Here is a 57,498-nt window from a genome sequence, read left to right as displayed (position 1 = left end):
ACTCTGTGTGCTTCAGTGGGGTTGTGAGGGGAAAATTGTTCAAGTTCAGTTTGATGGTTGAATTTTATTTTTAAAACTATTCCAAGAGTATTTAATACTCCACTGATTACATGGGAAGCGGGCTCCTCTGTAGGAAAGGACACCAAATCCTCTCAAGTTGGCTTTGCCTTTTAAACATGATCAATGCAATGGTTCATTTCTTAAGTAGAAACAGAAAGAGTTTATTGTCCTTTGTGTTGATTTAGCATAGCTCCTAAGCTTGTTTTATACATAGAAAGAACTTGATATACTAGAAAAATTATTCAAAAATAACATTTCTTTTCCAGGGAGCATTAATATTGTCATTTCTCAGTCTTATATTAATGATTTGGGAATTCCTTAAGTTCTTTCCCCTCCCTACGCTTTTTCTCTGATTTTACTTTTGTTGTTCTTTATGCAAATTTCTTAAGTAAGTCTACCATTGTGTATGGTTGGAGTCATTTAAGTCAGAGATATGTCTACTGTGCCCAGGGATTTTTGTTTGTTTTTGGATTTTGGGTTTTTGAGAAAGATTTTTCTCTGTGGAGCCTTGGTGGTCCTGGACTTGCTTTGTAGACCAGGCTAGCTAAAGGCTCAACTTTAACTGAAGATGATGTGGAATTCAAATTTGCCTGTGCATCCATCCTGTAGCTGGATGATTTGTTATCCACCTGTCCCCGTAGTAGATTGTTGTGTTGTGCTGTGGCATCATCTATTTTATTCGAATTGCAAAAAGTGACCAGTGAAAAGCACACTGTGTGCATAACTGGTCCACTTCGCAGGACGTGGAGTCAGCAAGCAGTCCTGGTTTGGGTAACCAGCTCTGTGGCCATGAGAAGGTTCCTCCATGTCCTCAGAGAGTAGTTTCCTTAGCTCAGAGGAAACATTATACCATGCTGCGTTCTTTTGCTAACAGAAAATAGAAGTATTTGGATTTCAGGAAGAATGCAATAAATAATAAGATTTGTAAATATAAAATCTCATTGTGGGAGCCACGTGAAGTTGGTTGTATTCTGTGATTCATCTTAATGAAGACCTCTAAAAATAAAATTCTTCCAGACTCATCCTTGGGAATAGACAGTTCAGTATCTCTGCTGCCACACCCATCTAAAATGTCCTAAGAAATCAGTATTTGTTCCTTTTCAAGATCACTATGACAATTCTAAACTGTTCGCATTTCCATATATATTTATATATAAAATACATAAATATATAGATGTACATACCAAGACACTGTCTCTAATATATATACATTTTATATTATTATATGTTAATATGTATGTGTCCATATTTAAGACAGTTTCTTAGAAAATTCTGCCTTGGGTTTGAACATTAATGTATATAGAACCCGCAACATAGAATCTAAAGTACGTCCTCCTCCAGCTAAAGCCCGAGTAGAAAGTAGACAACCAGGCACCAGTTCCTTCCGGTCCACGCATGTGGTACAGGTCTCCATCGCCTTCTGTGTGGCTCTTTTCATTGCTCTTGGCCTTGCTCTTCAGTTGCCCAGGATGCACCAGGCATCTTTCAAAGGCTTTTGCCTCATGCAGCTGTAATTGGCATCCTTATCAGATTTCCTGCCTCAGTTCTGTCACCAATATATAAATCTGTAACTGAGCCGAGTGGTGGTAGTGTCGGTTGTGCAAGTCCTGCAATCCCAGGACTCTGGATGCAGAAGAAGGTGGCACTCTGTGGGTTCGAGACCAGCCTGGTCTACAAAGTGAGTCCAGGACAGCCAGAGCTGCACAGAGAAACCCTGTGTTGCAAAACAAACAAAACAACAAAACAAAAGAGAATGAAAGAAAAGAAAAATCTACAATTGATTTTTCAGTAGTGAACTAGTATCTGATGATTTTGCTACACCCAAGATAGTAGTTTTACTTTATTTTTATTTATTTTTAAAATGTTTTTTGTTTGGAAGGCTCACAAGGTGATCCACCAAAACAATGTCGACTGTGGACTTTCTTCGTTTCCTGTCCTTATGATGCTTGTTGGTTTGTTTCTTCAAAGCGCATGTCCAGGTGAGAGCTGACACTTCTCCTTCCCTGTGATAGGGAAACTCCACTGCTTGTACACATCCCTCATTAGATTAGGAAGGGAACAACCTGTCTGCTGTCCAGTTTGTGCGTTGTTGTAGAAGAAGAGTTGGCATTTGTTAAACACTTGTTTTCCATTTATGCCAGTAATGCTATTCTTTTCCTACGTATTATTACATGGTGAATTGTTTTTGACTAGGCAAAAATAATTGGCCATTGACTCTGAGTGTTTTCTTCACATGTATTTGAAAAGAATTCTAGCTTATTATAAAAATCTAGAAATACTCTGTTTGGCCTCCTTTTCTTTTGAACAATTTAAAATCTCACCATTACTTTCCAATTGTGAATTTCTGCCTCCTGAGGAGGCTAACCCTGCTGGGTCAGCATGGTTGCTCTGATGGCTCTGGGAGCCTGGCAGTCTTCAGTGCTCTCCTCTCTCTTTTCTCTCCACTCCTGAGTTCCCTTGGTGCAGGAGAACTGAGTTGTTAGCGCCCTCTGCCTGAAGAGTACTGGGTGTGGTGCCCACAGGTGGTTCTTAACCATTGTGGTAGGGAGTAGCTTCAGGTCCAGGAAGCTGGAGGCTGTGGCAGCCTCTCTGGAGGTCTGGAGTAGCTGAGTGGAGGCGGGGAAGCCCCAAGGGCGTTCCCATGGCACCTTGATCCCTTGCCTCCAGGGCTTCAGCTGGGGGAACTGAGGAGCTCATAGGTGAGCAGAGGCGGTGAGGGGGGAGAGGCAGGGGGGGAGCAGAGGGAGGGGGAGCAGAAGGGAAGGGAGGAGGCCAGTGGAGAAATCAGCCCAGGCTTGCTGGTAGGAGCAGGGAGCTCAGGGCATCCCACACCCAAAACCTGAAGGCTTAGGGGTGGAGCAGCCCACTTTAAAGGGAGTCCCAGACTTCAGTGCCCCAACTCTTAACGCTGGACCTGGAGCTCCTCCCACACCAGGCAGTGCCCACCTGCAGCCTTAGCTTCTCCTTTCTTCTTACTTTCTGTCCTTCCACCACCAGCCTCCCACCCCCACGTCACTGGCTTTTCCACCTCATAGCCTTCCTGTTACATGCTCTCTTTAATCTCTCTCTTGGCCCTGCCTCTCTGCACCTTCCTTCCCTCTCTGGTTCACAGTTGAGGACCAGGAGGGACTCACTCTCACCTGAGGTGTGAATTTGGCTTCACAGATGTAAGTGAAGGAGAAGCCACCACCTGCTCTGCCTGTGGGACACCTCTCTAAAGGTAAGGACAGGCTCTGATGCCTGCTCTTCACAGTTTGCGGGGGCCTGAAGCAAGAGGAAGGAGCTTGCCATTCCAGGGCAGGGAGTGGGCAAGCAAGGATCCTAAAAACAAGATCATCTCTCTCTCTCTGTCTCTTTCTCTCTGTCTGTCTCTGTCTCTGTCTTTCTCTCTCTCTGTCTCTCTGTGTGTGTGTCTCTCTCTCTGTCTGTGTGTGTGTGTGTCTCTCTCTCTGTCTGTTTCTCTCTGTCTCTGTCTCTGTCTGTCTCTGTCTCTGTCTCTCTCTCCCCTCCGTGTGTGTGTGTGTGTGTGTGTGTGTGTGTGTGTGTGAATAAATAGTGAGAATACAGATTTATAGGTTCTTTATAGAGGTGTGAAATTGAGCAGCATTGGCTTATTAGGTGCTTACCCTCTACTGACAATGTACAGAGGCTTTCTTTAGCTGTGTTAATCCTCTTAGGAACTGAATGAAATAGGCAGCATCATCAGGCTTAATAATTGGGGGGCTGGGAGTAAGAAAAATTCGGGGATTTATCTAAGAGCATTCATCTAGCTATAGATTGGAGATTCACATTTGATTTTCCTGATTCCAAAAATTCAGTGGTGGCTTCCAGAAGTGAGAAACCCTGGCAGGATTCATCATTCACACACACACACGCACACAAGCATGCACAGGCGGGCGTGCATGAACTTAAAAACATCTGCTTTAGGCACACATTATGGAAAGGCTGGGAGCCTTCTCCCAGGGACCTCAGCAAGAAGTAGAGGCTGGTTCAGGAGGCAGGTGAGGTGGGATGGGCTTGGACTGGCAAGCTTCCTAGGGAAGTCAAACACTGAGTCACATTGCAAGGACTATAGAGTCCTGGAGGAGAGGAGGGGGGAAAATGGCCTGTGTGTCTGGATTCCCACTTCTGCAGGCATGCCTGGGAAAAGTGTGGAGAAAATAACAGCAGGCATTTTTATGACCAGCATTGTGAGGGGGTAGTGCCTTTCCTGGCCTTGCAGACTGAAAGTAGAATCTCCACAGCCTTTGTCTTACAGCAGAAGAACATGGGTGTGTTCAAGGTCAGTTTGGCTGCTTTACCTCTTTGCAGATGAAATAAAATACGTACTCATTAGAGACTATGGAGAAAAGATTGTGTGTTTTGAAAAACAAACAAACAAACAAAACCACGGACAGCCCAGCTCAGCATTGGAGAACTTGCTGAGCCTGTCCTCAGTTCTCAGCGTGGGGAGAAAACTGTCATGGGTGTTACAACTTTCATTAAGGTAGTTTGGGCAGGGCACACCCAGGGCCGCACTTTGCTAGAGATGGCTAACACTAAAGGCGATACGTTTACCTGGAAGTCAATGAACTCACTGTTATGGCTGTCTCTTCTAGTCTCAGGTTCGTCGCTGCAAAGCGTTGAAGGGGTGTAATATCTGTGTGCTTGGATGAACTGTTTTTGCTAGAACATGGTGTGTTTCCTCATGGTGAGGACAGATAAGGGCATGGGACATCAACACATTGACATCACCAACAGGGCATCACCACATTGACTCCCTGAAAGGATGCTATGGAGATGCACCCTTGTCTTGCGGGACAAGACACTGGTTACCTTGCATCTGGTCTTCATCCTATGCCACTAGGTCACGGAGCCTGGAGGAGAACTTTAATAATCTAGAGAGAATTCTGTATCATTGGGTAATTAAGTTTGTAACTATTCCTTGTTTGTATACACACATACATGTTTAAGCATGTATTAATTTTATATTTATTACATTAACTTTGAAGTGAATATATCTGAAAGGAAATGTCCTTTTCTGAGTGCACATGCAAGTGATATAGATTGCTGCCTTTCCATCTGTTTGCACCCCTGAATCAGTGGAGAGTATGGGAGAGTCCAGGGCTCGGGCTGTCTCCTGACAGCTGTGTGGAGCCTGGGCTTATGTATCTTCTTTAAAACTGTATGTTGGTTTACTGGGCAGGCATCATCTTTGTCAAAACAAACTTTTGCAGCTGTCATGCTTTAAAAAGTAGGAGATGGCTTAGGTGTGGAATGAGTTGAAGGATCACACAGGACCACCAGCTGCATATAGTTTGTGGATTTGGGTTATTCACCCATTCAGAAATTAACACCCAAACACACATAAAGTGACACCCGCCAGTTTGTAGCAGCTGCTATGGATATATTAGCAAAGTGAGAACACAGAGAGAGTGGGTGTGTTTGTGTCAAACACATGTGCCCCTGGTCAAATGCCCTGTGCCAGATTTTACACAGATGCTCCAGGAGAGCCTGTATATCACAAGTGGATATCAACAAACTTCAAAGAAATGTGGGACTATTTGATTACACCAAGAAATAATTCATAGCTCTTTTGAAAGTGGAAATTTAATTTTCAAGGCAAACAAGAAAATTAAGTGTTTGTAAAATTTAAAACAAGCCAAATACAAAATAAAAAATGAAGATATAAAAATGAGGAAAATATAGCTAAGCATCTGTATTACCTTTTGGGGAAAAAAAGAATGATTTACATTGAAAAATAGTGGGCCAGTTGTGGTGGTGCACAGTTGTAATCCCAGCACTTGGGGAGTACGGTGAATTGAAGGTCAGCCTGGTCTACAAAGTGAGTCCAGGACAGTCAAGGCTGTTTTGGAAAAAAAAATGGAAACACATACAAAATAGTATTGGCTTGAGTGAACCTTCAGAAAAAAAAATTCTATATGTTAATACTTCAGAGGTAAAATTAATAGTAAACTAAACAAAATGGATGAAATTCTGGACGTTGTAGAACTGGGACAAAATCACTTTCTATCAAAAGGATAATAATCATGAAATAAAAGAGCTAGTATTGTGTGATGATTTGCCTCATAATATAACAAAACAAAAATTCTGATTCAAATAAGCAAGAGGCCTTGTTTTGCTTAGATGGCATAGTTAGATTTGAAAAACAAGATGGGGCATGCTGTCTTGGGTGAGGTAGAAAGCATCTTGCACTCTCAAGAAGCTGCTAAGATGTTTCTGGAATGTGGTTGGGCAGCATGTGTTCATTACGCCTTTGGCTCCTTCACTGTCCCACCATATCACAACCCTGACAAATGATAAGAAACAAAGGCAATGTAACAGCTGACACTTAGATGACACTTATTAGTCTCTAGACATTTTGGACAGGAACACTTTTAGCCACTCTATCAGCTCAGGGAGGTGGCACTGCCACTCCCTCTCATGTCTAAGGGGATACAAGCACAGCTAGCCAAGGTGACTGGCCATGGCTAGTTAAAAGAAAGGATGAATATTCAGATACAGACAGCCTGGTGCCAGTGGTTGTGCACATAAAACTGAGATATACGACCTCCTGAATGAAGTCAATCGTGTGTGATTGTACTATCTAGCTTGTTTTGTCAGATAGTACATGCATATGAAGGAACCTGAGGCATCACTTAAAACAGCAAGACAAAAAAAAGTATAGGCAGGAAACCTTCAGTGAAGGCTTCTTCAAGAAGAACTACAAGATAGGAAACTAGACATCATTTCATTACTGAACATGTATCCATGAAGTATGAGAAGACGCTGCACACATTGACAATATGGTTTTTGCTTGATAAATATTCTACATTGGGCTGACATTACTTTAAATTTAGAACAAAGAAAAGAATGAAAGAAAGGCACTTCAGGATTACAGATAAGCAAAGCAAGACAAAATAAAACAAAAGCCCAGCAACAGCAAAGCAGTAATAATTCTTAAAACCCCTACATGAGAGATGTGTAATGGCATTGCTGTCCTTCCTCTGCTTCCTCATTGCTCTCTGGCTGGCCCTGATGGGTCATGGTGCACTTCTCAGAACAGCTCTTAACTGCAAGTGCATTTGATACTTAATAAAACCCAGATTTCTTAAATTCTCATACAATTTAAGAGCACAACAGAGCATTAAAGTACTATACACACCTCTGCTCCCACAATGGTGTGGGTAGCATGTATTGGTTTATATACTCAGATCTTAGCATGTCTCATGTTAGAGCTTGCATCTCATCAGAATGCTGAATAATTGTATAATTTTATTGCTTGTTAGAACTTAAAATGAGAAGGAAGAAAGAAAGAAGAAAGGAAGGAAGGAAAAAATACAGCCTCTAGCAAGCCTGTGACAGCATTAACTGGCGAGTGCCATAGAGCAAATCACACTTTTCCTTCTACCCAAGACAGAAAGATTAGACAGCAGTAAAAGGTGTGAGAGTGAGTTACTGGAGGTTTCAAGTTGTATGTTGTTCAAATTTGACTGTGAACTTTCCTAGAACAAATATCTTTTCTGTTCTTAGACTATTCAGTATCATCTTTTGACAACTGCTGGGTGGTTTGGGTAGCTTTATTATTAGAACCCTCTGTTGTGGTTGAGGAGTTGGATGGGAGATGAGCGGCAGTTGAATATTGTTCTAGGTGACAAGGCTTCTACGCACCCAGAAGTCTTCATTTATTAACGTTAGACACTGTGGTCCCTCCTCTATTCTGGAGGAAGCCGCCTCACCACCTGTGTTTTGGCAGTGTACTAACAGTTCTTGAGATAATTTATTTGTCCAAAGTCCTCAATTCCCTGAGCTTTATCAAACTGAGATTCTAGTCAGCTTTATGTACTTCTGAAAGAAACCAGCCTCTCATGTCCTGTGTTCTGCGGGACAGTGTTCTTTTGAGGCCATTGCGTGGAAGCAGTAGGCTTGTCAGGAAACAGAAGATGTAGGATCATTTGTTAAATATGTAGGCTTAAAGCATGACTCTACCAGGGAAGAGCCTTCCTCCATTCTGCTCTTGCTGCTGATAAATAGAAAAGTAAACGGTGGGCTGTTCTAAAAGCCAAGTTGAGTGTATAAAGATTAATGACCTGGGTCACAGTCAGTGTAAGGATGACTGTAACTACAGGGACCTGCTACTTACTTTCTCCATTTACATAATGTGAGTGCTCTGCAGCAGCCAGTGCTGACTCACTGCCCAGGCGTACACATGTTCCAGGTGCACACTTCTCCCAGGTGTCCACATCATCTCCCCGGTGCACACATCTCCCAGGTGCACATATCTCACTTTAGTAGCAGTGGCTGCTGTGCTCCGGGCACTTTGAAAGCTCTGCAGATGAGCAGGACAATATAATTCTTAGAATTTTTAACTATCCTGAAATATCTGAAACTGTGAAATTGTGAGTCAAGTAAGCTTTTTCCCCCTCAATCCCCACTCTCTAACACACACACTTCCATATGTGAGTGAATGCACACACTCACTTCTGTGCACACACCACACCTCTACATGCACACACACCTCCACCTGCACACACACCTCTACCTGCACACACACCTCTACCTGCACACACACAGGCACTTCTATGTATACACACACTTACACGCACACATAGTTCTGCATGAACATACACTTTTGAGCACACATACACTTCTACAAGTATACAAACTTCTGGGCACACACACATTTGTGCCTGCACACACACACACACACACACACACACATACACACAGACTTCTGCACAGGTGCGACTATTGTTTATACCTCAATATGACATTATTATTTAACCTGTAAAATCATAGATTTTTATATTTGACCCTGCAGGCAAGATTTAGTACAGAAGGATGAAAGACATCGGGCCCTATTGTATTAAAAACTGTTAAGTAATTAATGTTTTGTGGGAGCTAAAACTCTTTGCCTTGAGATTTCTTTTTTTTTTTTTAATTTTTTATTAATTTATTCTTGTTATATCTCAATGGTTATCCCATCCCTTGTATCCTCCCATTCTTCCCTCCCTCCCATTTTCCCCTTATTCCCCTCCCCTATGACTGTTCCTGAAGGGGATTTCAAACTAAGGCACCAGCCAAGGACAATACAGGAGGTAAACTTTAAACCCTACCCTGATCTAGCCAATGGTCAGAACATTATCCACAGTTGAGTGGAGAGTGGAGTATGACTTTCACACGTACTCTGGTCCCTCATATTTGACCATATCCCGTGGAGGGGGAGACCTGGTGGCACTCAGAGGAAAGATAGCAGGTTACCAAGAAGAGACTTGATAGCCTTGAGATTTCTTAATTCTATGTAGCTAATAGTTTGGTGAATTAGTAACTATTTTAAGAGATAGGAACTATTGCTGGACTGCTTTGGTCTATGTGCCAGGAGTATTTTAAAATTTCCTTTGTAAGGTGGAATTGGTTTGTTTGAGGGTGTAAGCTTAACCTGATATTATTCTTTGCCTAGAGAGACCATTTGAAGCAGAAGACAAAACATGCATCGTGAGGAATTATTCTTGATACTCTGGATTCTTATTGTTAAAGGTGCCTCAAGTAAGTGTCTCATGAACATACACAGACTTTATTTTAGAAAGTAAGAGGGAAATTATGGAGTTCTTTCTCTTTATAGCTGATGATGTCTAATCTATTTAACATTTAGTGACTTCAAAGTTTCTGTTAGAAGGTTGAGAAACATTTGCTGTTCCCAGGGTAGAGAATGGAAACGTGGCAGGAATGTTCCAGACAAGCATGTATGGAGCACTGCATGGAGGGGTGGGGCCTATACATTACACTTTTTATACTGGTTTTAGACAATTATACAGCTTCTCTTTCCTGAGAGGAGAGCAAGAATGCATCCATTTAAAAATGGATATTCAAAGAGGATAAACAGAAAGCCTTTTCCAAATCTTACAAATTACCAAGTGCTAGCAAATATAAGGAAGGGAAAGGCTGGACTAGACCTAAGGCAAGTGTGAGAGCAGGTCAGGTGTCAGCTCTAGTCCGTTTGTTGTGGTAGTTTGGTGGCCTCCTGCCCAGGGAGAAGGATCTGAAATCCCTATCCTTTGGAGATAAGGTCCGTTTGCGCAGCACAGGGAGGAGAAGGGGAGCGAGCCACATAACTTATGTCAGAATTCACACCCAAAAGAGAGCACTTGGGCCCAAGTGCTTTACTTTGAGAATTGCTGTGAAAGGAGAGCAGAGATCCGCTGTTACTGCTTTCATAGCACACACATCCAGCCAGGAGCTGTGACTGTGAGCGGGCCATGCTTTGCTGGGATGCTACCCACCATACAGTGCAGTGACCCCTGAATCCTGAGGACCAACTTTCCTTCTTGGTATGAGATGATTTGTCAGGAAGTGCTGAGCAAAACAGCAAAGTAAAAGAAGATGTGTGCCATGTGTCCCATGCTCCATAGACAAACGTCAACCACCTGTTCCGGATTGCTAAGGAACACAGTCTTGGATCAAAAGCAGCTCTACAGCTGTTGGGTCTGGCACTGAGATTCTAGCTCCCTGTCCCTGTAGGGGCTGAGAGAATGCCTTTCATGAGCAGGAATTGTAGCCACATGTAGCAATATACTCTATGCGGACTCGATGTAACTTGGTACTGGCCTCTCACAGTTGTCTGCTTAGAACAATTGAAACCACTGGCTTTATCCATGGAAGCCCTGGACTGACGGCTCACACACTCTGGGCACCTTGACTTCTGTGCATTTATATAACCAAGAGCATCATATTAATCAACAAATAAAAGTGTAAAGTAAATATAAGAAAATGTATCTTAAAATATGAGGCTCCTCAAAATTATGCATTTCCAGCTCCCTATTGCACGTTATTTTGTTTCAAATCGAGGGCATCTCCAAAAAGGAATTGATGCATCTATCAATCAAAGCACAAGTACTTAACTCAAAAGCAGGTTTGTTTCACAAATGAACCAACACTTGGGAATCTAGAATAACTTCAAATTTTCAGTAGATTCTTTTACAATAATCCAAGTGCCCAGCACATATATAATGAATTCTCTGACCACAGCACAGCTGAACACGACACAATAGTGAGGAAAGAGTACACTGAGTCTGCATGTAGGAAAATGAACAGCCATCATAAACTTGATGCACAGAGGGACCGAGACACAGCAGCACACACATAGTGTGTGAGCTGCAGCCCTGACTCTCTCAGGCCAGGAGAGTTATTGACGGGCTAAGCCTCCTGTCTTCCCTGTCAAGGAACAAGTGTGTTGGCTGCTAAAATGTAAAGTAGAGATTACGTTGCAACCACCAGCGAGAAGCTGATGCTCAGTGTCGTTCTTGCACTTTGAAGTAGATTTGACATGTGAGCCACTTCCTCCTTCTGCTGTGGTTAGCGTTGAGTTAAAGCCAGAACGTTGCTCTGAGAAAAGGACCCTAACAACAGACACAACATGTTGTATATAGTCTTAAGGAAATATTGCATTTACTTAGGAGATTATAATCTTCTCAATGAGGACTAAGGACGTTCTAGATCCAGAGGGTATGAGGTTGAGAACTGTTCAACAATTCCAATTTAGTCCACTCTTTGTACATAAAACAAGACAAAACACAAAAAAATTAATTCCCAAAGCCAAAGAGTCTGGGCTGAGGTATGTGGAGACAAAAGGAGAAACAGAGCCTGTTCGGAGTGGTCTGCGTTAGTTACACGGGAGCAAGCCACAGGGACTTAGCTACCCAGGAAGTCTGTTGTCTCTTCCAAGCCTTTCCAGAGCTCAGTAGACAGACTGGTTGGGCACTAGGGACATGAGACTTGACATGATATAGGTGAAGAATGCACACACAGGTTTCCTTTCGTTCCCAGGGAGAGTCCATGGTGGTGACATTTTGAGGCAACATGGTGACACTGTGACTTCTGTGTCTTTCCTTAACAATAAATTGTATAGCATCCAAGGCCACGATGCCTTTGAGTGAGGGCTGGTTAAGTTCTTCAAGTTTCTTTCTAGGGAAGATTTTATTTCCATCTTTTTTCATCTTCGGTATGTCTTCTCTTCAGACAAAAGCCAGCACAGGAATGCAATGATGCGATTTCTTGTAGCGTTCTCACTGACGTTACTTTTTAAACAGGAGGGATGAAAAAAATCACCTTTGCCCTGTTGTGTCTCCCTTTTCTTTATTAATCTGCTGTAGAAGATTGCACTAACCGCCCGCAAATTTATGTGGTAGCGGGGGAGCCTTTTTATCTGAAGCACTGTGACATGTCCGCATCCGTGCACAAGAATGAGACAGCTGCCATCAGATGGTTCAAAGGCCACGGCTCCCATGAAGATGTGGAGCTGAACACTGCAAGTTCGCCAAGAATTACTCTTCATAGTAACGTTTTGGAATTCTGGCCAGTTGAGCTGGAGGATGAGGGAACTTATTTTTCCCAAGTTGGGTGAGTAAAACATTTTGCTTTAAACATATTTCCTAGGACTCTTGGCCTTGGCTTAGCAACTCAAATATACATTAGTACACTCAGATAATCCATGCATCAGCCCATCTCTCCGTCATGAAAAAAGCATGTAGAGAAATTAAGCCAATCACATTCTGTATTTCTTCTTCTTCTTCTTCTTCTTCTTCTTCTTCTTCTTCTTCTTCTTCTTCTTCTTCTTCTTCTTCTTCTTCTTTGTGATTTTAAGGAATGACTAATGAGATTTACTTTTAGGGTTCCCTTGTTAATGATAAGTGGAGATGAGGTTTAGGTGAGTTTTAAAGTTTTAAAGCTTAGTAGTGAGGATTTCAGAATGATCTGGCAGTGGAGAAAAGAGCATCAGGGGCAGCCGCCCTCATGGCCGGTTCAGGCTTCAGAGAAAGGGGAGGACGGATGGGAAAACGTCACAGTCTAGTTTTCAGAGGTTCCTGAAGCAAGAGGCAGGGTTATACGGGAAAAGGCATAGTTGCTACCCAGCCCACACACAAATAGCCAATGTCCATGAGAGAAGGGGGCATGCACATGTTTATGCACACACAGGCACCCGCACACAGGCATAGGTAAGCAGTCTTTATAAAGATAGGACATTGACCTGTAGACAGTCTCTCAGGGCTAGCTGGCTGGTGTCACTGTGCTGGGAGATGTAGCAGGTTTCTTTTAGAAGTCTCTCTTTATTCAAGAGTGAGTCCTGATCATTATCAGTGAGCCTTAGAGAGAGAAGTAAGATTTCACAAAGCCGTTTATGTTTTGTTTTGGTTTGGTTTGGTCTTTCGCTCCTGTGGTTTTTCACAAAATGAGGCCATAGTTGTTTATTAGACACAGAAACTTCTGAGCATCAGAAATCAGCTGTAGAACTGTTTTTTAAACCATGCAGTGTATGTGACATTTTAAGAGAGACAATTATAATAAATAGGATGAAACTGGATCTTTCTAGAACAAGTTAAAGATGAATAGAGAACAGAAGCAACCCGAGTCCCCACTGTCCTAATCGCATAGACATGACATAAAGACCTGGGTATTGTGGCCAAGGTGGGAAGAGGCCTCTTTGGTCACCTTGGGGGAGAAGATGGAGACAGAAGGGTTTGCTGTCTATTTTTCTGATGTGGATGGCAGATACCACAGCTGCATTAGGGAGCAAGAGGATGGCCATCAGCATGAGGGAGGCTGAGAGAACATGGACACATAGGGAGGCAGGAACATAACAGGCCTTAAGAGAGCTCAGAGACAACCCCGATGTATGTGGGAAGGTTGTGGGTCATATGAGCCTGGCCTGAGGATAAGGAAGACACTTTGACAATGGCTTTGAGTGGAAGTGAGCTTCCACATGGAAGCAGGTGTTTTGAACATCTTCAGAAAGAATTCAGATAGAAGAACCCCATGTCTACATCTTATATTTATACATTTATTTGTTTCTTCATTTTACATCCTGCTTGTAGCCCCTTTCATCCTCTCTTCTCAGTCTCACCCTGCCTCCTCTTTTCTCCTTCTCCCATTTCTCAGAGGAAGGGATGCTCCCCTCTCCTATCCACACCAGCTCATCATGTTGCATCAGGACCGAACATGTCCCCTTCCCTTGCGGTCTGGCAAGGCAGTCCCACCAGAGGGAAGTAATAAAAAAACTGACAAGAGAGCCCATGTCCAAGACAGCCCTCACTTCACTTCCTAGAGGACCCACAAGAATCCTGAACTGCCCATGGGCTACAGCTTTCTAGGGGACCTAGGTCCTCTCTGTGCATGGTCTCTTACTGGGGCCTCAGTCTCAGCAGGCCCCTCTGGACCATGGTTAGTTGGCTCTGTTGGTCTTCTTGTGGAGATCCTATCACCTCCAGGTCCCTTTCTCCTTCCTATACTTTTCCACACGATTCTTTACCTATCACCCAATGCAATGTTTACTATGAGTCTCAGCATTTGTTTGGGAGCACTGTTGGGTGCAGCCTCTCAGGACAACTCTGTTAGGCTCTTGTCTCCAAAAATAGCAGAGTATCATTAATAGTGTCCAAGGTTGGTGTAGGCTTTGATTTTTCCAAAATCTACTGTATATAGGGCTCTTAAACACTTCAACCTTATTTCTAACACACTGACCAGAGGAAGAGGAGAAAGAATATTAATAGGAAAAAGGGTTTGGGGACCTCTTTAGTATAGTTCCTTGGGCCAGTTCTACTCTGCATTCTCAGGATACCTTCAGTCCAGTACAATAACCAACACCAAACAGCAACAGGAATCCATAGCAGTGGCATGCTCCAGCAGAAACAGCAAGGCTATGCCAAATTGGCACGAGTTAATGGAAGTGACCAGAATCAGCTGGAGTATCAGAAGTTCTCTGGAATGTTTCTCTTTGCCAAGCAAAGACCAGCAAAGACCAAAGAAGAGCAGCAAAGAGTTGCATGGCTATCAGTGTACAATGAACTTGTGTCTATAGTATTCTGTTCATACCTTCCAAATGTCACACGCCTTCTCATGTGTCTGCTCCCAGCAAAACAACATCATATGACACAACTGAGTCTTCAAAGAAAACTGAAACTTCCGCTTTATGGGGTGGGTCTCATGTTGGACCACATACTGGTTGGACATTCCCTCGATCTCTGCTCTGTCTGCTCTATCTTTATCCCTGCATATCTTATAAGCAAGGTGAATTTTGGCTGGGAATTTTTGTGGTTGAGTTGTTGTTCCTTTCCCTCTATTAGGAGACTTGTCTACTTCCAGGGTGTAGGAATCTCTGCTAGAGTCCCTCTCATATCCTCCTGGGAGCCTTTGTTGACTTAAGTCTCCAGTTTGTCACAGAGATGCCCCACCCAAAATTTCTCTTTATAGGCCTTCTTTCCTCCCACCCCTGCTGTCTCCACCATCATATCTCTCTGTGCTGCCTCTCTTATCCTATGCTTTCTCCTCACCACTGCCTCTGTCTATTCTATTTCCCCATTCTGAGTGAGATTTAAGCATCCTCCCTTGGATCTTCTTTGTTACTTATCTTCTTTGAGTCTGTGAACTGTAGTATGTTTATCCTGTGCTATATGACTAAATTCCATTTACAAGTGAGTACATATCATGTGTTTCTTTTGTGTCTTGGTCACCTTATCGGGATGATCTTTTCTAGGTCCATCCATTTGCCTGAAAATTTCATGATTTCTTTGTTTTTAATAGCTGAGTAGTATTCCATAGTGTAAATGCACCACAGTTTCTTCATCCATTTTTCAGTTGAGGGACATCTATGTTGTTTTCAGATTTGGCCTATTATGAATAAAGCTGCTATGAACATAATTGAGCAAGTATCCTTGTTGTATGGTGGAGCATCTTCCAGGTATATGTCCAGTAGTGGTATAGCTGAGGTAGAGCTATTCTCTGCAGCTCTCACAGACCATCTCTGGAAAGAGGGAAGAGGAGAGAAGAGAGGTGGATTTGTGATAGGGAGAACTGAGCAGGCAATGAACAGCTGGTTAAGGGAAACCAATCATTGGTTGAACAACTAGCTAGAGGAACTAGTTGTTGAGGAGAAGTTGAGTAACGGAGAGAAAAGAAATACTTAGAGACTCAGGCATATGTGGTAGAAGCTGAAGTTCTTAAAGCCCAGAAGAACTTTATTTTCTGGCTCTCTATCTGTCACTGTCTCTGTCTTGCTTGCTGTCTGTCTGACTCCTTCCTGTTCTCATTGGGAAAATCCCAGTATTTTATTAAAAAGAAGTTCAATTTTTTCATTACAGATTAAATCATGATTTTTGTTCATCTCTTACAATCAAATGGGGCGTTCAAAAATCAACAAAGTAAGAGACCAGGTTAACAAGGAAATACAAAAAGTTATGTATAACCTACAATGAAGCATACAGCAAAAATCAATCAATTACCAAGCAGTGGTCAGCATAATTTGATTATTATTTCTTAAACAGTACTCAGGAAAGTTTAATCATAAATTTCCCGGGCCGAAAGCCATTGCATTTATAAGGTTGTCATAGCAACATAGCTTGAGCTAAATGTTCTCTAATAAAGAAAAAAATGTGACTGACTCCCAGTCCCAAACCAACAGATGTGCTAAGCTAAATATCAAGGGCTCCTTTATTTTAAAGTGTCCCTAAAGCATGATGTTCCAAGCCACCTTCTGTTTTTCTCAAAGCAGATTCTATAGAAACTTTTCTCCACCTAACTGTATCTAGCCAGGTACTTTTATGTTAAGGTTAATTTTCTTTCATGCAGTTTCTGTTGGGTGTTCACAGTCAGAGGGAAGAACTCTATCATCGTTCCAAGCCTTAGGCTAGATGACCTCTTTCAGCATTCTCTGTGGGAAAAAGTTTTCCTGTATGAATTTCCTTAGGGCTGAGAAATAAAGAGAAAAAGACAGTTTTAGGAGAAAAAGCAGGTTTCTAGACAAAATGACACCTGGACCATACATAATATTTAAGGGCAGAGTCGATCAGCTGGAGATCTTTGGAACTTTGTCAAGCAAAGCCTCAATAGATGTTCTGGATGTCTGGAGATCATGCTGGACAGTCAGAGGTCTCTGGAACTTATCCTCATGTCTGTGACAATTCTCAATTTTGTCTGCATCATATTTAAAGAAGAAAATAAGTGCTGAAGAAATGGCCCACAGTTTTTGAGGGCATTGGAGGCAGAGGAGAGTTTAGTGGTAAGAAAATGCCCTGCTCTTTCAGAAGCCATGAGTTCAGCCCAGCACTTAAAACCACCTGTAGCTCCAGCTTTAGGCACCAGTGTCCTCTTCTGGGCTGTGCAGGCACCTGTACTTGCATTCATACTCACACATGCTTGCATACACACAGAACTTTAAAAATTAAAATCTTTTAAAAACTGAAGAAAACCAGCTAAGAAGGAAAGGCATAGAGAAGAGAGACTTTTCTGTGGTAGAGGTAGAGGGCTGAGGACAGGAGCCTGAGACTGGTGGACAGAAAGCTCAGTTAGCAGCCAGGGAGAAGAAACCAGCAGTCTCCACATCTTCACTTTCTCCCTCCTCCTCTCCCTCCATTCCTCCATTCTTCCTTTCTATTTCCTTCCTTAGTAATTTCTCATTCTTTCTCCTTCCTTTTCTTTTCTTCTTTCATCTTGTTTTATGTTGCTGCTGGTGGAACCCAAGATTATGTTCACACTAGGCAAGTGCTCTACAACTGAGCAATCAGCTTTTAATCTGGGTTTTAAAAACAGCAGTGTTTTAGGAAGTAAAAACACATTTTCAATTGTATGTTTACTTACAACCTGCATGTGACAGCAAGTGCTCAGTGTTGCTTGGCTCGGCGTTCCTAAGGGATTCCCACACATGGCAGGCACTCTGTCAAGATTGGCTGACTGTGAGGAACTGAGAACTGCAGAGGTAGGAAATAATGTGATCTGAGAAGAGGAATCCTAAGAAGGAGGTGCTGCCAATGGGAATCTGAGGCTTTTTCTAGGCCAAGTAGCTCTGCTCTGCTCCATGGCCACTTACTCGCTGCTGTTTAGCATGTGACAGTCGGTTACGCTCTCCATTCCCAGCTGCTTTTCTCCACGTTGAACTGCAAGATAAAGAACTTGGCTTCGTGGAGTGTGAAAATGTAGTATATACCAGCCACTCCTGCCCCTTAGGTCAAACCAATGTGCATTTACATCCTGGTCCCATCCATTACACACACGCGCGCGCACACACACACACACACAAACACACACACACACGCACGCACGCACGCACACACGCACGCATGCACGCACGCACGCATGTGGCCATGGCAGGTTGTTTAGTTACTCTAAGGCTTGGGTTTTTCACCTGAGCATGAGGGAAGTGGTCAAGCTCCCTTGCGTACACACATTGGGAAATACCTGAGAGTCGGTGAGCAATAGAGCACTTCACTCTTCTGTCCATCTCATTGTACATGTAGAAAGGACCTGGGAAAACCCAGCTATACACACATTTTTCTTGGTCACAGGACAATTTAACAATATGTTTCCTACCTTTAGGATGCGGAATAATATGGTACATGTATGGTATAAGCAAACATGCAATTAAATATGTTTTTACTTTTTAAATTTTTTTTGATGTTTTTACTTTTAAAAACACTGTTGTTTAAAAACATGCCATTTAACACCATTTTCGAGATGGCTGACTTCTAAGAACAGGAATCACAACCATAAGAGCTACTGAGCTTCACCTTTGGCCAGTTGTGCAAGGGCTGTGCCAAACTCCACTTTATTCAATAGTAGGAAAAAGACCACAGAGTTAAATACCTTAAGAAATCGAGCACACAGTGCATATGCACACATATTCAGGAGACAGTGCCATCATCAGTTGTTTATAGATCTCTTGAAACTAAGTCTATCTTTCTGCCTTGGCCTGTGAATCTGAATTTATCCAGCACCAAAGATAAAAATAAAAATAAAAACATTTGCTGCTCTGCTATCCATGCCATATGGCTGACTGTGTGCAGTATATTTGGCACGTATGTGTGGTGTGTGTATGTGCTATGTGAATGGTGTTGTGGATGTTGTGATGTTGTGATGGTGTGTGTGTGTGTGTGTGTGTGTGTGTGTGTGTGTGTGTGTGTTAATGTAGACTGTTCTAGAGTGTAATCTCTCACCCCGTAACAGTTGTAAACTTTCTGTTCCGAACTAAGAGGTGGCAGAGAAAAGCTTATACATTATTGAAAAACTTTCTTCATATAGAAATTAGGGTACATTGGAAAATTGAAAGTTGTTGTAAAATCCCTTTAGTAATTATAAAATCCCTGTATATCTTTGTTTTTTAGAAATGATCGTCGAAAATGGACCTTAAATGTCACCAAAAGAAATGAAAACAGTTGTTTTTCTGAAAAAGTTGTGAACAGTAAATGTATAGAAGTTGAGAAATCTTTGCACATAAAATGTGAAAATCCTGACTATAGTGAGCTGATCTATGACACATCGCTGTATAAGGTAAGCGGAAAATATTTTCACTTAAGACTTGATAGGAAAGCTAACATTCCAGGAAGTGTTCCATTTGACTATGTAAAATATGCAATGTGTGTAGCATGGGAGCCACCTTCCACTGTCAGATGTGTTCCATACATAATCTTGGTGTCTTCTCTTCTGCTCTCCCTTTATTTTTCTTCTATTTCAATTAAACCAGTTTTGGGAATGCAAGTTTAGAATTTTTTCATTTTCTTTTTCTACATCCATTTAAATGTTGAAACACAATTGCATATGTTTTCTGAATGTTTTATAAAGCTGGAAGACAGAAAATGAAAAATTACTTCTAATCCCACAGCTGTGTTTGTTTCACTTAGGTAAGCGTCTGTCCTTAAAAATGACTTATTCTATTGCCTGTCTTTTTTGTCCTAATTAAAAAAATGTGATTATTCATCCCTATCTCTCTCTCTGAACATCTTTCTTTCAAACACAGGACTGCATTTGGTAGGGATTTGATTTAAACTAACTGATCTCATTGTTACTAGACATGTGTGCATTTCTTCTATCCTACTGTCATTTACAGACTATAATGGATGATGCTTATATAAATATTTGTATGCTTATATGATTAGTCACTCAAGACAATCCCTACAGGTAAGGTGACCAGACCAGAGACAGGTTAATTGATTGGCTCTTGATGCACATTAGACAACTCCTCACCCCTCTCCTTTACACGGCCGGAGCATGGAAAGCCATGCTTTCTGAAAGGTGAAAACATTACAGCAGACATTTCAGAAACTCAGTAAGACTGACAGTTGTTCTCTTTAAAAATGCGAGTTCAGGGGGCTGGAGAGATGGCTCAGAGGTTAAGAACACTGACTGCTCTTCCAGAGGTCCTGAGTTCAATTTCCAGCAACCATATGGTGGCTCACAACCATCTATAACATGATCTGATTCCCTCTTCTGCCCTGCAGGTGTACTTGCAGGCAGAGCACTGTATACATAATAATAAATAAATAATTTTTTAAAAAAAAGTGCTAGTTCAATATGTGAGCTACATCCTAACAGAACTTCTGTGTATACCCAGTGTGGTTTCTATTTGCCTCATTGGTGAGCCTTTTTCTCACTGGGTTATAAGAACTCTTTTAAAAGATGCTATGGATGAGCTGATCACGCTTGTGTCTCCTACTTAGCATGTGTAAAATAGTGTCCACATTCATGTCCATGCACATGTGCGTCATGGCCCATGTCGTGCCTGTGGAAGAGCATACCCGAGCTGCTGACCCCATGAAAAAGCTGAGCAGGGGTGCTAGGGGAAGTTGAACCACCAGTGATTTCCTTGAAGGGTGTTTGTCATTCTTGCTCTAACAGTGTTTATGTGTGAGTTTCCAAGGGAGCGTATTATCTGAAATGCTTTCTAAACATATGACTCAGACTTGAAATGGCCTGTCTTCTTTTTCTGTTAAATATAAACATTTTGCAGGACATGTAAATTAGGGAGTCTTGGTTGCTGGGTTTTAGGAAACCCCAATAGACAGATACCTAAATTTAGAAAATGTATGCTCTTGGTCTGTTTATGCCTGAACAGCAGACCAAAAGGCAAGAATGCTGAGACTGTGGGCTGTCCATGATCTTCCTGAGGGGAGTGGTACAAGGCCACTGAATCAGAAAAGACCTTCTGGCATTTTGTGTATATTGGAAAGAATCCGCTTGGGTTTACAAAATCCTACATCTACTCACAAATATTTTGCTGACATTAGGTATACACCAGCACCCTCCAGGCCATTTGGGTAACTGGGCCTACCTCCAGAGGCCTCAGCAGTGGCCAGCGTGAGGCAGTCTTCAGGCATTAGGGTCTCCTTGTTAGGAACATCTGGAGTCTCATGGTCAGACTTAGTCATTCAGATAGCCTTTCCTCACAGTCCATGCACCCCCAGGACCTACCAGTGCGTGAGTGAGAGCTGGTTTGTGGACAGCGGCTTTATTCTTGTTTTTATTGATAAGTAGGGCCTTTGTGGAGAGAAAGATTGAAGTATGCCCATGGATCTAGCCATCCATGTGATCTGCTGCATCAAGAATCTGGGGTGGGCAACTTCTACTCAGTCCTCTGCACTGTTTTATCCGTATTCCCACGGCCTCTCCCCAAAAAAACAGAATTTGCCCCCAAAGCGCCATTCAATAAAGCTGGGGCTCATCACAGTCTTCACATAAGCAGGGACTTTTGTTACTTAAGTTTGCTGTCTCTGTTTGTATTTGTCTGTCTGCGTCTTTGCATGTGTGTGAACAGCAGATTAAGATGAAGTGATAACGATGGTGGCAAGGCCTCTGTGGGCACTCACGGCAGTGGTGGCAACAGGACACTTTGCTGCTCTAGTAGAAGTGATGGAGACTAGGTGGGGCACAAATGTAGGGATTGCTGGTCTTCTCTCCAGCTTCCCTTTATCTCTTAAGAGCTTACGCTTTAGAAATGTGTATGGCTGCAACAACACAGCTTTTACTGGCTTAAAGTATTTGAACTCTCTTTTTAAAAAAAACCAGAACTGTAAGGAGCAATTCAAAGCACCAAAGGTCCTGAAGAATGCCGAGTTTGGGGACGAGGGCTACTACACCTGCGTGTTCTCCGTCAGGCGTTTAGGGAAACAGTACAACATCACCAAGACCACCAATGTGACAGTTGTTAAAGGTAAGACAAAGTTCTGGGAGGAAGCATACGAGAAGCAGATACTTTTTTGTTTAATAATTAAGTTTCATGGGGGTGGAAAAAGTGCCTCTTTGCACTTTAGAATACACCCCTTCAAATCTTAGGATTAAAAGCTTTAGCTTAGGTGCCCATAAAACTGACCAAAACCCCATTTTTCTTAGCCGCAAATGAAAGTTTACATGAGTGAACCTCCCATAAACCAGCGTGTTCTTGTTTAGAATTTTAGTAAACTGTAGAAGCTTATTATGCTTCCATTTTCACTTTGCAAATATTTATCGTGGTCACAGATATTTATTGGTGACCATATTCAATAAATTGTATTTAGTATTGGGAGGCAAAGGGCTCAAGTGAGTCCACTGAAGCGAGGAAGACACTGCACTCAAGAAACTTTGTACTGGTCTGGAGAGACATGAGGCCCCAAAGCTGTGACTATGAGGCAAGTTGGGAGAGTGGCTGAAGGATGTGATGGGCAGTTGAAAGAAAGACAAGTGCTAAAGACTGTGCCACATCTGCGTCTTGGAGGAACACCACCATGAAGGGCAGAGCACACAGACAGAAAAGCTGGCAGAGTGACAAAGCAAGGAAACAGTGTGCTACCCAGAGGGCAGCTTTGTGAGTAGCCTAATTCTTCCTGAGCCCAGAGGACTGTGTGGTGGCAGACACCTGAGAGGCAATTTAACTCAACTGCACCTCACACATATACTTCTGGTGGCACAACCAAGACCTCGTCATCCAGTGCTTTCTTGGGAGCTTACAGGGAAATTATCAAATCAATCACCAGACAGCGGAGTTCAGATTTACATATCTGAGTGGGGACAACCTTGATGTTTTCCCTAGGTCTTTTTTTTTTTTTTTTTTTTTTTTTTTTTTTTTTTTGGTTTTTCAAGACAGGGTTTCTCGGTGTAGCTTTGGCCATCCTGGACTCACTTTGTAGACCAGGCTAGCCTTGAACTCACAGTGATCCGCCTGCTTCTGCCTCCCGAGTGCTGGGATTAAAGGCGTACGCCACCACGCCCGGCTTTTGGCCACGGCTTTTTGTTTGTTTGTTTGTTTTTTGAGACAGGGTTTCTCTGTATAGTCTTGGTTGTCCTGGACTCCCTTTGTAGACCAGGCTGGCCTCGAACTCACAGCTATCTGCCTGCCTCTGCCTCCCGAGTGCTGGGATTAAAGGCGTGCGCCACCACTCCCGGTTTTCCCTAGGCCTATTTTGCCTTCTTTAGCTTTTCCTGACTCCTTCTCATTGCTTCCATCAACTTCACTGGTTGTCTGTTCTGTCCCACAGGCAAGCCCCTATAGCTGTTTGCAGATCTGTGGTGTGACCCTCACCATTGTTATGAGCCTCTCAACCATCATTCTAGTAAGCTAGAAAACCTGTGTGAATGCCACATCTAACCAAATCCACAAGCCCGCAGCCCTAGTGACATCTCCCTTCAGCACTGCACTGTATGCTTACACCACTGCCCTGTGTGCAGTCACAGCAAAGCACCCCAAGACTTAGTGTCCCGAACAACATACACACCTTGACTCAGAGTTCTGGAGGTCACATTCTGAGTAAATTCACTGGGCTGAGGTTGGGGTTTTAGTAGCCTTGTTCAGTTTTGGAGAGTGTGGGGAAATACACTTCTCTGCCATTTCTCACTATCCAAAGGCCGTCTCTGTATCACCACAGCCAACAGCACACAACATGGTAGTCTTCCCTCTTCTCCTTCCTCTCCTTTTCTCCTCCTCCCTCTCCCTCCCACCCTTTTCCCCTGACACACACACATGCACACATATCCATCGTAGATGTATTTCCCTGAGTCTGACCTTTCTGACTGTCTTATGAAGACACATTTATAGCCACTTGGATGATGTAGGATAACTTCCCTTTCCCCAGGTCCTTAAGCAGTCACACCTACAAAATCCTTGTGGCCATATTCTTCCACTAGAACACAATGCCAAGGATGGAGCCAATTATAAACCAATGAAGTTTATTTGGCTAGAAGTGCTGGAAAAGTTCTGATCAAGGGACCACCAGTGAGTGTGTATCTATGGTGGGCTGTGTGGCTTGGGACATTGGATGTCTTTATCACTCTGCAGACTGCCGAGAGACAGGTCTGTTGCTAAGCCAGGAGCTTACTCACATGGCTAGACTCACTGGCCAGGGAGATTCCATGCTCTGTCTGTCTTTTCCCCTGCTGGGGTTCCAGGCGCATGCATTCCTGCTGAGCTTGTTCCATAGGTTTTGGGGATTTGAACTCCGGTCCCATCCTAGCACATCAGCTATTCCTGCCCACTGAGTCACCTCCCTAGCCCCAAGAATAAGGCCGTCAGACTGCATCATCACTTGACTGCAGGGTGAATGGCTATGTGTGAGACAGAGGAACTGGGATGTGCTCATCCTTTTAACTAGGAACCCCTCCCATAACACTTCACCATTTTGGCAATAATGACATTAATTGGTTCTTGAAGGAGGAACCTTCATGACTTAGCGACTTCAAACTCCGCTGTTCTCTTAACAGTGCTACCAAGACAACTATGCTTCCATAGGAATGTTAGAGGAAACAGTGCTACAGTAACATCTGACAACACCATGCTTTCACAGGACCTGGGGATTAGAATGCCTTAGCATTGGTGGGGATGGGCATGCCCATAACTACAACTAGAATCCCATACCTAAATTGCTCAGCTCAAAAACTCTGCAATCTACAGTCACCTGTGCCAACTTTTTCATCCTCAGTTCACATAAGTATACATATGTACACATACATATATACATGTATACTATATGTATTTGTGTACATATCTTCTGGTTCTTTGGTGCCCTCATACCTCTTCTTTCTCCTAGCCACCCTTGGCACTCTTCCCCTTCTTCCTTGAAGAAGTGATAATCATCTTCATCATTACCTTGCACGTTCTCCAGGGACGGCTCCTTCTGCTCCAGGTGAAGCACTTCACAGCTCCTCCTCATAGTTCCCCTGATGTTGTGACCTTGGGCAAACGACCCAATGGCTTGTTTCTGCCTTGGGCTTCCTCAGACCATGGGCTGATGGTGGCTCTTGGGGCTCTCTGGTTATCAGCTGCCATAGGCTGTGCTCACTAACATAGTGTGGAGGCTTCTGGGAAAAGCTTTCTTTCCTAAGGAAGGCAGCCAAGGAGAAGCTTACGCGCTTTTGGTTAGGACCAGGAAACACTAGGAACAGCAATGGTGCTGGGCCTACAGGTTTGTACAGCAGCATTGGGCAGAGTCAGGTAAGACATCCAGGGCATGGATAGGGATGGAGACTCCACATTCTCAAGGGGAGGGCTGGTACCTGGTGGGGGTGTTCCACATGGCTCATCATAGTCTTGGTATATTCTGTTAAGTCCATCAGTGAGAGAACGAGGAGGACAGATGGAAGAAAGTGGTGTAGACCAGGAAGGTTCTTCCCAGTGACTGTCCATCTTCTCTGTCCTAAACCTGTGGTCCTCTCAGTAACAGGGAAGTCTTCCTAGATGAGGCGTCTCTCTGACTTTAGGTTCATTGGCCAGAAGCCAATCTTTGACTTCAAAAGGCGCTAGATGAAGGATGCGTTCAGCTCTGTGAGCATAGAACTAAGGGAAAATGAAACTTCAATCATATGAGCTGGATCAGTAAAAAGTTAATAAAATCACAACAAAAGTCAACATGGAGCAATGATGACAGTCACCCTCAGATAGATCTCAAGACCTAGTGGGTGCCTGACACCATGGGTGGAACTGAATACTATATATACAATGTTTCTGTGTACATGCATGTCCGTAGTAATACTTAGTTTAGAAATTAGGCACAACAACAGATTAACAAGGAAAAATTAATAATAAAATGTAACAATATGCTAAAAGTGTCAAAATCACTGCATTTGTGCTTTGTGGCTATGATTAAATAGAAAATCTTTATCTGAACACAAGCAGCTGACACCATGATAACTGGACTGACAGCTCACAAGTGCATGGATACAATGGGACACTTCATCTTCTAGTTTGGGTGGAATCGATGGAAAACTCAGGATGGCGCACAATTTAAAATTTCCAAGTTGATTATTTTAAGGTTTTTCCTACTTAATGTTTTTGGGCCACAGTTGACCTACAGTAACCTAAACTGCAGAATATATAGTCATGGGTCATGCAGAGCTGCTATGTTGGAGCCTTTGTCACACAGAATGATGATGTCACAATAGGTCTGTGCCCAAGATAAGTGCAAGGCAATTCAACTGTTTTCACTTGTTTGTTTGCTTTGCTTTGTTTTTAGGGAACAATAAAATAACTCCAGCTATTTTGGGACCAAAGTTGGACACTGTTGGAGTAGAAGTAGGTATGTTCTATAAAGTGTGCTTTCTGAATTTATAAATGGAGTCATCACTGAGTTTTCAAAGACTGAATCTAGCTCTCTGTTAATTGATATAGTTTATTTTATATTTGTTGAAGAATATTACAAAATGAGTAAAAGCATGGTATTGTTTAACTATTGCACTTTTAGACAGCTAAATGACATTTCTTTTCCAAAGTTATTGGGGCTGTGTACAGTTTGTAGCCTAGGCTCTGTGCCATTTTTTTCTCCTAATATTCTCCATTGACATTTCAAAACATGAAGGTTTGGTGATAACACTCTGGAGGTATGATTCAAAGTTATCCTGTAGTCTGAATACTTGGCAATTGATGGAATTGCAGTGCTTTCAGGACCTGTCTAACGGTTCTCAAGCTTCCTAATGCTGTGACCCCTTTAATACAGTTCCTCATGTTGTGGTGACCCCCAGCCATAAAATTACTTTGTTGCTACTTTATAACTGTGAGTTTACTACTATTTCGAATCATATGAAAACTGTGATGTGTAGAATATCTGATATGTGACCACTGTGAAAGGGTCATTCAACATCCAAAAGGGTTGCAACTCACAAGTTGAGAACTGCTGCTCTATGCAGATCTTAAGAATCAGTGTGCACAACAGAGTAATTTCTCTAAAGAATAAAAGAAAGAAAGAATGGAATAAATTTGCATATGCTAGACCAGTGAGCTCAGTGATTTGAGAATATTGAGATTCATTTTCCAACCTGGGTAGAGAAATATTGTCTCTAAGGTATGGACTGAAAAGCTGATACATAGCCCAAGGAACTCATAACTATCTCAGTCGGCTCAGAACTCAGCTGGGGCGGGAGCAGATGCGCTGTATGCGGTCTGACTTGCATTTAAGCTGCTGGGGCTTGAGAGCACACCACGCTCATGGTGGTTGCAGACCTTTGCTGCTAGGACATAGCTTCTTAAGGTGTGAGTTGAGACCACAATGGGATTGTATAAGTGAATGTGGGAGCCATAAAATTTTTGGCAAAAGTAAAAGATTTCTGAATACACAATGACAGAAGATTCCAAGTCAAAACCACAAAGAAGCTTTCAAAGAAACAAAGATGGTTCCAGGAGCAATCACAGGAATTGTCTTGTACGAACTTCAATGCAGCCTCAGTTCCAAACACACATGCTTTGCACTGCGCATGCCTTCCTCCCATGTACTCCACGGAAGAGGACTGCGCATGCCTTCCTCCCATGTACTCCACGGAAGAGGACTGCGCATGCCTTCCTCCCATGTACTCCACGGAAGAGGACTGCGCATGCCTTCCTCCCATGAGCACCATGGAGGAAGAGGACTGTGCACGCCTTCCTCCCACAGAGTCCATGGAAGAGGCCTGAAACATGACTGAAACGCCTTATGCGGGTTCAAGACTCATGTGTGTTTGGAGGTTCAGTTTTTTTACTGTGCATATCAAAGTTTCTGGTCTTACGGGCACAAAATGGTTTATTTACAGAAAATAAAAGCCTTTAGTATTTCCCTTCTGTCATTCCTCAGCTTATATCAAATTAGTGAAACCTTGGGCATTATTGTCTTAACAGTGTTTCACTTTGAAATTGGCTGTTTGAGTTGCAGACCTGAATTTTACTTGAAAATGGTTGAAGGGCTTTTGGTTTGGGATCAGGATAGAATTTCTGCAATGACCCTAAATATTCTTCTACCATTTTGTATTATATATTTGTATAAAGTGATCTCAATTTCCATCATTATACAATCAAAATTTGAACATTTCTAAATAACATTGAAGATGCTCTGTGTCATGGATTGACAATTACTCAATGTTTAATTCTTTACACAAAGCATACAAACAAGCATACCATCACATTAGCATGCAGGTGTGCATTAGTCTTTAATAAAAATGGCAAAATTGTGGATATAACAAAGAATTCCTTTCAAATACATTTTCCTCATGTCTTATTTTCAGGCAATGCTTAATTTGTTGACCCATTAATAAACTGACATACTCAAGTACATGAAAATTCTCTTTCTGGAAGGGAGTTGTGCATGGGATGTTTAGGACATCCTGCAGAGCAGCCCTTGCTCTCCTATTAGCCCACTGGCTACATCTCCACATCTCTGCAGCCTCATGCTATCCAAACTCTGACTGATACTAACTGTGATCTGTGCAGCTGTCCCCAAACTCTACAGAACTGGACTCTCTGCTTTATGAGACTCCTGCTTAATTCAACTCCAAGATATTCCTTATAAATAAAATGGCTGCTCCTATTTATTTACCTGGGAGAGGCCTTTACTAACCCCACTTTAATCTTACCATTTCTTGTTCTTTCCCTTTGTGCTACAATGCCTTGCTTGCTTTTTAAGTAATTGGTTTGTATGATATACCGATTTTGTTTTTCTAGTGGTTTAAGAGAGACATTGGCTTGTCACTGTCCACTAAATTGAAGATCAAAAAGTTCACTGACCACTGAATTTTAATAATTTATTTAAAATTGAATATTTAAATAGAAGTCAACTTATTCCTTGGTGATGACTAGTCATTGCTACATAATTTTTGTCCTTTATTGTAATTATTTAAAATGTAAAATGAAGCATCTCTTCCATTTTTTCTGGTGATGCTATTTTATATTCAGTTATCACACACTGATTGTATTCTACTAAGTTTCTAAATTCAAAACTGAGATTGTCAATTTCTACCTAGGAAAATATGCGGAACTGAACTGCACCGCTTTACTGAATAAGAATGATCTGTTTTATTGGAGCATAAGGAAAGAAGACAGATCTGACCCTAATGTGCAAGAAGACGCTAATAAGACAACTTGGTATGCATACGTGCTCTAAAGACTCACATGTGCATACAGCAGGAGAGGCTGGGCTCTTGGGGGCGGGGCTGGTAGATGTTTAAGTTAGCTTTAACTGTAATTTTAATTTACTTTTCATTATCGTTACCGTGTTCCAAGGTGTCAGATCATACAGAAATTGACTACACATATCTAAGCTTGAAAAAAGGAAGGTTCCTGAGAAGGTTAATAGGGATTTTTAGCACCATTTTATACAGGTACCAGTTAGTCAGGGTCTGGGGAGATGTCACCAAGCTCCTTATAAAAGAGCAATCAAATGGTGCCACAGTTTCTTGGATTTTGAAAACTGTGTCAAGTGCTTGATTTTTATTAATGTGCCAAAAAAAGCAAAAGTAGCATAATAGTAAAACTCAGGCCATCCGCATAAGCCGTCCATTCTCTTAACCACTGAGTGATATATGGTTGATATAGTTTTGATGTCATTTGCCATTTCCTGCACTCCAACAGCACTGTGACCCCCAGTGTCTTTTGACTGTCTTGAGAATGGAAAAATAAACCGGGGGCCTTCGAAATGTGGTTTGACTGAATTGCATCGTTGTCTTGGTTACGGCTCTATTGCTGTGAAGAGACACCATGACCACAGAAACTCACTGGAAAAAAATAGCATTAAATTGAGACTTGCTTACAGTTTCAGAGGTTTAGTCCACTCTCCTCTTGGCAGGGAGCATGGGGACACACTGGATTCATGGTGCCAGAGAAAGAGCTGAGATTTCCACATCTGGATGGGCAGGCAACAGGAAGAGAGGGATTCTGGGCTTGGGAAGGGTTCTTAGAAACCTAAAAGCCCACCTCCCAATGGCAGACTCCTCCCACAAGGCCACATCTTCTAATCCTTTCAAATAGTGCCACTCCCTGGTGACCAGTTATTCAAATCTATGAGCTTGTTGGGGCTATTTTTTCTCAAACCACCTCAACAGTGAGGTCTTTGCTATGATAGGACTCTGAGGCTTCATAGCATGGAAGAGAAAGACCATCCTTAAGGACCGAGATGCTGCCTCCATGATGTGTAGCTTGGGGCCCTGATAGAGCCCATGACATGCCTTTTGACTATGAGCCAAACAACCTCTTTTCTTCAAAGACTTTAGCTGCTCAAGATTTACTTATAGCAGTGAAAGATGAAGAATACAAAACTGGCTGGCCATAGTTAGTAGGGGTGACAGTGTGGGAGGGATTCCAAGTAATTAGGAGGGAAAAATAGAAAAAAAGAGAGAGAGAGGTATACCTTCCTGTGAGTTCTCCTGCTTCTTGAAGGGATCAGGAGGCTAATATTAATTTATACCAGAAACAGAGGACATAGCTGATGCTTCCTCTCAATATTTTAGGCTTAAAAATTCCCATCTCCTGAGTAGACTTGCTGGTCATGAACAAAGCCTATTGCTAAATCATCTTCTGACATTGCAGGATTTCTGAAGGCAAACTGCATGCTTCAAAAACACTGAGAATTTGGAAAGTTACTGAAAAAAATCTCAATGTTTCATATAATTGCACTGTAACCAATGAGGAAGCCACAGACACCAAAAGGTTTATCTTGGAGAGAAAAGGTACATGATTTGCTGCTCTTCTTGGCATACTACATGCTGGCTCTGTCTGTTGTTTCATCCCTCCCCACAAAAAGCTTTCCAAGGTGAAGAAACCCATTCAAGGTCATGGAACAGGTAGCAAAACTCCCAGTTAGGTCTAGATCCACACATCCTCTCACATCTCGTGAGCATCATCTTGTGAATCAGAGGCATTCCAACGCCCTGCTTTGGTTATTTGATGCTATATTTGTATTTCCTGGGCACTGTTCAGTACTAGCCCAATACCTCTTGCATCGTCAGAGTTTCTGCCTCTCAATGCTTCTCTCAGTTCACACGTGCCACCTGGGTAATAGGGTCTTTCTGTCTCTTGGGCACCAGGAATTCATAGATATCTCTCAAAGATGTGGGGGTGCCAGAGTATGACTTTTTTTTTTTTTTTTTTTTTTTTTTTTTTTTTTTGGTTTTTCGAGACAGGGTTTCTCTATGTAGCCTTGACTGTCCTAGACTCGCTTTGTAGACCAGGCTGGCCTCGAACTCACAGCGATCCACCTGCCTCTGCCTCCCGAGTGCTGGGATTAAAGGCGTGCGCCACCACGCCCGGCTCAGAGTATGACTTCTAAGAGTTTGCTTATTAGAGATACATAGTGCTCACTTAATGGAATGACTGATTTTACTGGAAAGATTATCTCTTCAAAGCGGGCTGCAGAGGAGGGCAAAAGCTTTGGGGAGGCTTACATTGTTTGGTGTGGAAATCTCCATATCATTATTATCTTGGAAAAGAAACAAAAGAAAAATGTAATGTATATATAGTCACTGCAGCATTGTGTAAACTTATAAAAACTAGAGTCATTATAGAGACAGGTATACTGTAAAATGTTGTTGGTCTAATGAGGAAATAAAATGTGGTTAACATATAGCCCCAGTTAAATAAAAATTTCTTGGTCAAAAAAGATTTATCTATTTTTATGTATATTAGTGGTAAACATGTGTACTTTATGTCAGCCTGGTACCCTCAGAAGCCAAAAGAAGGAGTCAGACTGATACCCCTGGAACTGGAGTTAGAGATGATTGAACCAAACCCAGTTCCTCTGCAAGAATACCAAGTAATCTTAACCACTGAGTCAGCCTCTAGCCTTCCCAGAAGGTTTGGCACCATATGACCATCACCACTTCCTTGCTGAATACAAACTGAATCAACATGGGAGATACAACTCCTTTTGAAGACTATATTGTCTAAAATTTAGCTAAAGCCCAGAGTGCTGTGTGTCAAGCACTGTTAAAGTGGTCCATGCAGTGTCTCGCTCATCAGCAACTGTAAATGAATCAGAAGGCTCACTTACTATTTTTACTTTGCATATGAAGAAACTAGAAACTAGGAGCCTCAAGGATTTTCCCTAAAATATAAACTAATTGATGGAGACAGGTTGGAAACCCAGGTTTTCTCAGTCCAGTACGCCCCCTCTGCAGAGAGCAGCGGGGTCAGTCCACTAACTGCAGCTATCGCTGGAGTCCCACCCTGGCATATTATTGCTTCAGAAATCTAAATTCCACAGACACAGACACAGACTTCCCAAGTGGCCATCCCACTCATGTCTGTGGGTACCCTTGCACACGTTCACAAGTTGAAGTAGAAAGATCCCCCACTTCAGACTCCAGCCCGAGTGTGGGGAGCCGGGGGAGTTGGGGAGACAGATACCCGAATCAGAGAGAAGGGCAAAAGCTGGGGTCCACACTACAATGCGATTGATGTGGGGCTGCTGGCCACATTTCTTTGATTCATGATTTCCCCTTTCTCTATGTTTTTCTGCAGAAATTACTGATATCCCCAGCCATGTTTTCATGAGGGGAATAATCATGGCAGTTTTCATCTCTGTGGCAGCAGTGTGTGTGGTGATTCTGTGTGTCATTTATAAAGTTGATTTGGTTCTATTCTATAGACGCTTAGTGGACAGAGACGAGACACTAACAGGTAACATTCTGTGATGGGGAGCATCCTAGTTTATGGTTTTGTGCCTACACCCAATAAAGGAAACACCAGTCTTCATCTTATTTCGATGCCACTGCTAACAGCCTGTGAGATGTGATCCCAGGCCGGAGCCGGGGTTACTCTGAATGAGTTGCACTGTGATGGGTGCTCTGCAATCTCATACTTGTTTGTGACTTTCCAAATGTGTTTCTCTCAATGTTTCTTTTCTCTGCACTGCGTCCTCCTAAGTGCTCTATGCTCTACACACACCACTGCATACTTTATTCGCCACATACACCCAATAAAGTTGTATTCATCGAATTTTCTGCCATTCTCGTTCATTATTTTAACTGGGAAAAGGAGGCCATATAGTGTGCTTGGAAGAACTTTGTGCTAGAAAGAAAATAATCTCAGTTTTAAGCTCCTTGGCCATCAGCCATTTGCTAGCTGCTGTTGTGTGTATTGGCCTATGATAAAGTGACTAAAAATTCTTCATATTTCAAGAGTATTATGTTCTTAAAAAGTTAACCAATATCTGATGCCTGTGTGTGTCTGTGTTTGTATGTGCTCAGTTCTTATAGGAAAAAATACTTCATAGAGATCAAATTCAAAATTTATAAATACACTCTAGGAGACCATCGCTGTCTTGCCCATGACCCTGACTCCCACACTTGCCCCCACTCCCCCTCCCCCCCCCCCCGGCAAGCACATCCAATAAACTGTTGACTGGCTTCTTACTCCATGTTGCCCTTAAAAAGCAAATCTTGGCTTAGGGTACTTTATTTTACTATTTCCAGTTTTGCTTTGTGATTTCTTATGTATCTTATGTTATTGAGGAAATCCCTCATCTTTCAAGGTTGCTCAGGACCTTCCTGCCTATCTGTCTGCCTACTTTGAGATTGAGTCTTATGTTGCCCAGGCTGGCCTCTCTAGAACTATGGAGTTATCCTAGTATCTGTATTGTGAAAGCTAACTATACCCATGTTGTTATCTGTCTTTGCTTGCTGTGGTGTGGCTCTGTGGAAGACCTAAATATATCTTTGCCTTTTTGGTATCCAATTTGGGGGTTATAAGTACCACTTAACCTCATGATATGAAGATATGAAGTGATCCTCATATCCACTCTTCTAAGATTTTTAAAACTTATTTATTTTAGATTATAATAGAACTACATCATTATTTTTTGTTTACAAGTTTAAATATCACAGCTAGCAGGCTCAGAGAATATGACTCTCAGCCTGCACATGTGTGATCTTGCTTTGAAAAGATATGAGACAGCAAAGTGAGAAGTCTGTATATAGTATTTCTCCATGGTCCCTGCTCAGAAAAACTAATATGTACATTTAAATGGGCATCCAATAACCTTTTTCTCCTTCTGGTTTTCTATATTTTCCCTTTGTCAATTTTTTTTATCATTTTTCCATTTTGTTTGTTTTTTAAATTGCTTAAAATCATTGATTTTATTTTAGATGTTTGTGTCTGGGTGTGTACATATGTACCACATGTGTGCAAGAGCCTGGGTGTGTACATATGTACCACAGGTGTGCAAGAGCCTGAGTGTGTACATTTGTACCACATGTGGGCCAAAGCCTGCAGAAGTCAGAAGAGGGCATCAGGTTGGGAACTAAAGCTACAGATGGATAGATATCACCATGTGAGTGCATATAAACTATCATTTACATAGCCATGGTGTTATTAATTAAGGATCAAAAATACTATTTAATCATCAGTGTCTCAGTGTCTTCCAGGCACAACAGGATTTATTTATATATGAACCCACAGAGACTGTGACAGCACACATAGACCTGACAGGTTCACACCAAGGGAAATCCCAGCACTGAAAAGAGGAAGTAGACACAAAGCCCCGCCCCCAACCAGGAAGCTACTTCCAATTGATACCTGCTACAAAAGGGGAAATCAGTTTTTTCCACTAAGCCTCTCCCTATCCACATTTAAAAATAAATTGTAGTGTAAACTAGCTGATTTGTATCATAAAAGAGAATTATTTGAAGTAGGAAATTTGAAATCAATAGTTGGGAACTAGTTTCTCATGAGTAGGAAGAAAGGCATGTCATATGTCACATGTATAGATACAAATGTATAGATACCTTGCTTGTTTCTTATGCTCCGTTAGATCGTGACTATAAGGAGAGTGTGATCCTTTACTTGATTTAGCTCTTGGTGACTTGATGAAAACATTTAGGAAAGCATTATTCTTCATCACCTAGACAGTAGCTATAGGTCACGTCAGTCTAAAGAACCATCCAGAGGCAGTATAACTGACTGAATTACCAACTCATTTTATTGTCACCTGCCTTTCCTACCTGTGATGGCCATATGATTCTGCAATTTTTATCAAAATTTTCTCACTCATGTAATTCTGTTAAAACAATTGTTTTATATCAGCGACAGCCCCTAACAACTTGGTGGAGCAGAACACTGTGAGGAGAAAACTGAGCAAGCGTTGGTCAGGTAGCAATTGTTTTGCAAACCTGAAGGAGAAGAGATAGGGTTGGGCCATTGGGTATAACTGGCATGGCATGCTTTATAAAAGGGACCCAGAGTTATTCCACTCCATCTTATTGTAATAAAAGACCCAGATATGTTTACTTTCAATTTAGTAAGTGAGGTTTAATGCATTCATTGGCCATCTACTAAATTTTTGTGTGATAAAGATAATCTACTCCACTACCACCATCCTTTTCCCCCATCTACACCAATTGCATTATTGAGGCCACTGAGGTGAGGACTTCCTTGTTTAGGTTCCTCCTCCTTCGCTGGCCATGCTATTTTGTTCATCTTTGTCTGTGTCACACACAGAATTTTTCATCTGCTAGCGTGTTTCTTTTAACTCATCTCAAGATGTACATGTCTCATTGATACATTACATGAAACTAAAAGGAGAATCACCCAGTGGGGACAATGAATTATCTTTGTTAGTTGGACAACATGTTTTCTTCTTCGCTGTTTTTTCTCTCACATCTAAATACTGATCCATTGCCAAGAATTCTATGGGAGCACACTTGAGCTCACACATGGTCAAGATTTCAATGGATCACAGGTTTTCCTTGTGACATTTGATGCTCTAGGGTGTGGCGTGTGTCTCGTGTCTAGTGTGTGTGTGTGTGTGTGTGTGTGTGTGTGTGTGTGTGTGTTAGATTATAATTACAACTTCACATCCACCCATATATTTTTCAGTGTTTTCCTTTAAATTCATGACTCCTCTTCTCATTGTTGCTATCATCTTGTTCTAAGCACTCTTATTATTTCTTCCACTTTCTGGGGGTATAGGCTCAGTTTTATGTATGTTTCTTACTTTCTTTTGCTTTGCTTTGATCTTACTTTTTAAAGGCAGTTAGAGAATAAAACTTGGGTAGTGGCATGGTAGAGTTGAATGAAATGGATGAGCTAGGGTGTGATTTCCTTCCCAATCCTGGAATGAGGGTCTTCTGGACTCCCACTTTGCTATCTTTATATGACTCGATGTCTTGATTGTTATCTCCCCCTCCCCCATCTCTCTTTCTCTCTATTCGTGGCAGGAGTATTAACAGTGTTTAGTTAATCAGTTGCTTGGTATGCATCTGAGATTTGACAACCAAGAATTCTATTCTCTTTATTTATTACTTTCACACAAACTTTTGCTTCAAAAATTTCCATAATCATAAATTAAATGAGTCCATCTTATCTCCTAGATGGTAAAACATATGATGCATTTGTGTCTTACCTGAAAGAGTGTCACCCTGAAAATGGAGAAGAATACACTTTTGCTGTGGAGATATTACCCAGGGTCCTGGAGAAACAGTTTGGGTACAAGTTGTGTATATTTGAAAGAGATGTGGTACCTGGGAAAGGTAAGAAAGGACACCTTGGACAGACAGTTAATGAGATACATTTTAGTGAGATGATCGGCCATGTTTTTTGTTTTTGTTTTTTTTTTTTTTTACCTTAAAACTATGCAGATGCCAAAGTCCTTTAAGCCAATAGAAACCAGGTCAGACAGTGGCTAGTAATTAGTTAAGCAGGTGAGTCTGATTAACCAATTTTTCATTATCATACAGTAATAAATATTGAGAAAATGACCTCAGCCTTTCCCCCATGACCCTTTTCATTCTGCATCACAAGTCTGACATGAAGAAAAGGCACAAGTGGAAGGCAGCTGGGGAAGGCACTCAGTGTCAGACTCTGACTTCCATGTGCATACACACACACACACACACACACACACATGCACTCATGGCACATTCGCATGCTGAATAAATTAACTAATGAGAAAAAGGAGGGGAAGGAGAGAGAGGAGGGAGGAAGAAAAAAGGAGGAGAAAGAAGAAAAGGTTTACTCACCTGTGGTCTAAAATAATGTGTGGTTTTGCTTAGCTTGGGTCATTGTTTCTGCTTTATTTTAAATCTTTAACCTTTCCACATGAATGAAGAACAAATTAATATAGTGATTATAAAAATGTAGTACGTCTGGGGTAAGTCTGCCTGTCGCGCACCAGCTGGATGAACGCAGGCAAGGTCAGCCTTGCTCTGGGCTTTGGCAAAATGGGGGTGGGGGGGGTGGTGGTGCGTGACAATACCTTTCCATGAGCTTGCGGTAATGGTAAAACAAATCAATGTACACAAAACTTGAAAGAAGGCACAAGTGCTTGGTGGGTGCTCATGATGGTGGCTATTTACATGATTATTTCGCTAGGTGTCTGAAACAAATAAAACTGTCTTTTTTTGAAAGAGAACCTTGTTAGTGCAGCCAAAAGTTAAGTACTGTAGAGCAGGAGGATGCGAGGATGTGCTACTAACTCTCCTGTGCCCACCCTTTGGTTCTCTGAACTGACACAATCCTCACCCTTCCAGCTGTCGTGGATGAGATCCATTCCCTGATAGAGAAAAGCCGGAGGCTAATCATTGTCCTGAGCAAAAGTTACCTGATGAAGGAGAGCAGGCTGGAGCTGGAGAGTGGCCTCCATGAAGCCCTGGTGGAGAGGAAGATTAAAGTCATCTTAATCGAGTTCACTCCAGCCAGCAGCATCACCTTTCTGCCCCCATCGCTGAAACTCCTGAAGTCCTACAGAGTTCTGAAATGGAAGGCTGACAAGTCACTCTCGCATAACTCAAGGTTCTGGAAGAATCTTCTCTACCTGATGCCTGCAAAATCCATCAAGCCATGGAGAGAAGGATCTGAGGTGATGCCTGTTCTTTCAGCACCATGAGCTCCAGCAAAGAGCAATGTCAAAAGAGACAGAAACCCTTCTAGATGCTAGGTGTGTGCATAGACGCAAAAGGGGCTGCCGGTCAAAAGACTGAGTTCCGTGAATAGCGCTCCGGCTCCCAATTAGAAGATGAGATTTGTTGTTAGCTCGTCATCGATGAAACGGATCCTTGATCCATGATCCTAGCTCCGGGAAGACATTGGGATTCACAGGAAATCAGGAAGCCTGTGAGATTCCACCCCTTTGGAAAAGCTCTGTCTCTAAAAATACTTACATTATGATTCATAAGAGTAGCAAAATTACAGTTATGAAATAGCAATGAAAATAATTTTATGGTTGAGAGTCACCACTTTGTGGGAAAGTGTATTAACGGGTGCAGTGTTAGGAAGGTTGAGAATCAGTGGCCTGTAGCTATCTGCACACCAACCCATCCGGCAAGGATGAAGCTAGGCAAAGAAACTGACTTATGCTCCCAGAACAAGGCGTCTCTTTGGGAGATTTCAACTAATAGTTCATTCCAACAGGAGGGCTTTATGGGTTCAATGAAGCATCTTCTATGAGCCCATTCTTATTACATCTCAAGGGCGCATGACTCTCTCCAAGGCTTGGGAGGGAAGGAGAGAGTGGAAGAGCTGTCTGAACGGCAGGGAAATGAAGTGAGAAAGACCCAGGGACTTGGCTTCAGGATGAGTTTAGTGTTGCGAGACAGCTCTTGGGAACTCAGTCAGACATGAGGTAGGATCCGCTGACTTCTCAGACCTTTTCATGAGACCTTGTAAAGGGGACCCCTAAACACCTTTGTATCATTCACGACTGACAATAGTGTAAATTCAGAGCACTCAGTGGCCCTTTCAACTTCAGCGGCCACAGCTTCCGTTGACTTTGTGTGCAGAACTACATGTAGGGTAATATTAGCTACTAAACTGCAACGAACAAACAATAATAATTTCTTGTTGATTTTATTAGCCACTTTAAATGCCCTTGGCTGAGGGTGCAGTCTGTGCAGCCAAATTTGAGTGACAGTCTTGGGCTTTCTGCTTCTTTTGTAAGCTCTGGAATTTTATCTTTTCATACCTCAGTTGCCTCATGTTTAAAGCAAGAATTTAAAGTAAGTATATCTACTTCATATGGGGACTAAAGACTGCTCTGTAGATGCAGCTCTTACTGTGGTAACTGCTCTCACTCAGGCTTGCCTCAGGGATTTAACAGTGGAGCAAACAGGAGCCAGAGATCAGGCAGGAAAACAGGTCTGGGAAGTTTTTGAGTTGAGCAGCAAATTGAGAGGACATATGAGAAGCAGCAAAAGAGGGGGAACACACAGACAGACTGACAGACAGACAGACACACACACACCTGTTGTACTATAGACAACTCTGGACTCTGGAAGACACTTTTGTCTCTGTAAAGGAAGTCTTCACCCTGTGGTCTTCTCCAGGGTTCAAAACAATAGCTGTCTATGGGACTTGCTAGTGTGTGTATATGTTTGTGTTTGTGTGTGTATGTTTTTGTGTATGTGTGTGTGTGCGTATGTTGATCTTGCGTAGGAAAGAAGATTTGTAGACGCCCAAAGCTGTCTGCAAGCTTGCCTAGTGCAGCAGGAACCTTCTAGGAATGTCTAGAGAAGAGATTGTCTGCAACAGACATAGTAGATTTAGAAAGAAAGGAAGAAACAAGAAGAATTGATATTCTCAAGTGATTTTTTTTTTTTTAGCTCATGACTTCCTGTGATAGTTGACTGGCTTAAAAAGGGTAAATTCAACAAGTGTTTTATGTCCTGTGTGCGAAAATACAGAATCTGAAGAACTTGCGTTGCTTTGAGAGTTTTTGGTGGATACAATTATTTTATTATGCGCTGACACGTGAAGTTTATTTCATATGAAATATATTTTACATTAAATCTGCCAAATACATACATTAGGTTTGAAATGTCTCTTGATGTCATTTTCATTTATTTTAAGACTGTATTTCCTTGTTCTCAGCATAGATTCCCATGTGTTTTAAAGGGATAAGGGAAAATCAGCATGGCTTCCTGCAACTATCATTTTTTTAATTTTATTAATTTATTCAGATTACAACTCAATTGTTATCCCATCACTTGTATCCTCTCATTCCTCCCTCCCTCCCACTTTCACCCTATTCCCCTCCCCTATGACTGTGACTGAGGGGGATCTCCTTCCCCGCTTTATGGTCATGGGCTATCAAGTCTCATCTTGGTAGCCTGCTTATTCCTTCTTTGAGTGCCACCAGGGCTCCCCACCAAGGGGAGGTCATCAAATATGGGGCACCAGAGTTCATGTCATAGTCCCTGCTCTCCACATAACTGTGGAGAATGTCCTGTTCATTGGGTAGATCAGGGTAGGGTTTCGAAGTTTACTACTTTAAATGCCAGTTATCCTGCATGTATCTTTTTGAAATTTGTATTCTTTGAGAATTTTGTATATGTATACAATGAAATATTATATTTCATTTTCTCTCTCCACCTCCTATTCCCCACCACATTTCCACGCAATTATTGTCTTCATCTTAAAAGTAATCTACAAGTCCAGTGCTGCCCATATTGTGCTGCCCACTAGGATGTGCGCGTGCTTATGCTGGCTAGTGGCCCACATGACTAAAGAAGACTGATTCTCCCCCCAGTAGCTATCAATTGCCAATAGCCAGAGCTGGATTCGCATGCCATGCTGGAATTTTGACATATAGCAAAGTAGCAATAGCTGAATCCATGGGCTTTTGACATGTTTATAATACCAGGTACGAACTCCCTCCTGTGAGCGATCCTTAAGTATAACCTGGACGTGGGTGGTTACTGCATACACACATGCCACTAATGCATCATTGGGTAGACTTTGCCTGGCATGTCAGTATTTTAGCATGCAGGTTCCAGTGCCGGGTAAGGCTTTCTATATCTTTTCTCCAGCAGCAGCCTGCGTAGCATCGGTCAGTATGAAAGCTGGCCAGTAGGAAGAATAAGGCGATTCAAGCCTAGAAAGATAAATGTTCTATATTCTTTCTCCTATGTGGATCTTGGCTTCAAATCTTATAGCAGACTTTCACATGCCAGTTACTAATGCTTATATTTTTAAAAAATTGGTTTTAAATGATGCTACCCATCACTATCAATAGTCTAGGTTTAGATATTAGAGTGTCTTTCTCTTATATGATTTCTGAATGTCCCTAGTCTGGGAAGTAAATTTCAGACTATCAGAATGACCTTTTCTGAAGGACACGTGAAACTCTTCACCTATTTCAATCATTATGTTAGAAGTGTTTATTAAATCATTATTACAGTCACTCAAAAATCCTGAATACAGTGACCTACACAGTTCATGGGTTCCTCTATGAGAGCAGGACAGAAAAGGGTGTTTCCTCCTCAGCAGTGCCTGTTGGAAAGCGAGGCTGTAGGTAAGTACTTTGAAGGCTTTGGACACTTCTCTGGGAAGGCAGCGTATACCACAAATGCACAAATCAGGCTTCACAAATAGGAAGCTGTCTGCTTAGGAATGGCTCAGATGAGGGGGAGAGGAAGAGGGTGTTCAGGGTGCCTTCTGAACCTTTCAGATTGGGGCAAAACAGAGCCAGATGAGAGCATACCCTAGGCAAGGCATGACCATCTATGGCATCTCCAAAATACAAGGAGGGAAAACTAGAGAGGTGCTGCCCTGGTGCGGCAAAGGTGCTCAGAAAAGTGTGAGAAGGGCCGGTACTGGCATGGTGGCAGAATGGGACAAAGACAGAGTCACTGTCTCCTGAAGTATGGCTCTGAAGAAGAGATCAAAGATGGGGGACATCATATTTTCAAGAGGAAACTGCTCTTCGTGTGAGATCTCTATTGCAGCAGGCCAGGATTGGGGGAGGGGACTCTTCAGAGTGACCAAGCCACAGAGCTAACAGGAAATGGTGTGTGTGTGCTCTGTGGGAAAGACAGGGGCCCAACCTGCTGCATCTGCATGCCACAAAGATAGCAATCAGAGCCCAGGGGAGGAGTAAACTTGGATGACCACCTGTTGGGTACCAGGGGCCTAGACAGGGAGCTAGCCTGAGATGACCACCAATATGGCACCACACAGGCCTGTTGGGAGCACGCCATGCTCGAGATGATCCCTGCTCAGTGCCATAATGTATGGGTAGGGTATAGCACTCCTGCAACTACTCTTGAGGTGACCTCAGATACTCAGAGATGCTGGGTACCACCAAGAGGAGCAAATTAGTGGTGGAGAAATGGAAGAGAAACAGAAACAGAGGATGTGGGAACAATGAAGAGAGGCAGAACTGGAGGCTCGAGGGTGGTGAGGAACAGCCTGATGCGAGTGATGGTGATGCCACCTGAGACCATGATGGGGTCCTGGCCTGTGCTGCCACTGGGAGCCACATCTGGGTCCGTGGTCTTGCAGCAGCAGGGGTTGCAGCCCAGGGACATTTTGACGTCTTAGGGATGTGGAGATCTGGGTCCATATCCATTGCCTGGGCATTGTGGGAGAGCTGGCCTTGGAGGCATGAGAACAAGGGAGCTGACCCCAACCCTAGCCAGTTCCAAACAACCACCACCCCCAAGCACATTTCTGGAATTGTGGGTAAGCCTGTCTGAGGGTATGAGGATGGAAGAGCTGGCATGGACAAGGGAGATACTTTCCTCCCTACTCACCCCTTGACACTTGGAGGCAGGCAGGAGACCTGGCCCTGGGTCATGAGATCAGGAGAGCTATCCCTGCCCCTCACCAGCTGCAGCTCTTGGAGAGTGGGCACTGCACCTCAACTGGGCAGCACAGTAGAGATTGTCCTTGATGTGAGGATTGTAGGTGAGGCAGCCCTAAGGACATGAACATGGGAGAGCCAGGTCTGACTCTTGTGTGTTGTACAGTGGCCTGGACTAGGGAGAGATGCCTTCTACCTGTCCTTCATCCCTCAACACCTATGGCAGGTGAGAGAGCTGGCCTTCAGGTCATGAGAGTAGAATAACTAGCCCTGTTCCTCACCAGCTGTGACACTTGGGAGAGTGGCCCTGGACCTCACCTGTGCAGCAGGGTACAGCTGGCTCTGGTTTCTGGAGTTGCAGGTGAGACATTCCTGAGGGTGTTTATGAGAGCAAGAGAGCTGGCCCAGCTCCTTGCTTGCTGAAACACTCAGAAGAGCTGGCCCAGATCCTCACCTGGGCAGCAGGGTAGAGCTGGCCCTGCATGGGGGTGGAGGGTTACAGGTGAGCTGACCCAAAGGCAGGAGAGCCCTTGGGCTGACCAGCTCAGATACTTCTCAGGCCCAGACCCAGGGCTTTGAGTTGACCCACACCAGCATCTCACCTATCAATAAACTGCTGGAGTACATGAAGAGACCAGATCCAAAGCTGCAAGGTCTCCATGACACAGGACAACAGCAGGATAACTGAGAGAAGTCCCATGAGCTTCCAGTATTTATAGTGTAGCAGAAGTTAAAGGCCTCGTACCAGACCAAGGACTCATTGCAATGAACATTTGCCAGCAAATAAGTGTGAAAAAGGGTATACTATGGGACATACTGTGACACACTACAGCTTCCACAACAAGATTTTCCCCTTCTGTTGGGGGGGGGGTGGTTTGAAAGGATGGAGAGCAGGTATGAGGGAAGAGGGAGATGAGTGGGATTGGGGAAAATGATGTAAAATTCACAAAAAACCAATAAAAAGTTAAAAAAAAAGAAATTGACTTTCATTTCCATATTTAATATAAATCATTATGCACAAATATCTACATCTCTCATCCCTCACAGATAAATGGCAGTAATTATAACCAGTTTTTCCAACTTAATTTTCTTGCAACTATTTGAGCAACTACTCCATAATTATATAAGGAACTAGTTCTCATTATTTCATACAAATACTTGGCACATTGTTATGTTACAATTTGTTCAACAAGTCTGAAGGGGTTCTGGAATTTTGCTCTTACATGTTACGTTATGAAAGACAATGTTATTTAAAGACATTTTCACATTTTTTTGGCTTGAATATTTTTGAGATTATGTCCAAGAGGCTGTGTCAGCAAACACACATATGTAATTTTCTCCCCACAGGGACTGTGTTGTCTTCCATTCCAGCAATGTACAGGAATATGTCATTTGCCTTCTGCCAACATTTTATGGAGATGTTTAATCTTATTTCCATTACTGAAAAAATCTTTCCACATTGAAGATAATAAGATTTTGTACTATAAGTTGCAAATGGTTCCCAGAGTTTATCATTCATCCCTTTACTGTTTGTATCTTTATTTATTCCCAGATCATAGAGAATTAAACTCCATTTCTAATGGTTGTGCAGATTAACATTTTCACACTCTGAAATCCAGTCCATTTGGAACACACTGTTGAGTTGTGTGAGCAAAGGATTCCATGCGCAGGTTTCCATATGGCTGCTCAGCTACCACACCACACACCACACTTATCAAAGGTCATCTAAGTTGTGATGGGTTTTCCTATTTTATTAAATTTCCATAAGCAATTAGACCTGTTTCTGCTTCGTCTATTGTGTTTCATGGGCCAATTTTCTATTCATGAGATTGCATCACAATGTGTTTACTTGTACAAAGTGTTAAACCTTTTGAATTTCCAGTGGTATCTGAGCCGCTCACCTCTTCCCAAGTCTCCTATTGCCCATGGTGTCCTGCTTTTCTCTCCCAAATGCAGTTTATATGTGACATGATAAACTTTGGAGACAGAGCTGTCAGTGAATTGAGTTTAATAGACCATGGCTATAATAACTTTTGACTCAGTGTTAAGGTCTGTGTCAGCATCTCAGATTTGATGAGGACACTCTCAAACCACAGGGCATCTTGAATGTGCTTCAATGCTTATTAAACACCTGTCACGAACACCACCTACTTTTTCCTTTTTCCTCATCCTCACCATTCCTCACGCAAGCTCCTCTAGGTTCCGATCACCCTGAGCCTGAGCTCACGTGCCCTCCCAGCTTTTCTGCTGAGCCTGTTACACACTGCAGTAGGCTCTAAAAAGATCTCGCATCCTCCTTAGTTCTAGACAGGTCCATGACTAACATGAACACACATTGTTCTATGGCTTAGACCTGTCTTCAGTTGATAATTCCTCTAGAAGCTCAGGTAAACACTCACCTTGCCCCCATGTGGCATGAACTTGGTCTCTGTATTTTATGCTCTTTTCTAGTCTTGGGCTGAAATACACCCAGTGCCTAGCTGTGCTCAGCTATTCCAGCTTTCTTTTTATGGGGAGAGTGAGGATGCTAACTATAATTAAGTTGTTTTGTAAAACAAATATTCCTTGTGAGAACTGTGCTCTCACAGTGCTCCAGATTGTTCTAACAACACCACACTTCTCAGTTATGCATTCCAAGGTTTCCTTTTAATGCACAGGCATGTAAACAGCCTTAATGACTTTCAACTTTGAATCTATTTTACTTTCTTTGTCAACAAAGTGTTGCTTCATATAAAGGCCATTGGTGAGATGGAGACTTTAAATTTCCTTAGAAGAACGCCTTGGGGTTTGAGATTAGACGCAATGATGGTGGTCCTAGTTTTATAAGAAGAGGGAGAGAGAGAGAGAGAGAGAGAGAGAGAGAGAGAGAGAGAGAGAGAGAGAGAGAGAGAGAGAGAGAGAGAGAGAGAGAACTCCTTTGTTGAGAAATCGTGTTGAGTGTTAACATTCTTTACAGGAAATTTCTGTAAAGGAAGGAGGTGTACTCACCATTTCTACTAAAGCTAACCACAAACCCTTTCTTGTCAAGGAGGTTGGCCAGTGACAGCTTTAAGTGCTTCGCTTCCGGGTTTTCTCCCGTGGATAGAGATCGTTTACTTGATTAGCCTTTATTATGACCACACATTTTTCCCCAGCCCCAGTGGTCCTTTGTAAAATACCAAGGCTGTCCTTCTCTGTCCAGGCGCAACTCATTATTTCCAAACTGTATGAGCTGGATAATTCTTACATCTTCTCCGAGCAACTCTCTTGCTAAGAAAAAAATGTAGTAGAACCCTTTGAAAATGAATGGTTTTCACACGTTTTCTTCAGATGCACAAGCCGGCAGTCACTGACATAAAGACTTGAAGTTCCTTATTTGTGTGTGTGTGTGTGTGTGTGTGTGTGTGTGTGCGTGTGTGTGTGTGTGTGTGTGTGTAAGAACAGGAAACAAAGGTAAGAGAACAGAATATTCTTTCTCTAGATTTCCTAATCCTAAATAACGTTTAAATGACTTTAAAAGTAAAATGCTAAGGTTTATTTCTCATGGAATATTTTTAATAACAGATATGCTACTAGGTAGTAACATTTGTACTTCAGTGCAGTTTTTAATCTTCACTTGATTTACAAAGTAAACCATATTTACAGTGCTTCTTGCATTTTGCTGGAAGAGTTTAGTGAGAGAGATTCAAGGGCTTGTCAAGTTTGAATGGCCATATCATTTGTTTATCTTTGCAGATAAGCACTGAACGAGCTACCATGGGACATGTGAGCATTGATTGACATGATATTCTTTAAATGCTGTAACTGTTAGACTCATCCCTTTTGCTTTTTATTTGTGTTTTAAGGACAGGAACAGGACTGAGGGAGCTTCCTGAGGATTTACTCAGCATTTTCATCTGTCCCCTCACAGCAATAGCTTTGTTCTTTGAAAGACTTAGTTCATTATTACTTTAACTATGGCACGTATCTTTGCATGAGTTCAGGGTGGATTTTCCACTTTTGAGAAAAAGCCACAGAATTGTTTTTGTACAAAACTCTGGGAAATTTTACGAAAGAGACCTTGTGGATTTTCAGATCATCCCAACGGCTTCTTGCTTCCTTCTGTGGAGGATGATGACAAAGTGAGAAGCTTTGGGAGCCTCCGCATCTAGATATGATTCTCCCACCTGCTGCTGAACAGGTATGTGATGCAAATTTTCATGATCCATTGGGAGAAAGAGAAAGCTAGCACACGTGTTTTCCAGGATGACAAATGTAAGTGAGTGATACATTTAGTGCTACCTGCCAGTCATTTTACTCCCACAAACAGAATTTACAGCCACGTTTGGTTTAAGTTGGGCAATACTCAACAAATAAGACAGTCTACACCTGAATGATCTCTTCAGAATCCCTGAAGTGTTTGGGTGGTGGTAGAATGAAATTAGGGGACAAGGGCTTGAAGTGTGTGGTTTAATGTAAATGGCCTCTTCAGAATGGGTTTGCTCTTGGTTCTTCTTGGTTGTTGGAGGACAGCAACAGTGACAGGAGCTACAAGGACTGCTGAGAATACTGTATATTCTGAAGCTTTTATATGGAATATTTTATAGCTGTCCATTAAGCCCATTTGATCTGTGGTGCACGTTAATGTCCAAGTTTGTTTGTTGGTGTTTTGTCTGAACTATCTGGTCCTGATAAGAATGGATGTTCAAAGAATTCTCTATTCTTGTAGCCTAGTGAATATTTTTGTTTCCAGTAGTGTTTTTTTAATGAAAATTTTACCCCAATGTTCAGCACCTTTACAGTAATTCTATTTTCTTGATGAATCACTTTCTTTATTAATGTGTATTAACGTTCTTTGTATTGCCTCATTTTGGCATAGAGTCTACTTTGATACACATATAACTACCCAGTTTATTTTTCGCTACAATTTGCCTGGTATGTTGACTTTTATTGTTTCACCTTCAGTCTGTGTATATCTTTGCCAGCAAAGTGGCTTGACAGATGTCCTTATAGACTCTGACACTTGAATAGTTGGTCCGTAGTTGGTAGCACTGCTTGGATGAGTTTAGGAGATATGGCCCTCCCTCCCTCCCTCTTTTATCCTATTCCTATCCCCTAGGTCTGTGACGGAAAAGGATCTTCTCACCCACCATATGGTCACAGCTTATCAAGTCCCATCTTTGTAACCTTCCTATTCTTTCTCTGAGTGCTACCGGGCACCCCCACGAAGGAGAAATGGTCAAATATGGGACACCAAAGTTCATGTCAGAGTCAGTCCCCGCTCTCCACATAACTGTGGAGAATGTGCTGTCCATTGGCTAGATCTCAGTAGGGGTTAAATATTTACTGCATGTATTGTTCTTGTTTGGTGCAGTAGTTTGAGCAGACCCCCTGGGTCCAGATCCTCCCATCGTGATATTCTTCTTGTAAGTTTCTAGGACCCTCTGGGTCCTTCTATTTCCCTATTCTCCCATACTTCTCTCTCCTAGAGTCCCAATAGGAGGTCCCCACATCTATCCCAATCTCCTGGTAAGTGAAGACTTTCAGAGGATATCCCTGTTGGGTTAGTGTCCAATTATAAGTGCGTTTATACCATGTGAGTCTTTCTGAGTCTGGGTTAACTCACTCAGTATGATCATTTATAGTTCCATTCATTTGCCCACTAATTTCAGGATCTTTTTCCAGTCTGTAAGCTCTTGTTTTTTTCTGTTGACTTGTTCGTTTGCCTTAAGAAGCTTTTCAATTTCACAAGATCCAATTTATTAATAGTTGATCTTAGAGCCTGAGCTGTTGGTGTTCTGTTCAGGAAGTTTTCTTCTGTGCCAACAAGTTCAAGGCTCTTTCGCACATTTTCTTCTAACAGATTCAGTGTGTCTGGTTTTATGTTGAGGTCTTTAATCCACTTGGTCTTGAGTTTTGTGCAGGGTGATAATTAAGAGTCTCCTTGCATTTTTCTACATGCAGGCATCCATTTAGACCAGCACCGTTCTTTGAAGATGCTCTTTTTTCCATTGTATAATTTTGGCTTTTTAGTTGCAAATCAAGTATCCTTAGGTGTGTGGGTTTATTTCTTGGTCTTCAATTAGATTCCATTGATCAGCCAGCCTATTTCTATGCCCATACCATGCAGTGTTTTTTTTTTAATTACTGTTGCTCTATAGTACAGCTTTATATCTGGGATGGAGATTCCTCTGGAAGATCTTTTACTGTACAGGATTATTTTTACTATTCGGTTTTGTTTGTTTTGCTTTTCTATATGAAGTTGAGAATTGATCTTTCAAGGTCTGTAAAGAATTGTGTAGGTATTTTGATAGGGATTGCATTGAAATTTTAGATTGCTTTTGGTAAGATGGTCATTTTTACTATGTTGATTCTCCTGATCCATGAACATGGGAGATCTTTCCATCTTTTGACCTACATAGTTACCTTGAGGTGATGAGATCATCTCCTAGAACAGAAAGCACAATCTCCAGGGCTCATCCCTTTTGCTGCCCAAGGCCAGCCTCCTGTCCCCTCACCTCCTTAGCAAGTCTCTGTACATTCATCATTCTCTTTGCAACTGCCTGGTGTAGATATCTTCCATCCAGAGGAGGTGGCAAGTTGATCCAGGCTTTCCAAGTTGTGGATGTTCTTTGTGATCATGTTCCTTGGGTAGCTCAGCCTTAAACATTAAGATCTCTTTCAAGACATATCCAGCCACAGATTTCTGTTACCTAGTTGGGTAGCAGCATTTACCTCCTTTCTACTGTTGATCTCTTTCTTGGGAGGAGTCACTGTCTCCCGCAAACTCCCAAGTAAACTGAAGGCTTTGTAAGAACGTGAGCTGTACCGAGACTTCAGCAGAGTTTTATGGATTTTGAATGAGGATTGTGCTGCCTTACCTCCCTGGTGCGGAGCTGCAGTTACTGATTCTTGTACCACTCCCCCTTTCACTGGCATTCTGTCTCTCTATGCTCTCCATGACCCCCTAACTTGTCGTCCCCTGGAGTCTGACACTTGATATCCTGACTATTCTTATTCTCCATATCACAGTACAGATGGTTCTTGTCTATCATTTTATCATGAGGCCCCCACTCTCTCTTCATCCTCTTCATGCCTGAGATCTTTTCCATCCTCTTCCTTAATCACCTATCTCCTCGTGGCCACAACAAATGGATCATCATCTCAGTTCCTGGGCAGTCATTCACATAAAATCTATCCTCCAGTTTGTCTATTTTTAATGGCAGAATAGACAATACTGCCATGAAACTAAACATTTTATTTTCTGCTCAAAATTAAGCACTTATCAAATTTAAACTTTCTGAGTCCCTAGCTATCATTGTTTATAAGATAATGTTTCTTGTGGTCACTTTCTCTACAGTGGAGACAAATATTGTGAACCCAGACCAGGTCTGACTTTCAATTTTAAGGACACATGCTCACTCTTTTTATAATTGAGAGGATCAAGAGTGATACCTTCAAGTCACAAGTTTTTACCCTCATTTAGATTTTTAAAAAACTATTGTTTAGTACCATGTGGATACAGTCAGATTTTATACATGGGAGCTTAATCACCAGCCTCCCTAATTGTGAAGAATCTGTCATTTTCATATAAACCAGACCATCTTTCAGGAAAAATTTATTTTCAAAAAAAAAAAAAAAAAAAAAAGAACTAATAGAAATATACACATAGATGAGCGCATTATAAGAAAAAGAAAGAAAAATTCCATGAAGACAAATGGTATAAGAAGATACTCCAGGGCCCATGTGATGTCCTTAGGGGATTCTGGGTATGAGTTGCTTATCCTTTGCATGTATGAGAGATGACACATGGAGGAAGCTGCTTCATGGCACTGAAAATACCCACACAGACTCTGGGCTTCCCAGAGCTTGTTTGGGTGGGATGTGCTTTTTCAGAGTTTCCTGTGTGACTTGAAGCTTGGTCACAGGTTCTGATTTCTCCATTTCCTGTTTTATAAATGAAGAAGATGCCAGAGAAGGAGCATTGACCCTCCAAACACTCCACACACTGGCTATGAGAAGTCACTAAAGCCATGACAGGAGCAAAGGAGAACCATGCTTTCTTTGGGCTGGATGTTTCTTTGGTTTGTTGCAGGAGAGCAGACTGCTACATTTAACCATTCAGGTAAGGGTTTTGTTTTGCATTTTAACACCATGAGTCTTGTGGTTATGGTCTAGAGTGACAGATAATCTGACACATCAGCAGCCTTGTCTAGTAGTACACAGCATCCTTCTCACTGTTAAAAGGAAGAGAAGAGAGTTTCTGGTGAATCGTACTTTCAGCAGACACCACATACAGCTGGGTGATCCTAGTGACCCCAGCTGGGTGTTCAGTGGGGACATTTAAAGAGGAGTACATGATTCTATCACACACAGCCAGTTAAGACACAAGCCCATTAGGAGGAAACCAGACTGTGAACCATTTTTATGTATGAAGTGGATGGTGTACCCATAGAATAGGGAGCTTCACCCTTTGTTACATCGACTCTACAATACAAATGAGAATTCCACCTTCTAACTAACATGTTTCTCTTGTTGTTTTGTTCAATGTAATTTTCAGCTTGTGCCACCAAAATTCTGTGGATGTATTCTGTGAGAGATCCCAAGGGTTTTGTCCTCTTTTGTGATTTACAAGAGCTCCAGTGGCAAAATTTCTCCCGCATAACCCCACTGTCACCAACACAAGACCCTGCTGGCACACCTTGCAGTGGGAGTCAGAACCTATCTGATGTCCAGTGGTACAAGCAACATCAGAGTGGAGAGCCATTAGAGGAGATCAGTAGAAGCTCCCTTCACATGGAGAACAACGGCATGCTGCATATAGTGGCCCCACAGGAGAACAATGTTCCATCATATATTTGTAAACCCAGAATTAGGTATGTCCCCAAGGCATCGCAGTCTGAGAATACTCTCCAGTTTTCTGTTATCTAGACAAATGCTGACAGCACTTTCTCTGTCTCTTAGGAGCCCCCAGGATGTGGCTTGCTGTGTCAAGACAGTCTTAAAAGTTAAGCTCCAGAACAATGAATCCTGTGGGAACACAGCACAAGATGAGCAAATCCTGCTTCTCGGTAGCACTGGCTCCATTCATTGTCCCAGTCTCAGCTGCCAAGAGGATGTACAGAGTCCAGAGATGACCTGGTACCGGGTATGAATGGATTTCCTTAACCTGCTGTGAGAGTCTGGTTCACACACTGTCTCTATGGGTGCGTTGTAGAAACATGAGTCAGAGAGCCTGAGGTCCAGCGCTATCTAGCCTGCTCTGTGCCTGGGCAAAGGACCTAACGTGGCTCTGTCCTCTGTAGAGTACAGCATGCTATTCAGATCAATAGAGTCACCCTTTTGATCAATATCAGGAGAAAAGTCCAAGTTGTGAGACTATCATACCAATTGCAGGGTGTGAACAGGCATCTCTGTGTGCAGGACAGGTTAATTCATTTATACTCTCAAAGAGAACAATGGGCATGGCTAAAGAAAAGGAAAGGAGCTCCCTTCAAGCAAGTCTTGGAGTAGTTTAAAAAGAAACAGAAGAGTGCAGTAGCTTCTAAAGACGAAGATGGTGAGAAAAGCACAGCAAGTCACCAGGTGACAAGTGGCTTCTGCCAAGCTCTTGTGCTTGAGGGAGTGTAGAAGAAAAGAGCACAAGAGAAAGTGTATAATGATATCCAGGGAACTATAAGCAAATACTCACATTAAAGAATTTCCATGTTTTCATTGTGCTATAGTTTTCCAAGTGCTTGCCGATACATGGTTGCTCATCCAACAGAGCCCCATCTGTGACACACCTCCTTCACCAAGGCCACACCCCCTTCACCAAGGCCACACCTCCTTCACCAAGGCCACACCTCTCAATCCTTCCCAAACAGTTCCACCAACTGCTGACCGAGCATTCTAATATATGACTAGCCTCTGGGGCCATTCTTATTTAAAGCACAGAGTGACCTCTGATTACTTCATGTCCTCCTGACTTGTAGAATTCTGCTCATCGCTATATTTGTATGCCCTCTAATGTGATAAGTTTCCATTCTTGCTGCCTGTAGTATTTTTTTCCTTACATTTCACTTTGTGTGATTTATGATACGTCTATTTCTCTTTGGGTTGAGTTTGGTTAGAAGTCTACAGCAGAGGGTTTTCCTTTTCCAGATTTAGCAAAGCATCAGCTCTTGCTTCTCTAGATGTGTTCTTTGATATGTTTTCTCTCTCTCTCCCTCTGACACTTCTATTAAACAAAGCTTCATTCTCAATATGGTACTCCGTGAGTCCCATAAGCCTTTGCATTAGTGCAGACTCTCTTCTCTCCTTGTTCTTCTGCTGAGTGATTTTAAATGCTCTCCTCTTGAGTTCCCTCATTCTTACCTCTGCTGACCAAGTCCACTGTTAAACACCTTAAAGATTTTTTTGCTTGTGACTATATTTTTTAAATTTAAATTTAATTTTATTAATTTATTCAGATTACAACTCAATTGTTATCCCATCACTTGTATCCTCCCATTCCTCCCTCCCTCCTTCTTTCACCCTATTCCCCTCCCCTAGGTCTAAGAGTGAGGGGGACCTTCTCCCCCACTATATGGTCATAGGTTATCAAGTCTCATCTTGGTAGCCTGCTTATTCTTTCTCTGAGTGCCACCAGGCTCCCACCAAGGGGAGGTGGTCAAATATGGGGCACCAGAATTCATGTCAGAGTCAGTCCCCACTCTCCACATAACTGTGGAGAATGCCCTGTCCATTGGGTAGATCAGAGTAGGGGTTCGATGCTTACTACTTGTAATGTCCTTGGTTAGTGCAATAGTTTGAGCAGAGCCCCCTGGGCCCTGATCCACCCATCACGATATTCTTTGACTCTCTGGGTCCTTCTATTTCCCCATCTCCTATATTTCTCTTACTTAGAGTCTCAGTAGGATGTCTCACATCTATCCCAATCTCCTGATAAGTGAACACTTTCGTAGGACATGCCCTTCGGGCTAGTGCCCAATTATAAGTGAGTATATACCATGTGAATCTTTCTGGTGGTTATATTCTTTATTTATGTATTTTTATTTAAAATTATTTTATTTTTCAAACTTCTAATTTTTTGTTTAGGAATGGGTTGCAAATTCTATTTTTCCCATCCATGATATCATGCAGTTCTTCAAACTTAAAATTGCTATGAATTTTTGCCCATGTTTATGCAAATAAATCTCTATGTTTCAAAACCCATTATTGGAATTTCCTAGTTTTTCATAATCTTTATGTCTTTGTGTTGGTGACTGCACACTTGAGATGTCACTGCACTGACTTTTGTAAGTGTTCTTAGTTGGTGACGCTTCTTCAAGAATATAGTCTAGCCTGGGATTTTGGGGTGGGGCTAAGGCAACAACTTCAGAGAACTTGACCTTGAATTGAATTCTCAGGAAGGTCAGAGAGAACACCCGTCTTCTTGGGATGAATGGAAGTGCTAACTCACTCCATGGTCTGTTGAGACACTTGGCCGAGCTGTGCTGTTAGGTCAGCTAGGCTTTCTGAATGTCTGTCTGTGATCAGTTGTGGTGCCCTTCCTGGATGGAATGGGATGTTATTTGAAATCTATGTGGAGCAGGACTCTATGATGGGCTGTAGGGTTTGGTGTTGTCCTTGGGTTGCCTTTCAGATACTCAAGGTGAGTAAAGGCAGTGATAGTTCTCTGCAGACAAATATACCCTTGTCCATGTCCCTGGGCCATAGTGAGGGTTGGTTTGATGACTGTCCTGTTGCCAGTGCTAGGCAGGCTTTCCGGTCATCAATACTTTTCTTCCCTGCATGGGACAGGCTTCAGGAGATTACTGGGGCCTAGTTGAGTGCACTGCACTTGCATGTTCTTAATTACTTAATGACTGAATCTTCAGAATTAAAATAAGGTACCTGTTATATTCTCTTCTTTTTTTTTTTTTTTTTTTTTCTGATTTCTGAAGTACAATGAAAAAGTGTCCTTAAGTAAACAGGTTCTTTAAAAAAAAAAAGGTAATTGAATTTAACAAGTTGGTAACAAGTTATTGATCTACACTAAACAATTATTTGACACAATGAAGAATTATATTAAGGGGCAATGGGAGTGTTTCTTCAGAAATGGTCTTGACACCATGATCACTTTGATATTGCTGTGACCTACTGTTAGTAGAACCAGACCATGAACTAAAATTTCCATTGGTGTTTTAAGATAACCTCACCTATGCCAGATTGGTTTGCTTCACTCCTGACATGTATAGTGTTGGGTCAACAGTCCTGTGTTCCCCGGAAGCTTTGCACATGCTTTGGCACTTCCCCTTTCTGTTCCCGTTGGCTTAGCTCTCTTAGAGACTGAAATCTTTAGGCGCCTTGTATGCTGCTTCCCGTGGAGAGTGGTGAGTGGGCTGAGACTGGCCAGACCCAAAGTTAATGTGGTTTTGAAGTAGGGAAGATAAATTATAATTTGGAAACTGTTTCCACGGTTGACCTAATAGCCTGTTGGATTATTCTCACTGCAAACAGTTCCTGCACATTCCGGGCAGCTTTAACTGCGGTTAGCCCCTTGCTGTGCCATCAGTGCTGAATAAGGAGGAGCTCCTTACTTCTTCTGCATTTTCTTCAGCTTCATGACAGCCCGACGATGTGGGCCAATCACTCTACAGTGGCAAAGCCAGCCTTGTGTGTGAGAGCTACAGCCAGACAACCTGAAGAATATTCTCAGTTGTCTTCCTAAGATGAGAGTCTGTGACCCATGTTCCTAACTCACTCCTGTTAGATTCAAATACATTGGTTTTAGCTCATCATTCTTTGTGTTAAGAACTGGAGCTCTGATTCTATAATTTTTTAATCCAGTGTACTGGGTATCATTCTCAGATTTTTGAAGCTTATAGATTAAACATGGGCATATTATTTTTTTCAGTGATTTTAATTTTTATTGAAAATAAATGTTTAATATACAATATGTTCTGATTATAGTTTCCCCTTTCCTGACTCCTCCCAGCCACCCAAGTCCACACCCTTGCTTTCTCCCTCAATAGAAAGCAAACTGGCAACTATAAAACCAAACAATTAAACCAGAATAAGACAAAGAAACAGAAAAAAAAAGAGCCAAAGAAAAAGCATAAGAAACACTCAAAGATGCACATACATACATACATACACACACAGAGAGAGAGAGAGAGAGAGAGAGAGAGAGAGAGAGAGAGAGAGAGAGAGAGGCACATTGGCACCCACAAAAGTCCTTTAAAAACACAAAATACTAATCTGTAATATACAAGCAAAATCTGTAAGATTAAAAAAAAATAAGTGTGGAGAGGAGAGAGTACCACTGAGCCAGCCTGTATGCTAGAGTTCTCAGCTGTGGGTCCTGGAGGATCCTTCTAACTGCATCTTTTCATGTCTTAGAGGGCATTATTGTTCAGTTATCTGAAAAGGGACCCACATGTCCTGTCATTCAGTTCAGAAGTATCTTTTTATCTAACAGGGAGATCAAGAAAGTATTTTCCAAACTGCACTCTAGAGTAATGACAGAATGTGCCTACTACAGCCCCCTGAGCCTCTAATGTGAATTTTCAACTAGAGAGAAAAATTCAATGACTTTTATATGTTGGCAGTTAGTGAATACAAGCTGGCTGATTTTAATCATTACTTCCCTTCCAACTGCTCATAAACCATCTATTTAATAATTTACTCAGTACTTTGGCTAGAAACTGATATTAGACTCATAATTTAAAATGTCTTGTTTCTTAACTTTCATAGGTTAGATTAAAATAAATATTATTTCTGGGTTGAAGCATAAGTTTGGCACTTCAGGTGATGAGATCAGGTGATTATTGCATGATGGTACTTACTAAAAAAGATCAGAAACAGAAGAACAAGTAATCCATTCTGTGAAAGATTAACACACTGCTCAGACAATAGAAACAGCGTTCTTGCATAGTATAAACTCTACGGGAGTGGAAATAAAAATTGTGGGTTGCTCTTGAGCCTTGGGGATTGGGGCTCTGCAGACATGTTTGAACTTGTGAACATGTGTGTGTTATGATCCACAGAACTAGGATTGGGGATACAGTGAAAGGAAGGGACATTCTCTTGGAAGAAGAGGAGCTTTGACAGAGGACCAGATAAAGAGGCAACCACAATGTTTTAGATTTTTCTGGCTCAAAATATATCCATGGTATTTATGAAGTCACAGAAAGTAAAAACCAATTCAATCATAGATAGCAAATATATGATGTGCTCAAATCCAGACAAGACGATGGATGATTTAATGATAAGGAACCATTTGAAGTCCATCAAGAAAGATGGGCTAAAATATAGATTTAGGAAATCCTCCAGAGGAGGGGGAGGAAGCCCAGAGATTAAGGTTCCTAGATAACCCTATAGTTTTGGGGTGCTCCCCAGTGCTGTGGTGCCTGGTAAAGTTTCAGGATAGTGCATTAGAAAATCACAATTGCCCCCTTGCTAAGAATGATTTTGGTGTTCCCCTTACATATGCTCTAAATGTCGGTTTTAGTGTCTTCAGGTTTTTCACTTGTTTCTTCCTAGGACTTTTGACACTTCATACAGATCACACAGTGGATGTTTCTCCTCTGTGCTTTTGTTTTCTACTGCTCAATCTCTGAGCACAACACAGTGCTTTGGGCAGATGTCTCTGCCTCTCTTTCCTGCTTGTGTGTGACTGAATACCCTGATGAGCCCTGTCTCTTTCCACATAAGGTTTTCCCCCAATTTCTTTTTCTTTGACATTTCTTTTGAGTTCGTGTCACAAAGTCTGTTAATGACACACACTAAAGCCATGATCACCATGTATAAAGTGAAGAACAGATCTATCTGGATCCCATCCACCCTCCTCAGTGGGTTGACTAAGGTCTTACTGAGGTGCATTCCATGCCCACTCTCCATCAGTTTCTCAAGACATTTACTGCATGCCCTCAGTCTATGTTTTGTCCTTCGAATGCTCTGACTGGGTTCTCTAAAGCTTTCTCCCTGGACTTTTCTTCCCGTTCTTATC

General features: G+C 42.1%; 2 protein-coding genes across 2 annotated transcripts in view; both read left to right on the top strand.

Moving 5' to 3' along the window:
• The first annotated feature begins 9,527 nt into the window (after window positions 1–9,527).
• Window positions 9,528–37,902, top strand: Il18r1 (interleukin 18 receptor 1). The gene is made up of 10 exons (XM_051152732.1): window positions 9,528–9,585; window positions 12,189–12,435; window positions 19,185–19,350; window positions 21,862–22,006; window positions 26,274–26,336; window positions 29,023–29,143; window positions 30,584–30,723; window positions 32,513–32,671; window positions 36,361–36,519; window positions 37,519–37,902. The coding sequence occupies exons 1-10, from the start codon at window positions 9,528–9,530 to the stop codon at window positions 37,872–37,874; spliced, it is 1,614 nt and encodes a 537-aa protein (XP_051008689.1). The 3' UTR covers window positions 37,875–37,902.
• Window positions 37,903–50,545: 12,643 nt separating this feature from the next.
• Window positions 50,546–57,498, top strand: part of Il18rap (interleukin 18 receptor accessory protein) — a 25,178-nt gene continuing 18,225 nt past the window's right edge. The window contains 3 exon segments of the mRNA XM_051152652.1: window positions 50,546–50,649; window positions 51,085–51,400; window positions 51,489–51,672. Of these exon segments, the coding sequence (XP_051008609.1) occupies window positions 50,580–50,649; window positions 51,085–51,400; window positions 51,489–51,672 (570 nt within the window). The 5' untranslated portion in view covers window positions 50,546–50,579.

Source organism: Acomys russatus, chromosome 11 (assembly GCF_903995435.1).
Source record: "Acomys russatus chromosome 11, mAcoRus1.1, whole genome shotgun sequence".
Classification (NCBI taxonomy): domain Eukaryota; kingdom Metazoa; phylum Chordata; class Mammalia; order Rodentia; family Muridae; genus Acomys; species Acomys russatus.
The sequence above is the reverse complement of the archived record's forward strand: the minus strand, read 5'-3'. Positions and strand labels throughout refer to the sequence as shown.

What these genes read in the sequence shown, in the direction of transcription:
- Il18r1 (XM_051152732.1), top strand. Translation starts at nt 9,528, where the DNA reads ATGCATCGTGAGGAATTATTCTTGATACTCTGGATTCTTATTGTTAAA. An exon ending in ATGACACATCGCTGTATAAG is followed by an intron (nt 19,351 to 21,861) that starts GTAAGCGGAAAA and finishes AAAAAAAACCAG; the next exon opens with AACTGTAAGGAGCAATTCAA. An exon ending in AGATGTGGTACCTGGGAAAG is followed by an intron (nt 36,520 to 37,518) that starts GTAAGAAAGGAC and finishes TCACCCTTCCAG; the next exon opens with CTGTCGTGGATGAGATCCAT.